This window comes from Macaca thibetana, chromosome 14 (assembly GCF_024542745.1).
Source record: "Macaca thibetana thibetana isolate TM-01 chromosome 14, ASM2454274v1, whole genome shotgun sequence".
NCBI classification, from domain to species: Eukaryota; Metazoa; Chordata; class Mammalia; order Primates; family Cercopithecidae; genus Macaca; species Macaca thibetana.
The window spans coordinates 2,736,240-2,803,993 of record NC_065591.1 but is presented as its reverse complement, the minus strand read 5'-3'; the positions used below and the strand labels follow the sequence as shown (position 1 = coordinate 2,803,993).

The following is a 67,754-nucleotide window of genomic DNA, read 5'->3' as shown; positions in this document are numbered from 1 at the left end:
TTTTTTAGCCACCAGTTTTCAGAATAATTTCCTGAGTGCCTGGGCTGGTCCCTGAGGGTCCCAGAGAATAAAACATTATCACTGCATTTAAGGAACTGATAATAGCTTCTGAGTAGGGTACTCGGGGATAAACAGGAGCTCATCAGGGGCCAAGGAGAAAGGTGTTTCTGGTATCTCATTCAATCCCCAACACCTTGTGAGGTAGAACCTGCCTGTCAGGCTCCAGTGGAAGAGCTCAGGAAGAGACACAGCAAGAGAACACAGCCCTCAGAGGCCAAGGTCAGGCTGACTGCGAGTGTCTGAAAACCAGGTGGGTCCTGTCACGGTGCCTCTCACTTTCCTCAGGCTGCGGCTGGGAGGAGACAGATCGAGGGCAGGCCTGAGTCACAGGCCCTGGCACATGGGCCACGGGCTCAGGTGAGGTGGCACCAGTGAGGTGGCAAAAGTGCACTGCTCAGGTGCTGCAACTCCAGGCAGCTTGGGTCTTCCCCCAGCCTCCCCAGGCTCAGGTGGGCGGAGGCTTGGAGACCCAGAGCCTAGCAGTATGTGGTTGGCAGGAGGCAGGCCTGGCAATCTGAGAAGGCTTCCTGGAGGAGGTGAGAGGAGCTAGGAGTGGGCCTTCCTGACTGAGGAGCAGAGGGCCTTTTTTCAGGGCTGTCCCTGAGCAACCCCTCCCACAAGAGGGTGGTGTCAAGCCCTAGGCACTGGGCCGGGCCCTATGACACGAAGCTCTATGACATGCAGCTTCCTCACAGGCTGGCAGGATGGCCAGGCTCGTTGGGCAAGTGCCTGGAGGGCCCGGCCTCGTCACCATAAGGAAGTGACCTCACGCAGGGAGTTTCGGAGAGGTGCCCGCATCCTGCCCCAGCTGCTGACAACCTCACACAGCTGGGCTCCGGTGCCAAGGATCCAGGCAGCTGGACTGGGCGGCTAGTGTCCCAGGTCAGATGTTTGGGCACCCAGACTGTACAATGCCTGCCCGGGGGTGGGGACCCTTGGCTCAGGCTCCGCATGAATCCTGGATGTGACCCCTCAGATAAATATTGGTAAACCTGGTTTGGACAGGCTCTGCCTGACACCACCAACTTGAGGCAGAGCCCCCTCCCCATCCTGAGAAGCAGTCACAGAACATCAGGGCTATTTCCTGCCCCTGGCCACAGAATCGGGGAAGCTGTGGATGTGGCCCCACTGGCCGCTGTGTAACCTGGGTTAGTCACCACCTCTCTGAAACCCCCACCCCATGTTCCCTGCAAACCCAAGAAAGCAGTCTCAACAGGGAGAATGACTGCACAGAACTAGCGCAGGGCAGTCCCACACAGACTGTCCTGCCATTGTCTGACCTTGGCATCTCTCGGGCCGGTGGTTCCTCCGCCTCCAACATGTGAGTGGCCCGGAACCCTTGTAAAAGCAGGTCCCATGGGGTGCAGCCGAATCCACACCGGGTTCCAATCTCTGTGCCGTGCTGGAAAAGCTCCCAGGCTCTTGGCTATCAAATGGCTCTAGGAGGGGGCATTCCTCAAAAGACCCTCGTGTGGGGTCCCTATGTCGGCACTCTTCTGCCTCAACATCCCTCCCCCACATCCCAGGAAGTGAGTATCCACAGTCCTCATCCTCCAGAGGAGACCCTCAGGCAGGCCTGCTCTGGGGAATGGGGATAGGTCCTTCCTTGTAAATGTGACCTTGACAAGTCGCTGCACCTCTCGGAGACACCCTTTCTGCATCTGCAGCATGGGGCCAGTGCTCCTCCTGGGGGCACCGCTCAGCCCCAGGTGGGACCAGGTGAGACTCAGGCCGCAGGAAAAGGGAGGCTGAGGGGTGCTGGCAGAGGGTGGGGGGTCAGAGGGGCAGAGGGCAGTGTGGTGGTGGCGGGAAAGCCCCTTGGGTGGATGCGGAGAGGATGGGCAGCGCCTGCGTGCAAGTACCTGCCAAGTGGGCATGGTGTCCTTCAAGCCCCTCTCACCTCCTAAGGCCATGCTTTATTTTTGCCCATGTCCATAAAGACACCCTGGGGGCTCCTGAAGTCACCTGCTGGTCCAGGGCTGGTCAGGCTTGGGAGTCGGCTTCCTCCAGCCCCCACATTTGCAACTAGGTTCAGGCTGGTTCTGCCAAGCAGGGGCCCAGGGTGTCTAGCCGCTGCTAGGGAGGCCAGGGCCACTATGACTGAGCCCCTGGGGCCGGGACTGTGGACAGAGAAGCTGCCTGGGGAGGCCTGGCCTCCAGGGCTCAGATCTGATTTCCAGCAGCCCCCAAAGGGCCATCTACCTCCATACCCCCCAGGTCTTCACATTGTCCATGAGAGGAATAGAGAGGGGCTGAATGGGCAGGAAACCCCCTAGGGAGGCTAGGAGGGCAGGGCCTCTGAATCTCGGCTGCATACCCTGCTCCCTGGCCCCCCAGCTCCTGCCCCACCTGTCAGAGCACCACCCCTGGGTTACAAGTCCTGCCCCCAGGGGACTGAGTTTCCCAGCCTCCCTTGAGAGGGCCACTGGGGTACAGGCAAAGAGAGGAGCTGGGCGGGGCTGGGGGAGCACACCTCACCTGGCCTCACCTGGTTTCCAAACCCTGTTCCTCCCCTCATTTCTCCCAGCCTCTTATCTGCTCCTGCCTGTCCTCTGTCCGTTCCCCAAGGCCCTCTCCATCCTGAGCCAGTTTCCTCTCCTGTGGAATGGGGGCTGGAATGCCCACTTTGGGGCGTTCTCCAGGTTAGGTGGAGGCTGGACACGGTGGCATACAGGCACCACTGGCCCTTCAAGGTCTCCTTGGAATCTTCAAGGGCACGCCCTCCGCACAGAGTCCTCCAAGCTGTCCTCCTGGCCCCCAGTACCCGCGTCCCCCATCCCCACCCTCATGTACCTGCTGTGCCCCTGGGGGTTACAGGGATTCCTCTCCCCTCCTCTGGGGTCCCAGCACCAGCCAGGCCTGCAGGCACGCAGTAGATGCTTAAGCAACGCCGAGTGTTGGGGGATTTGCCTGGAGCCGATGTTCCGATGGCTGGCCCCTCAATGGGGTGGGCAGGCTGGTGGGCCTGGGGGTGTTCCAGGCACCTGTGGGCTCGGGCAGTGACAGAGCGCTCTGCCCCCAGCCACTTCTCCTGGTCTCCCATTGCCCAGAGGTGCCTCTTGCCCAGGCCCCACTGCTCGGCAGCCCAGGGCTCTCTAGCAGCAAAAGAAGGGACACCAGAGTCCGCATCCTTCCTGCAGCCTCTCTGGGCCAATGCTGGAATCCCTTCTCCTCGCCAAAGGCTGATCTCCCCTCACCCGCCCACCCTACCTGCTGCTCCCTCACCCCACAGGATCCCAGCCCTGCTGCAGGGACAGGTGTCAGATCCCTCACCCCACAGGATCCCAGCCCTGCTGCAAGGACAGGTGTCAGGTAGGGGGCAGTGTTGACCTGCCGGCCCAGGCAGGTGTCTCACTCCCAGGCCAGAACCCTGGCACAGCCCAACCCTGCCCTCTGCCGGCACCGCCCCTCCACATCACGGCCCCTGCTCACTGCCATGTTCTCTGGCCACACAGGTAGGACCACCAGGCAGCTGCCACCTGCATGCCATTCACAGAACCTGGTCCGGGGCGCTCCTCTGAGCCAGCCGCCTGTTTATCCCTTACAGTGACCCTGAAGGGCAGGCGGAGGCGGGGCTGGTCTCAGGTCTGGGTTTTACGCTCTGCTGCCACTGTCTTGACATTTTAAATACACTTTGAATCAGGGGACTCTCGTTTTCATTTTGCGTGAGCTCCGCCATTGAGGCCAATTCCGACGCCAGAGGTGGTACTTCCTGCTGTAACCACCCCAGGGCGCAGCTGGGGGGCAGGGGCGCGGGAAGTTAGGAGACCTGGAGCAGCCGGGGTCCCCGGGGTCCTCTCGGCTGGCTTCACCCCCACCCCTGGGAACCCGGGAAGAGCCGGCTTTCGCTTCCTGTCTATTAAACCCTTTAAAGGAAGAGGGTAAATAAAACCGCCCGTCTGCCCAGCTGGAAAGCGATGACTCAGCCGCCCCCGCCGACCCTCGCCCCCAGGCTGATCCCAGAGAGCGGGCGTCGCGGCCCAGCCCGGACCCCTCGGCTCCGGGGACCTCTCTCCGGTCCGGGTCGTGGGGGCGCGGTGGGAGCAGTCCGTCCCCCAGTTCGGGACACTACGAGGGCGCAGGGAGGAGAGCGGGCTTCCTCTTCCCCTCCCATTTACTGAGCTCTGGGTTGCTGTTCTAGCCCTTTCCACGTGTTCCCTAATCCAGCAAAGGTGACTGTTCCCCCTGGGAAGGGCCCCCGAAGAGGACGGAACGGCCAGCGCTCGGGAGTAAGTAAGGCGGCCTCGACCCTCCTTCTGCCCCGGGAGACCGAGAGCGGCAGGGCTGGACTTGGGGCGCCTGGAGGGTGAAGGTCTGGACCCCGCTGTCTCCCCACGGTGGGCCGGCCCCGGGCCCGGGGGTGCTTCCCGGGGCTCCCTGGCGTGAGTCACCGCGGGTAGGGCTGGTTGCAGCGCATTCTTCCGCGGGGCCGGCCTGAGAGACGGTGCGGGCGAGCGCCCGGGCAGGGCGGGACCTCGAGTCACCCCACGGGGCTGGACAGCTGGGACATTGGGGGCAACAGGAGCGCGGGCTTCTGAGATGGGAGGGGACGGCCGGGGACCGACCAGAGCGCGGACGTGCGGGTCCGGACGGCTGGGCTTGGGGAGGGTATGGCCTGGGGCGCGCGGGGCGCGGGCAGGCGGGGTGGCCCGAGGGCCGGGGCGGGGCGGGGCGGGGAGGGGCAGCTATAAAGGCCGCGCCGGGGCCACGAGGAGCAGATCCGGCGCCGCCACCTCCCAAGTTGCCTCTCGCATTGCCGCTCCCAGTCCCACGCCCGGCACGACATGAAGTCCCCCGACGAGGTGCTACGCGAGGGCGAGCTGGAGAAGCGCAGCGACAGCCTCTTCCAGCTATGGAAGAAGAAGCGCGGCGTGCTCACCTCCGACCGCCTGAGCCTGTTCCCCGCCAGCCCCCGCGCGCGCCCCAAGGAGCTGCGCTTCCACTCCATCCTCAAGGTGGACTGCGTGGAGCGCACCGGCAAGTACGTGTACTTCACCATCGTCACCACCGACCACAAGGAGATCGACTTCCGCTGCGCGGGCGAGAGCTGCTGGAACGCGGCCATCGCGCTGGCGCTCATCGATTTCCAGAACCGCCGCGCCCTGCAGGACTTTCGCAGCCGCCAGGAACGCACCGCACCCGCCGCGCTCGCCGCACCCGCCGAGGCCGCCGAGGCCGCCGTGGCCGCCGCAGCCTCCGAGCCCTCCGGGCCATCCCCGCAACCCAAGCCCCGCACGCCATGAGCCCGCCGCTGTGAGTGCCTGCCCGCGCCCCGGCGAGCCCCGCGCCCTAACAGCCCGGACGGGGGCCTTTGGGAAAAACCACTTCAACGTCAGACGGCGGGGCGGGGGGCGGGGGGCGGGGGAGCTGCATCTCCTTGGGGGACCCGGCGCCCCGCAATCGCGCTGGCCCCTCGCGTCAGGGTCTCGGGCCCCCTCAGGCTGGACCCCGACCGGCCCTGGCACAGCTCCCTGACCCAGTCCTTTCCCCACAGGGCCGTACGCTGGACGAGTCAGACCGAGGCTAGGACGTGGCCGGCGCTCTCTAGCCCCGCAGCAGCAGAACTTCCCGTGCTCGCGGATCCTTGCTCCGTTGCACGGGCGCCTTAAGTTATTGGACTATCTAATATCTATGTATTTATTTCGCTGGTTCTTTGTAGTCACATATTTTATAGTCTTAATATCTTGTTTTTGCATCACTGTGCCCATTGCAAATAAATCACTTGGCCAGTTTGCTTTTCTACCATTCGGCTGTGGCTCAGTGACGTTCCTGCTGGGAGGGTGGAGGCCCAGGAATGGGTGGGCAGGACACCCTCATCCAGTCCTGCGGGGCTGGCGTGAAAGGCGCTGGGAACTGGCTTTGAATGAATAAATGAATCGTGTCATCTGCTGGGCCTGGTCCACACCCTCTTTTCCAAGTATCCTCCCCAGAGGCCAGGAAGTGCCCTGGGGCTTGACCCTGGCTACCTTCTGCTCCTTGGTGTGTCCTGAGGAATTGAGCCTGGGGAGGACAAGGGCCCTGGGTCCGAGCTGCTGCTGCCTGTGGTGGGGGGACGTTCCCCAGCAGCCCTTCCTGCCCACATACCACCCGCGCAGCCAGACCAGAGGGAAGTGCTCAGCCCTCTGGTTGTCTGCTGCCAGCCGCTCCTGGCCAGTGCCCGCAGTGTGGGGCCGGCAGGGTCGCCTTTGCTTTTGGGGGAATAGGAGAGAGTTCTGGGCTGTCTCCGATGGTGGCGCAGGAGGCAGAGGTCCCTGCACGTCCAGGTGCTGGCCCAGGACATTGGGGTGGAGAGGCCTGAGTGCAGCAAACCCTGCCCCTCTTTCTGAGATAGCTGACCACGGCTTTCTGCCCTCCGGTCTGGCAGTGCTCCCGGAAAGACAGGGATGGTCTGAGACAGTTAGGGTTTGGGAAGTGTGTCCCCCACCCAGAAGGGCTCCTGGTGATGAACAAGCTGAGGAGGTGATAAGGGGTATAGGCATGACTCCTCGCCCCACAATGGGGCCTTCATTTCTGGAACCTTCGTGGTTGGAGGGATGCCAGTAGGGGAGGCAGAGAAGTACCAGAATTGGGCCCTAATCTCTGTTGCTAGGGGGCCAACGAAGCCTCCTAGCTGGTCCGGGGTCAGGGCGGGGAGGGTGCTAGCCCTTTGCTGCATGGCCCGTAGGAGTGTTGGTGCTAGGTCCAGAAGAAACTATTTCCTGCAAGGAAGTTTCTCCCGAACACAATTTGTGAAGCCCCTGTGCAAATGAGAGAGGGGATCCTGCAAAAAACGGAAAAGAGCAGTAGGGGACGCTGCCTGGCTGGGCTCCCGGGCCTCCTGGCTGCCTCACCAGAGCCTCACCTGGATGGATATCCAAGGTCAAGAGGAGAGCCCTTGCCCCTGGGATCTTCAAGCATAGGCATGATCTGGCCTGAGCTTTAGGCAAAGAGGGTTGATGGCCCTTGGCTCACTGAGGCCACTTCTTGTTTGAGGAATTTTGGAATTCTTCAAATTCTGAGAACAGTGGAATTCTAAGGTTTGGGGAGTCCATGTTTTAACAGCTTCTTTTAAAAGCAGCCCGAGGAGAGAAGGGGCAGCCTTCGTGGTCTCGGGGGCAGCTGCAGACCCTCGATGAGGCTGTGGAAAGCCTGTTCTCTCCAGATGGGTCAACCGGTCACAGCGGCTGGGCTGGCCTTCTCATGCCCAGTTCTCCTTCTCTCCAGAACCCAGGGCCAGGGTGTGGGGGTGAGGGGTCGGGAAGTGCTGTGGTCAGGAGGCTGGAAGGCAACAGTGCATGGCCTGGCCAGCAAATCAGCTATAGAAGGGGCCCCCAATTCCTGGGCCACGGATGGGTACTGGTCCGTAGCCGGGCCACACAGCAGGAGGTGAGCAGTGGGGCAAGCGACCACCTGAATTCTACCTCCCGCCAGATCAGCGGCAGCATTAGATTCTCACAGGAGGGAGAACCCTGTTGGGAACGGTGCACAAAAGGGATCTAGGTTGAGCACTCCCCATGAGAACCTAATACCTGATGATCTGGGGTGAAACAGTTTCATCTTGCCCAGCCACATCTGTGGAAAAACTGTCTTCCATGAAACTGGTCCCTGGTGCAGAAAATGTTGGGGGCCATCGAGCTATAGGTCAAAGAGGCTGAGAGAAGGGGACATCAGAGGAGTTCTGGGGTTCGGGAGGCTGGCAGTGTGTGGTGCAGTTCTGGGGTTCGGGTGGCTGGCAGCCTCCCTAGTGCAGTTCTGGGGTTCGGGTGGCTGGCTGTGTCTGGTGCAGTTCTGGGGTTCGGGTGGCTGGCCGTGTGTGGTGTTCTGGGGTTCATGTGGCTGGCAGTGTCTGGTGCAGTTCTGGGGTTCGGGTGGCTGGCCGTGTCTGGTGCAGTTCTGGGGTTTGGGTGGCTGGCAGTGTGTGGTGTTCTGGGGTTCGGGTGGCTGGCCGTGTCTGGTGCAGTTCTGGGGTTTGGGTGGCTGGCAGTGTGTGGTGTTCTGGGGTTCGGGTGGCTGGCCGTGTCTGGTGCAGTTCTGGGGTTCTGGAGGCTGGCAGTGTGTGGTGTTCTGGGGTTCATGTGGCTGGCAATATCTGGTGCAGTTCTGGGGTTCGGGTGGCTGGCCGTGTCTGGTGCAGTTCTGGGGTTCGGGTGGCTGGCCGTGTGTGGTGTTCTGGGGTTCATGTGGCTGGCAGTGTCTGGTGCAGTTCTGGGGTTCGGGTGGCTGGCCGTGTCTGGTGCAGTTCTGGGGTTTGGGTGGCTGGCAGTGTGTGGTGTTCTGGGGTTCGGGTGGCTGGCTGTGTCTGGTGCAGTTCTGGGGTTTGGGTGGCTGGCAGTGTGTGGTGTTCTGGGGTTCGGGTGGCTGGCTGTGTCTGGTGCAGTTCTGGGGTTTGGGTGGCTGGCAGTGTGTGGTGTTCTGGGGTTCGGGTGGCTGGCCGTGTCTGGTGCAGTTCTGGGGTTCTGGAGGCTGGCAGTGTGTGGTGTTCTGGGGTTCATGTGGCTGGCAATATCTGGTGCAGTTCTGGGGTTCGGGTGGCTGGCAGTATGTGGTGTTCTGGGGTTCGGGTGGCTGGCAGTGTCTGGTGCAGTTCTGGGGTTCGGGAGGCTGGCAGTGTGTGGTGCAGTTCTGGGGTTCGGGTGGCTGGCAGCCTCCCTGGTGCAGTTCCGGGAACAGGGTTTGGGTTTGTGCGCTGGGCTGTTCAGCAGAGTGAGGGCATTTTTCCTGCCATCTAGGAACGCCTCAGTTCCCTGACCTTTTTTTTTTTTTTTTTTTTTTTTTTTTTTTTTGAGACAGAGTCTTGCTCTGCTGCCAGGCTGGAATGCAATGGTGGGATCTCAGCTCACTGCAACCTCTGCCTCCTGGGTTCAAGCGATTCTCCTGCCTCAGCTTCCCAAGTAGCTGGGACTATAGGCGTGCACCACCTCACCCAGCTAATTTTTTAAAAAATATTTTTAGTAAAGCAAGAATTTCACCATGTTGGCCAGGATGGTTTCCATCTCTTGACCTCATGATCCGCCTGCCTCAGCCTCCCAAAGTGCTGGGATTACAGGCGTGAGCCACTGCGCCCAGCCAGGTTCCCTGATCTTTTAAAGAAACCTGTTTCTGCTTTTGGGCAGGCACACTGTGGGCGGGGGTTGGGCAGTGAGCTCCCCATTGCTCCGGGTGTGAGCAAGAGCTGTGTGTGTGGCAGCAGGGGAACTCCTCTGTAGGCGGACTGTACTAATAACGGTGAGCCAATTTGGGTGATTCTGTCCTTCCCAGAGCTTTGCCCAGCTGTAGGCCCCCTCCTCTAGGAAGCCCTCCAGCCCCGAGGCCCCATCCCTCACTGAAGGACACAGGCAGACCATGCGACAGCCTGCAGAAACCAGACCGGAAGAGGTTGGAGGGATTTGGTAGGAGTTTATTGCCAGTCTGTGTCTGGGCAGCAGTCACCGGACTTTGTCCTTCCTCTGGGGCATAGGTTTCCTCCAGAGGACCAGAAGGACAAGGACATTGATAGCAACCTGCACGTGGCCGAAGATAGGGACGCCAAAGCTTCGGTACAGGAAGCCGCCGACGGTGGGCCCCAGCGTTCGGAGCAGTGGCTGCACAGACGCACAGAGGCCCAGCATGGCCCCTGGGGGGTGCATGGGGGTAGTCAGGCCCTGGGCAGCTCCCTGGGCCGGCTGCCCACTTCCTGGACACAGCCATGACCTCTCATCTCTCCTGACCCATCCCAACCTCACGGTGCAGTCTGCACCTTGCATAGTCTGGTGAAATACTCCCCCAAACACCCCTCCTTTCCACCTGCTGGCTTCTAACCTCCAGTCCCCCACTCCCTGCCACCTGCCCGGCCTTTGGAGCAAATGCAGCTCTCTCCACCCACTGGGCCATTCCCCGAGGACCTCTCAGCCATGCAGGGGGCTGCACAGGGTGCTTCCCGGGGCACTGGGCTGAGTCTCTTCCCTGCTCCAGAAAGTTTTCAAGCACAGGAGGAGCCTGGGAATGGGGCCACAGGTCACCGCAGCAGGCCCCGCCCTGCCAGGCCTGCCAAGGGAGATGGCATCTGTGCCTGGGGCCCGGAACCTCCCGCCCAGGGTGTCAGGGAGCTGGCTCTCACGGCTCTTTCCCAGGGTGCCTGCCACCACCGAGGGCTGGTGATGCAGTGGGGAGGCTAAGCCTGGCCTGTGAGACACCGTTGGGGCTTGAGTTCAGAGTGGGCATGACACCCCACCCCCATAGCCCCTCCTGGCCATCAGCCCCTCCTCCAGCCGCCCCCCTGCGGAGCTCCTACTACTCCAGGAACTCCTCCCACAGGGGGCTTTGGGAGCCCGTGCAGAGCCCCTCCACCTGCCCCTCCTGCAGCCCCAGCAAGACTGAGCCGCTTCCCAGGCTCCCCGGACAGCCCACACCTGCGCGGCAGCCTGCTCTGTCCCTGACACCCCATCTCCACACCCCTCTGGCCAGCGACCCCCAGCATGGACAGGCACATGGGCACTATCTGTGGCTGTTGTCAACACTCGGGCAACATGGGGGCAGCATTCACTGAACGGAGGACCCCCCAGGCCTCCAGCTGGGAGGACACTCTCTGCCTCTGGTCCCGTGCCCAGAGGGTCTCTGGCTCCAGGGACTTCAGAGCCCAGGTCTCCTGGAGTTGGAAATCCCGGGGCTGGTCAGCTGTGATGAGGAGCTGGCCAGGCCCCACCTGGGCTCAGGACCCAGTGTGGAGGATCATTAAGAGCAGCCTCTTCTGCAGACACAGGGTGCAGTTCCTGCCCCTTCTGTCCTCTGCCCCCTCTGTCGCTGGGTTTCCAGGCTGCTGCTGGGAACCAGGTGCTGGCTCCTTCCAGGCCAGGGGTGGTGTCTGTGCATGATGTGACCCAGTGGCCTGGGCCGGGTCTCCCTCAGCCTCCAGGGGTCTCTTCCCAGCCAGACCTGGTCCTTATCTCCCCAGGCCTTCCTCTCCTGTGCCCTCCTCCTGGCCTCTCCAAAGTGCTGCCCAACCTCCTCCAGGAAGCCCTCCTGGTTCAGCCCGCATCAGCCCATGCACCGTGGAGTCACAGTCCTGGAAGGCCTTAGAGGTTCCCAGGCAGTCCTGAGAAGAGGCCTGTCCTTTGCGGCCCGGCCACATCCAGGCCTCTAGACCTCGGTCTGCTGCCTCCCAGACAGGCAAGTGCATGGAGAGTCAGATGTGTACCCTGAGCTTCCTGGCTTTGCTGCTGGGGAGTCCTGGAAGAATCTCTAGTACTGCAAATGACTCCCTGACTCCTTTGACCTCAACCAGCCCACAGGAGCCCCCTGCACTGGATAGTGTGTAGCCACACTGTGCCTGGGGTGGGGCAGGAGCCTGGGTACCACTGGGCCCAGGGCACCCTCAGTCTGCTTGAGGGGCTTTCTTAGGCCTCAAGAAAGAAAGCTGGGTCCGAAGTGGGGGCTGGGGGATCTATGTCTGGGGTACCTGTGTCCCCGCAGTGACCTAGGGGCTTCCTGGGTTTAATTACTGCTGTGCATTCATTCACTCACTCATTCCTTCAGGAAGCTCCTGAGCACTTGTGTGCCTGCCTCCATGCTGGGGGAGGGCCCAGAAGTCCCTGGGGCCTTCAGGTCTGGCAGGCAAGGCCCTTAGGTGCTTCTCAGGGCCAAGCCAACTGCCACCTCTGGGCAGCCCCCTCCCAGGCCCCTGGCCTGCCCTCACCTGGGCTAGGTGGTAGGGCAGGAGTCTCATGCAGGACCCAGGCTGTGCGCCTTACCCACCCCACAGAGACCCCAGGCCCCCCACTCCACACACTCCACCCACCCCACACAGACCCCAGGCCTCCCACCCTACCCACCCCACACAGACCTTAGGTCGCACACCCCGCACACTCCACCCAACCCACACAGACCCCAGGCCCCCCACTCCACACACTCCACCCACCCCACACAGACCCCAGGCCTCCCACCCTACTCACCCCACACAGACCTTAGGCTGCCCACCCCAGCCCCACTAGGTAGCTCCTAGGGCTTCCTGGAGGAGGCTGCCCCACCAGCTGGCCACAGCTCACCTGTGTCCGAGGCAGAGACGGCCTTGGTCAGCATGCTGTCGGTGACCACATTGAGTGTGCAGAGGCTGAACACCAGGCCGGGTACCAGGAGGCAGAAGTGGAAGACGCTGGACATCCAGGCCTGGGACGGCAGGCGGGGCCGAGCTGAGAGGGGGCCTCACGGGACCAGGCTCCTCTCTGGGGTCTTACCTGTCCCTCTCCACCCTGACTGCTGCCCCTGCTGAAGAGCTGGCCCTGGGTGGGTGTGGGGGGTGGAGGCGGCCCCAGGGGCTCAAGCACAGATGGCACCGCCCAAGTGGCCTTGCCCAGTGAGAGGGTCAGGTGAGGGGCCCAAAGCGAGGAGCCCTCACCATGGCCAGTCCCACCGCGATGAAGGCCAGCACGCTGGCCCGGAGCAGCGCCTCCTCCGAGAAGTGGCTGCTCAGCTGTCCGATGACCAGGCCCTGGGTCACCTAGACCAGACAGAGAGGGTAGAAGTGGGTATGGGAGAGGCGAGGGAGGGGCGTCTGGACTGTGGCCAGCCCCCCAAGCAGGGGACCTCCAGACTGGCCTTTGGTGGCCAGGGCCCCTCTGCAGAGAAGGCCCCTCAGCATCTGCAAGCCCCGGGGTCTCTCCCCACCCTGCCAGCAGTGACTGCGTCAGGATGGGTCTGAGGTCCCTGAGGAGATGGGGCTCCTCTCCACAGGGAGGAAGGAAAGGCCCACACCAGGGACACCAGGGATGGACCCAGTGGGACAGGCTCGGCCGCAGGCTGCTCCCAGGCCAGGGCGAGGCTCCCTGTTGGGTCATCTCAGCTCCTCCACCGAGCAGGGTGTGCTGGGCCAAAGCACCTGGGAGTGCAGGGGTGGCCCCCGCTGGAGGAGTTCCTGGGCTCAGTATCTGCCTGCAGGGCAGGCCCAGCCTGCAGCACCTCTGCAGGGCACCAGTCACTCTCCCCACTTCCTGCCCGGCAGAACAGAAATTGCTTCCAACAGGAATCATAAATGGTTTAAAAATCTTACCTTCACACTTGCTTTATCTTAGGGTTTTTGGGGATTTTAACACGTTTTTAAAAGGAAGAGCTGGCAAGTTTCACTTCGTGCAATGCGCTTAGGAGTAGCTCACGGTGAGTGCCGTGAAGGACCTCAAGCCAGGACTCAGACACCAAGGCCAGAAGCCTATTTGTGTTGCGTCTCAATTTACCCAAAATAAGTTTTAAAAAGCTTGAACTTAGGAGCCCTGCAGGTTATGGCATGAACCTGGAGCTAACAAGCCTGTCCCTGGCCGGACGTGGGGCCTGGGGGCTACTCTGCGGGCCTCTCCTTCCCCTCCTCAGCCTCCTCTCCTGCTGCTCAGCCTGTGTCGGGGTCCCCAGGCCTCACCTCACTCCTTCCCCGTCCCTGGGCAGTTCACCAGGCCCAGTTCCTGCGAGGGTGTCCCGATAGTGTTGGTTACCACCCCAGCTCTGTCTCAGGCAGGGGCCCTACTGCAGCCATGGCAGGCCCAAGTGCCCCACAGCACAGGCTAATGACTGCAGTGTCCAGCTGCAGACTTCAGCCAGGGTCTGGCTAATCATCCTTCCCTGCAGTGAGCTGGGCGCAGCCTGTTCAGAACAGGCCCCATGGCACCAGCCCCGGATTGTTACTATTATTGTTGCTGTTGTTGTTTTTCTGTTTATCTCTTTTTACCCTGCCAGGGTGGCTCCTTCTGGCCCACAAAACCGAGGCCCTCCCTGCCCACGGTGGGGGTCTAGCCCCTCCCAGGAGCAGCTATTTTAGCACTAGTCTAGTCCTGGGTCCAGAGGCTGAAGAGCAGATGACTTGGAGGTGCCAGGAATGCCACAGGCTTCCGGAGAGGCCGAAAGCCCCTGCCCCACCCCAGTGGGTCCCAGAATAGCCCCCGCCCCATGCTCTGGCTGTCAGGTGGCCATCCCGGGTGGCGGCACGTCATCACCTGTCCCCACCACCCCAGGGTCTGGTCCAGATGCCCAGAGGAGCTGGTGGTGGAGGTGGCTCGCCCTGGCCTGGTAGCTGAGCGGTTCTTGGGGGGCAGACAGGACACCTGCTGCATCGGAGCTGCCAGGGTTTCAGGGCATTCTTCCATGACAGCGTGGCCTCTGAGGGCTGGCATCTTGCTCCTGTGAGACCTCCAAAGGGGCCCACACTGGTCTAAGCACTTTGCCCACTTTGCCATGTTAGGTCATTTCATCTGCCAAGGACCCTGCAAGGCAGGCACTTTGGCCTCATGGGACAGATATGGAGCGGTTGGGAGACTTGCTGTGGTCACACAGCTGGTGGGCAGGTGGGCTGCCACAGACCCCAGCTGGCTGCCCATCAGAGGCCAGAGTCCACTGTCCTCACAGCGTGCCCACCACTGCAGCTGGCTCTGCCTCCCTGGCCTGTATGCCTGGTTCCCTGTGGGCCCTGACATGTACCAGATGGGAGGCCAAGGGCTCGCCAGCCTCCACCGGGGAGGAGCCTCTACTCTCAGAGGCCTGCCCCACTGGAGACCCCTGGCATGCCCCCCAGGAGGCCCTGTGTACCCACTCACCATCTGGAGGAGCCCGAAGAAGGACATGAGGTAGCCAGCTTGGGCGGCCTCCAGCTGGAAGAAGTCCATGGAGATGATGGAGAACATGACCATGAAGAGCCCTGAGCCGGGGCAGGGGAACGGGGTGAGCACACCCTGGCCTTGGCGCCCACCTCCCTCCCACCTCAGCAGCCTGGCCAATCAGGGTGTCTGGGTCCTGGCCGGTGACTGGTTCAGGGAGGAGCCTGTGATGCCAGCCGGACCAAAGAGACCCTTCCCTGGGATTCTGCTGGATCCCTGGTGTGGGAAATGCCTCCCATGCAGTTGCTAAGCTCTGGACTGTGAGCGGGAAGGTACTGGAAGGGAGGGACCCAGGGCTGACCATGTGGGAGGATTTGGCCCCAAGACCCACTATGGCTGTCTATTATAACAGCCCTCAAAGTCACATCTGCAATCCCAGCACTTTGGGAGGCGAAGGAGTGGGGACTGATTGAGGCCAGGAGTTTGGAACCAGCCTGGAAAACATAGTGAGACCCTGTCTCTACAAACAGTTAAATTAGCTGAGGGTGGTGGCGCATGCCTGTAGTCACAGCTGCTCGGGAGGCTGAGATAGGAGGATTGCTTGAGCCTGTGAGGTGGAGCCTGCAGTGAGCTGAGATCATGCCACCGCACAGCAGCCTGGGCAGTGGTCTCAAAAAACAGGCCCTCAAAGGGCCTGTTACCGAGGTTAGTAACTTGGGTTCCAGTTTTGAGAACCAACAGAGCTGGCCTGGGTGGGCTGGGTGGGACAGAGGCCGGGGCCAGTCAGAGTGCTGAGGGCCTGTTCTCCATCCTGCTTCCTGGCATCCCAGTTAGAGGAGCCCAGGCCGGGCTTCTGAGGGACAGGGCTGCTCCTGGGCTTGTCCATGGCTCGCTATCCTATCTGTGGTCTGTGACAGCCTAGGGTCTGCTGGGCCAGCATGCTTCAGAAGGTGGTGTTGACACTCAGACTTGCTGTCCCTGCGTCTCAGGCTGTCTGCAGAGCACGTGGGGCCACAGGGTAGGAGGGTGAAGAGCTGAGGAGTATGCAGGGATGCATGGCTGCGAGCCAGGCCCTCTGCCTGTGGGGACCCTCCCTGGGATGTGCAGCTGCACAGTGTGGAGGGGCTGGAAGGAAGCAGGAAAGACCCTTTTCTGCCTTCCTCCCGCTCCTGCCTGCTCTACCACATCTGCGTGGACCTGTGGGACACGGGCCAGAGGAAGGGCTAGGCCCTGGCCGCAGCTGGAACTCTGCCAGGCTCTGGCCACCGTCGGGGCAGTAGTTGGGGCTCACCTGTGGGGAAGTTGGAGGCCACCTTGACCAGGAAGATCCTCGGGACATCTGGCAGCCGCAGCAGGGAGGCGATGGCCTTCAGGTCAAACACACTGGCCCGGGGGCCGCCTGGCACGGAGAGGCCATTGTCCCAATGCCCACCCCTCACCCAGCTGCAGGCCTCGCCGCTCCTAGGCTCCTGTTGCGTCCCCCTGGGTAGACCTTCCTTCCTTGGCTTCAGTGCCACTCACTTGTGGGAATGGGAGCTGGTGATGCTCCCAGCCCCGAGGTGGGCACCGCCCCTCAGCATACTGCCACGCATTCCTAAGGGCCCCCTGAATCCCCAGAGGCACTCAGGAAAAGCATTCTCTGCATGCAGGTAGCCTGGCCTCAACCTGGGCTTGTAGGGGTGCAGGCCTGTGGCAGTCCCTGAACAAGGGACCAATAGCTGCTTCCTGTATGGTCCTGGCCTGGGACCTGGGGCCGAGCATGACCAGGCCACCAGCCCAGAGGAAGACAATGGCAACGCTGTGCCCCTCTCTGTGGCCACAAGTCACCGCGGTGGCCTGGCCAACTGGACACCTTCGAGTGCAGAGCCGCGGGTCCCCAGCCCGGCTCACCGCATTCTTCCTCGCCATTTCCCCAGGGGCTCCTGCCTCTCTGGCTCTGCTGTGTTTGCCACAGGCCGAGCTCCACCTGGCCCTCCCCCTGGACTTTCTAGGTTAATTCCATCACAGCCTCCTGTCCCAGGATGACCCCAGGTGGGTCCCTCCGTCCCAGGCTGAACTCTTAGTCCCTAGGCACCGAGGCATGGGTCCTGCCACGTGCCTGGCACTCAGGGGCTGGGTTCAGCAGGGGGCCAGCCTTCAGGGGAGCCCCTCTGAGGAGCCTTGGCCTCTCCTCGTGGGACCAGCCTGACCATCCTCTGCCCTCCACCAATCAGTGCCCTTCGGGCAGAACCCTCACCTCTCCCTGGACACTCAGAGCCTTGGAAGCCTTACTGATCCACCCACCCTGTTGGGGGTCCCTCCTGGTCCTCCCCAGGCCTCTCTGAGCCTCCCCTCCTAATGCCTTCCCTGTGTGGGCCTCCCCCCTCTCTGGGCCTCCCTGCTTGCCGGAGCCCCACTTCCACTTCTTCATGACCACACCTCACTTGGCTCCTATGATGTCAGCAGCTGGGAGGGGTTCAAGGAAGTTAGGAGGGTGTGAGTAGCCCCCAGATTTCCCCTCAGGCCCCTGTGCCCCTTGGCTGGAGCATGTAGGCCTAGCCAGTGCCACCCATAGACCCAGCATCTGGGCAGGGTTTACCTGGTGGGGCTTACCTGGCGGTGGAGTCTGAGTGTCAGTTTTGGTCCCTTTGGTGCTGGCGGGGATGCAGGTGAAGCTGAGGATAGCTCCCAGGAGGGTGGCCAGGGCAGCCAGGATGGCCGGGCACTGAATCCTGCGGGCAACAGTCTTGGCTGCACAGGGCGCGGGTCCCAGGGCCCAGGCGCCCCAGCCACATCCCCCAACCTGCGCCTTCAGTCACACTAAAATAGCTTAAACCTGACTCCCACATCTCCACAGTCTGTGGCCCAAAAAGCGGGGACTGGGACCCTCAGAGCACATTTATTAGGTGATGGATGAAGGAACGGGTAGGGCGCTCACTATCCCTGACCCTCACCACACCATGCAGGCCCCGGCAGCCCCTGTGGGTAGCAGGCAGCAGATCCTCCCAGGGACAGCAGCTCCCTGGCTGGTCAAGGTCAGGAGGGGCTCCAAAGGGCCAGCCTGGTCTGCGTGCCCTTGGGAGGGGCTCTCCGAGACCTCGGCACCTGTGCTGTGTCACGGGGATGGCCATGCTGCCTCCCCAGAGTGGGCACCGGTGGGCCTGGCACTCAGCGGGCCCTCAGAAATCACCTCCCCTCCTGTCAGACCCCTCCCCACTTTCCAGAGTGGGTGGGGCATGCTGGGCCTGGTGGGGGCTTTGGGCTGGGATCCCAGAGCCTTGCAAAGCTGCAGATGTGCCCCTCAGGCTGCTTTGCCACGTTCCCACTTGCCTGGGCCACTACCAAGGCCGGTGACTCTGGCTCTGCTGTCAGCTTCCCTGCCATGAGTCCCCACCTGGAAACTCGGCCTGTGATTCTCCTGGAAGGAACCAGCAGACTTTGTCACCTGGGAACACAGGCACGTGGAGCTGGCTGTTCCGACTGTCACCTTTGCCTCCTGGGGGCTGAACCAGCCCCCTCCCCTCAGGAGAGACAGGAGGAAATCGGGGCTTCCTACTGAGCTCGCTTGTAAGGCCTCCAGGCCTGTGCCGGACTGCCACAGCCTCCCTCTCAGCAGCTGAGCAAACTCCTATACAGCCTGTAAGGGCCCCTCTTGGTGAGGCCCCAGCCTTCCTTCCCAGACAGCATGCCATCTGAGAAGGACTCACTTTACCAGTTGGCTAGAATCTGGCCCCTGAGGGCAGGTGGGCTGGGGTGGGACCCTGCATGGAGACCGCAGTGATCATCCGATGATTGGAGAGATGTGTGAGCCGGTCACACAGGCAGCACAAGTTCTGCCCCAACCTCAACAGAGCCTCCAAATCTGCCCTGGCCAGGGCCTCAGGGCACAGACACCAGGAGGGGTCAGGATCCTGGAAGATGCCCTTGCACCCGAAAACAAGGCCAGCCATAGGCCACCGTGTCCCCACCAAGGAGTTCAAAGAAAGGACTTTCCTCCGCCCCCCTTCACCACAGCCACACGTGCATGCACATATGCACACACGCACACATACACACACGTGCACATACACACACGTGCACACACACACATACACACGCGTGCACACACGCACAATACACGCACGTGCACACGCACACACATGCACATATGCACACATGCACACATACACACATGCACACACGTGCACACACATGCACACACACACGCACACATGCACACATACACACGTGCACACGCACACACATGCACATATGCACACACGCACACATATGCACACACGCACACATACACACACGTGCACACACACACATACATGCACACACGCACATGCACACATGCAAACTTGTACACATGCATTGACATGCACCTGTTTGCCAGAGCAAGGAAGGGACTTGGTGCCACACTGACTAGGACCGTCAGTGGGGCCACCTCTGGGTCCAGAGAGTCTGGGCATTGGCCACCCCTCATTTCTCAGGCAGGACCCCTGAGCTCACATCAGTCTGGGGTGGGCCGGCACATCCACCCGGCCTGTGCTGCTGCCCCCGCCAATCCATCAGGGCAGCTCTGACCTCTGCAGCACCCATGGCCCAGGATGTCACCTACTCGGGCTTTCTGGCTGCTGGGTTTCTGCAAGAATGGGCCCTTCCTTTGGGAAAATGCCAGGGAAGGGGCAGGGGTGGGCTAGGGCCCCACAGCTTGTCCCTCCAGCTGGGAGGGACACCCGGCCCCTGTGGCCAGCCCCAGAGAGAAGGGCCCTTTCTTTGGGATCCTGGCCTCAGAGGCCTGCATGTCACATCTCAGGGTCTGGCTGGGCAGGGGCAAAACCTGCCTTCTTTGACAGATGCCCCAGAAGTACACGGGAGCAGAGGCACCACTTCGATGGCTATTTTAGGAGGCTGGTGACAAGCAAGGCGTGGTGGCAGGGATCCAGGCCCTCGAGTGGTGGTGGGCAAACCAAAGGCCAGTGCTGCTGTGGGCAACACGAGAGCCTGGGACTGGGGGACCCTGGAGGGCCCCAGGAGGGAGGGAGTCAGGGCCGCAACTGTGCTGGGGGCTGCAGGTGGCTGCTGGGGGAGAGGCAGGCTGTCCTTCCCCAGTCAGAGCTCTCTCCTGCTCTCCACAAACAAACTGCCGGGAGGGAAACGGGAGTGGGAAGGAAATCCAGCACGTTGTCCTCAACCCTGGGGCTTCTGCACGCCGGACAGCCTGGGCATCCCCCAGCACCCTGAGCACAGTGCAGTCAGTCCCTCCTGCTCAGTCCCCCTCAACCTCACCCCGATCTGCCAGATGCAGGGGCACCAGGGGTGCATCCAACACTTTTATCAATGGAGCCACGACCAGCAAGATGGGGACAGGTTAATTTGTCTGTCCTCCCCTCCTCTTTCGGTTGAATGTATTACAGGAGTGTCTATCTGGACACAGATGCTGTTGAAAGGACACTGGACACGACTCAGGAGACCCAGAGCCTCTGTCCCTTCTCTGCCGCTCACCTGCTAGGTGACCTCCTTTCTTTATATGCAAATATGGGCTGGGCTCACAGCTGCCACTGCCCCTCACTCTCCTGTTGTGGGGCCCCTCTGGACCTGCGGGGCCCAGTCCACCTGCATCCCGCCCACCAACCGCAGCCCACACCTGACGCTGCCCAGACAGCCGGGGGTGGAGCTGGCTTTCAGCCGTGTCTCCAGGAACCTCTGGTGAAGTCTGGACTCCTGTGTGGTCTACAGTAACAAGCCCTCATCAAGCCTCACCTTGCTCTGAGGCTCTGAGAGGGGACACACAAGGTGACAACATATGCCCAGGTCATTCTGCTGCCAGGAGCAAACCCACAGGTGGGGCCAAGGCTGGATCAGCTGGGACCTGGCTTCACGGGACACCTAGCTCATAAGAGGACGGGGCAGGGGGGCGTACAGAGCGTCCCTGGATGTCCAGCCCAGGGCCGGGAGAAGTCACCCATGCCCCAGGATGCCGCAGTTAGAACCATGTTTGAAAAAGAACATCTTGCCATGCCACTCCTAACTCAATTGCCCTCTGGCTTCCAGGGTGCCCCAGAAGGTCCTAAAGGCCCCTCTGGCCAGACCCTTCCCAGTCCTTGTGTCTCCCAGTACCTGGTCCTCCCATTCCCCAAACACATAGCCCTCCAACCAAACCACAAGCTCCCTCCTGCCCCAAATGGGCTCTGAGACTGGAGTGACTCACAGGCCCAGCAGGAGGCCTGTCCGGCCCACTGCTCACCAGGGCTGTCCTGAGGGATGGCTGGGCCAGAACCATCTCAGCGGGGCCTGTTCCCTCCCTGCTGCGGGAAGAACAGAAAGAACCGGAGTGTCCTGGGCACTGGGAGGCACACGGACTAAGGCAGTGGCTGAGTCACCTGGCTGGGGTGGGAGCGGGCCCGGATCCCCCATATCCTGCTGCCCCCTCAGCTGCCTGCCAGCCCCTGCCCTGTGTCTACCTGCCCCCAAGAGCCCCTTCCCTGTAGAGCAGGTGCCCTGTTACAAACACGCCGCACTCCTCAGCCTCTGCTCAGCATTTGGGGTGCCCTGTGTCATATGGGGTGCTGCTCACTTCCCCTCCCACCCCCTCCTGCCCCTCTGAGCTCCGGTGCCCCTGGCTTCTCATTTTTTCTCAGCTGGGCAGGGGTGTCCTGCCCACAGGGCCCTGGCACCCCCATAGGCATTGCCCTGATGGCTGCCTGTCCACCCAGAGAAGGCAAACTCCCTGCTGTCTGGCTCGGGATAGGACCCTACGGCCTCTCCCCATCCCTCCCCAGGCTGAGAGGATGGGCTCAGAATATGAGTCACAGAGCCACCCCCCACCCAGCGTGTGTGCAGTGACTCAGGTCCCGGGTCCCTCCCCAGGCCAGCCTGGCCTCTCAGCCCTGGGATCTGGAGGCTGGGCCAAACCAGTTATACCAGTGCCCGCCCCCGCAGCCTGTGGGTGCCAAGTCCACTTCCTCCTCCCACCTGCTGCCCAGGTGGGTGTGGATGAGGCAGCACTGGGGCCTTTCAGGGGAATAGGATACATAGGTGGGTGGGCAGGGAGGGAGATCCCATGCACATCCTGCCTCGGTTTCCATTAAGGAAGAGCAGGAAGGCTGCAAGGCAGGGGGTGTTCACAGCTGCACCAGACTCCTGTCCTGCACTAGGCCAGGAGCCAGAGCAGGCTGGGGGCGTCAGGGCTGCCGGACCAAGAGGGCCAGGGGGCTGGCCCTTGACATGGGGCACCAGGCCTTGAAGCCTGGCCAGCACCTGGCCCCACTGCCTTTGGTGAGCCCCCAAGGAGGAGGTGTGGGCCTCCCTCACCCCATCTGGGTTGGACAAAGGCAGAGTACCAGCCACAAGCTCACCCCCGCAGCCCTCCCGTGTCACCACCACTCTGGGCAGCCAGCTCGTGCTACAGGGCCCAAGCAGCACCCCATGTTTTGGGCGTGGTATGAGGACCCTGAGGGAGTCCCACACTGCCTGGGCCTTGGACGGGGACTGGGGAGCTCCACGGAGGGAGCCCCACCATCTCCCGGGCCTCAGTTACCCCACCCATCAAAGGAAATGTCGCAGCTGGTCTGGTTATGAACCATCAAGGTTGTAAAGCGCCTCAGATCTTGGGATGAATGGAGGCAGGGAAGCGAATGGAATGTTCTGGCAGGTGTGGGCAGAGGTAGAGGCCGTCTTGGCAGCTACTGGGAGGGAGAGGGACATGAGTAGTGTCTTCTGGGTCAGCAGCTGGGATGGGGGAAAGGGCAGGTGAGGACAGGAGGGGACCTGTGGCCTGGTAGCTGGGCCTGCAGGAGGCGTGCATGCTGAGCTCTCCAGCATCATGGCCACACTCACCGCCTGAGCGAGCTCAGACCCTCCCAGCATCCTTGTGGGTAAGGGCAGGGGAGGGCCCACTTAATGGGTGAGGAAGGCTGGCCAGGGAAGGAGGCGGCAGCGGGCGGCTGGGCCCTGAGGCGGCAGAGTCCCCGGGGTGGGCAGCACCCTGGGAGGGCGGCCGCCCAGCTCAGCCACCTGCTGGGGCCCAGCACTCCTCCCCGTGCCCTTCTCACGCCCTTCCTCGCCCCGGCCACCCTGGAGAGGCAGGCCCTGGGTAGTGCCGGCTCCCCATGCCTCACACCTGCCAGCCCCCTGGCTCCAGGGGGAGTGGTCCCTGCTGTCCCACCACAGCTGCCCACACAAGTGCCCTAAGCCCCATCCTCCAGGGACACCCTACCAGCAATGTGCTTGACTCCCACATCAGCCCTTCCCTCTCCCCGGGACGCCTCCCCATGGCTCCTCCCGCCCTAAGCATAGCCTCCTGGACCCCTCTCTGCCCTCGTTTACAGCACGACTTCCCGAACCCCTCTCCTGTCTCCCCATTTCCCTTGACCCGTCTATTGCATGAGGCTTCTGCAGCTGGCACTGGCATGGGGGATGGGTGGTGCTCAGAACTGGGATGGCCTCCCTGCTGCAGATGCTGGGCCACTGTGGCTTCCTTGGCCACCAGTGGTAGAGGCACGGGTCCCTGACCCCCACAAATCCTGTGACCCTTGGCTCCCAGGACATGCTCCCTCCTCGCCTCCCAGCCCCAAAACATGAAGTGCTGGGGGGGCGCAGGGCTCTAAGTCATCCATACTTGCAGATGCATCCCGTTTCTCCCCCTTATCTGGGTGCCTACTCAGTAGCTCCCTGGAGTGCCTGACAGGCACCCAGGCTGGGCCCGAACAAGACCCAAATCCCAGTGGTGCCCCAGGCTGCTTGGGCCTCTGCACAAGGCTGCCAGTCTCCCCACAGTCAGGCACAGCCTTGACACTGCCATCTTGAGTTCACACCCACATCCCACCCACTGGCAGAACCAAGCCAGAATCTGCCCTCTGCTTTCTCTCACCACGATCACCTCTAGTCTGGCCACCATCCTCCCCAACCTGGGCCGGCACAATGGCTGCCTTACTGGTCTTCCTACAGGGGTGCTCACCCCCCATTCTCACCCCTGCTGTGCCACCCAGGGCACCCCGGCCTGGCGCCTGCCCCTCCTCCCTGCCTCCAGCCACACGGCCCCCTGGCTTCCACACTCAGGGCCTCTGTACCGTGGTTTCTTTGCCTCCTTCACCTGCTTCAGGCCTCGACTCAGATGCCACCTCCTCGGACAGTCCCTAGTGACCCCATCCATTGAGCCCCCCGTTCTGCCATGTAGCTCAGCCTGATGTTACGGGAATTCCTATCACATTCCATTCATCCCAGGGACTCAGCCTGTGTTGTCTGCTACTGTATTCTAGAACCAGAGTCCTGGGGGCAATGTTTAGGTGTTCGGACAAACTGCCCACCCCACCCTACTCCACCTCCTGCTCATAGCCATCAGCAGTCACTAGTCCCCAGCCCAGGCTCTAATGAAAATGCTGGGAGAACGTTCAGGGGCTCAAACAAGGCCTGCAGCACAGCCCTAGAGCCCTCCGGAGAAGGAAGTGTGCTAACAAGGCCACTGTGCCCTCCCGGCGCTGATCCCTGGGGCTGCGCCAGCGCCCAGTGGCCTCCACCATTGTTAGGGTTTGTCTCGAGGTCCTGGGGGTGCCTGGCCTGGGAACTGCGATCAGTTCATCCAGGACTGGAGAGCCTGCTGTCCACAGAAGTGCCTGCCTCATGCCAAGGGGCATCTCCAATGTGAGGGGGGTTCAGATGCCAGAAACACTCCACTCCAGAATGGAGCCTCAGGGAAACTCACAGGCCAGCAGAGGGTGGGGGTCGCCAGCTGGCGCAGGGCCTGGGAGACCCCGGGTGTATAATACAAAGCTGGGGGCAGGGCACAGTTGTGACTTCATCTACTGTCCCAAGACCATGCCGCTACTATCAGGATTTACATTTCAGAGCTGAGGAAACTGAGTCAGGAAGAGCTCCCAGAAGGAGGCAGCAGATCCATGGATCCTCCTTATCCCGCCAGAGTCCCTGCTGTGGTCCCCCTCCCGGGGGCACCCTCCCTGGGCCACCCTCGCAGCCTCCAGGGACAGCTAGCAAGGGACCGTCAGGAGGCAAATGGGAAGCCTGGCATCCCCCCATCCTCCCGCTGCCCGCCTGGGCGCCCCCTGGACTCTCCACTCTGGGCACTGTCCAACAGCTCAGCCCCGCTGCCACAGCATCCCGGTCCCCGGGTGCTCCTGTCCCCAGCAGGAGGCTGCTGGGAGGCCTCCCTCCTCTCAGGGCCTCAGTTTCCCCAGCGTCCCAATGGGGCTGTGCGTGGACAGCTTCACAGTCAGTCGAGCCCCGGACAGCACTGAGACATCACCTGGCCCCATCCAGGGCCAGCTCGGGAGGTCAGGCCTAGGCCTGGCGCGGAGCCAGTTGTCCCCTTTAGCGACATCACGTGGCCACTCGTGCCCCCGCGGGTTCCCAGCCCAGCCCGCCCGACCAGCAAAAAGGGAAACCGAGGCCGAGAGGGGGCGGGGCCGACTCAGCCGCTGGCGTCCTGACCCGCAGCCTCTGTCCCGGGCCCCCGCCACTCACCCGTACGCGGAGACCAGAGTCCCGCCCAGCAGGGAGCCGAGGATGACGCCGACGCCGAAGCAGAGGCCGAGCCGGCCCAGGGCCGCAGGCCGCTCCTCCGGTGCAGACAGATCCGTGATGACCATCTGGGCAGCTGGGGACGGGGCGGGGGAGCTGAGCAGGGAAAGCCCCTCGGTGGGCCCCTCCCCCACCCACCTTCCCAAGCCCTTTCCACCACTGACCTGCCCTTCCACAAGCCTCGCCCCACGTCGCCCCCACCCCTGTCCAGCCCTTAGGGCCAGACCCCGCACGCACGCAGACCTCCCTGGCGGTGTCCTGGGTCCTCCGCAGGCTGCCCCTACCTGGCCCCACCTGGCCCCCAGTCCCCAGGCCCTACCTGGCAGCGTGTGCATGAGCGCTCCGGGCAGTCGCGAGGCGAAGAGCAGGTAGACCCCGGGCAGGGCCGGGCTGGAGGCGGCTGCCAGGAGCAGGTAGAGCGCCAAGGCAGCCAGGAAAGAGAGCGTGAGCGCCGCCCGCGCCCCGCGCTGGTCTGCGAACCTGGGGTCCAAAGGGCGGGTCAGACCCTCACGGAGGCAGTCACGTCTCCCCTTCCCCCCGTCCAGGGGCTGCCCAAGCGGCGCTGACCAGGGAGGCTGGAGTGCGGATGGGGATGGACGGCCGGGAGGCCTGGGCGGCTGCTGGGAGGCCTCCCTCCTCTCAGGGCCTCAGTTTCCCCAGCGTCCCAGTGGGGCTGTGTGCAGACAGCTTCACTGAGCTGGGAGTCTGACCCAGGGCACAAAGACCAACTCCGTGTAAAAATAAATGGTAGAATCCCAGAGGACCAAGGGATGGGCCGGTGTTTTACAGGAAGTGTTTCCCAGGTTGGGTCTGAGAAAGCAGAGCCTTTCTCCCTCCTGTTCTGAGCCACTGGAAACCCTCAGACCTCTGCCGGTCTGCTGCCTGCGGAACCCTTCATTTCCGCCTACCGGTTGCTCTGAAGAGGCAACTCCCATTATGTGTCCCTTGCTCCCCTGTCGGCTGTGGCTTGTGGAAGGATGTCCCCATCCCGTCCACGCTCAGTGTTCCCACAGCACTGAGACCCAGGGTGTATGGGGCCCCCAAAGTCCCTCCTCCCTGGTCTCAGCAGGCCTGTGTATGGGCCCTTACAGCCACAAGGTGTTCGCCAATCACACTGTCTCTGTGGCCACAGCCAGGATTAGTGGAAGGCATGGGTGGGACACCCAGGGAGCCTACCGGGAGCCAAAGTTCTTCTGCACCCCCACCGGCCTGGGACCCAGAAGTGCCATCATCCCAGGGGGGTCTGGTATGGGGTCGGGGAACCTGGCCAGTCCGAGCCCATGGCGTCTGAGAAGGGGCCTGGGTCATTGTGGGGAGAGCCCCCTGTACACACACACACTGTACCTGCCAAACACTGGACCGCCCAGCAGCTGCAGCACCCCAAAGGTGGTTTGTAGGTAGCCAAAGGCAATGGAATCCAGGCCCAGTTTCCGAGACAGGTACTGAAACACAGGAGGGAGCCCAGAGGGAGGGGCTGGGAAAGACTGCAGGGCCTGGAATCTGGGGTTCCCGGATGGGCAGGAGGTGGCAGGGGGCCAAGGGCCTGAGCTCTGTTGACTACACAATACGACTATCGAGGGGCCCTTCCCAGGGGGACCCTGCTCCTCCTCTCCTAGGCGGAAGCCTGTGGTGGCCTTTAGGGTCCTTGCTACTCCTCTCCTAGGCGGGAGCTCATGGTGGCCTCTAGGGTCCTTCCCCTCTGCAGGGCACACCTCAGAGAGGCACCTGACCCCCACCATTTTGTCTTCATTCATTCAAAACTTTGTGGGGAAGCCAGCAGCACTGTCCTGGCCAGCAACAGATTGTCCCAAGGCCCCCAAGTGACCTCCAAGAGGTGGCCTATTGCCCAGCAGCACACAGTCTGCTCTGTGAGGCTCCAGCCCCCCAGCCCCTCGGGAGGAGTAGGTCCATGACAGCATTCCTCCCAGGGACACCCTTCTATCTTGCCCTAATTCTCTGTGACTTTGGCCCCCCTGCAGCCACTCCTCCCCCTGCCCCTGCCTCTGAGTTCCCAACCCTCCTTCCAGTGATGTCACTTATTATGGGCTTCATTGTGTACCCCCCAAATTTATATGCCTTAACCCCCAGAACCTCAGAATGTGACATTCTTAGGAAACAGGGTCTTTACAGAGTTACTGGGGTCACAGTGAGGACATGAGGGGAGCCCTGATGTAATGTGACCGGTGTCCTCATTAGGAGGAGAATTTGGGACACAGACACACTCGGAGGGATGATGCTGTGAAAACCCATGGGAAGACAGAGTGATGTGGCCACAAGCCAAGGGATGTCCGGGCTCCCAGGGGCTGGAAGAGTTGGGAAGGCTCCTCCCCCGTGGGTTCCAGAAGGAGCCACTTCTGGCCTCCCAAACTGTGAGACAATAGGCTTCTGTTGCTCTAAGCCCCCAGGGTTTTGGATACTTTGTTACGGCAGCCCCAGATGCTAATACACTGCCCCCTCCCCCAACCCTGGACCTTTCCCTAAACTCAGTCTTGGGGTCCCACTCCCCTTCTTTCCACTGTCCCCCTTGGTCCACAAGAATTCTCCCCGGTGCGCTTCAGTCCCAAGGGCAGTCAGTAACCCCTCCGTCCCCCAACCCCAGAGTCCTTCCTTCAGCTCCATCCCTGCTCCTGCAAGGATGGGAAAGTCCCCCTGTCTGCCAGGTCTCCCTTATGTTTGTGAGCTTGACCTGACAATCACCCCACATTCCCCTAGTAAACCTTTGCCTCCTCCATCCCTCCCCTCCCCTGTGCTGCTAGTGTGAGGATGCTGAGCCTCTCCCTTTTTTTTTCCTTTTTTCTTTTTTTAATTATATTTTAAGTTCTAGGGTACATATACACAACGTGCAGGTTTGTTACATATGTATACATGTGCCAAGTTGGTGTACTGCACCCATTAACTCATCATTTACATTAGGTATATCTCCTAATGCTATCCCTCCCCCATCCCTCAACCCCACGACAGGCCCTGGTGTGTGATGTTCCCCACCCTGTCTCTAAGTGTTCTCATTGTTCAATTCCCACCTATGAGTGAGAACATGTGGTGTTTGACTTTCTGTCCTTGCAATAGTTTGCTCAGAATGATGGTTTCCAGCTTTATCCGTATACAAAGGAACTCATCCTTTTTATGGCTGCATAGTATTCTGTAGTTTAAATGTGCCACATTTTCTTAATCCAGTCTATCATTGATGGACATTTGGGTTGGTTCCAAGTCTTTGCTATTGTAAATAGTGCCATGATAAACATAACGTGTGCATGTGTCTTTATAGTAGCATGATTTATAATCCTTTGGGTATATACCCAGTCATGGGATTGCTGGGTCAAATGGTATTTCCAGTTCTAGATCCTTGAGGAATCCCCACACTGTCTTCCACAATGGTTGAACTAGTTTACAGTCCCACCAACAGTGTAAAAGTGTTCCTATTTCTCCACATCCTCTCCAGCACCTGCTGTTTCCTGACTTTTTAATGATCGCCATTCTAACTGGTGTGAGATGGTATCTCATTGTGCTTTTGATTTGCATTTCTCTGATGGCCAGTGATGATGAGCATTTTTTCATGTGTCTGTTGGCTGCATGAAGGTCTTCTTTTGAGAAGTGCCTGTTCATAGAGGATGCTGAGCTTCTCATCCCCATGCCTGCCCACCTGTCCTCGCCTACCCAAGTCATCCTCCCTGCCTGCATCACATGTCAACCTTTTGCCTCCTCAAGGGCAGGGCTCCCAATGCTCCTCTCTCCCTGTTTCTCTGCACAGTCCCCTTCTGTGGGGGTGCCCACTGGAGCAAGCTCCCAGTGCTCCACTCTCCCAGTTTCTCTGCACAATCCCCTTCTGGGGGATGTCCATTGGAGCAAGCTCACATCCTGTTACTTCTCTTGCCTTCTCTTGACCCTCCCCTACAGCTACTCCCACATATTTGCGGGCAGAGCTCTGAGCAGCTGCTTCACCTTGCAGCCTCCTCTCTTTCCATCTCTTTCCTTCTCTCCCAGCCCTTGGAGCAGGCCCCTGCCTCCTGCTGCCTCCCCTCTCCCCCAGGCCCCCATTGACCCCACACTGCTGCCTCCAGTGGTCTGCTTTGGCATGCCTCCCACTGGAGTGACAGTTACTTTGGTGGCTTCTTCCCTCCTCCACCATGCTCTGCGGCTCTGGGCTGTGCTGGGTCCTCCGCCCCTCTGCCACCACTGCCAGTTCCCCCAGCTCATCCGACCTCCAGCCTCCCTGCCCTCTGGGGGAGCCCACTCCATGACCGTCTACTTGCTGCAGGGCCCCAGAGCCTCTGTGCTGAACTGCCTTTTGTCCAGCTCCCTTCGGCTCTCCACTGAGGTCTAAAATCATCTCAAACTCAACCCGTTCCCAACTGGGCTCCCATCTTTCCCCAAAGACTGCCTCTCCTCCTGTCCATGCCTCCTTCCTTATGGGCTCAGGCCAAAATCTTCAGCGCTCCCTGAGCCCTGCTTTCTCTCACACCCACAGCAATCCATTGACAACATATGCAAAATCCAGCCACCTCTCACCTGCTCCACGGCCATCACCAGCCCAGAGTTCTTTGAGCAGCAGGTGGGGTGTGGTCCTATTCTGGCCTCAACCTGTCCACTCTGGCCACTCTGGTCTCTCTACTGCCCCGGGGCCTCTCCTGCTTCCTTCCAGCCCTGCTCCAAGGTTGCCTTTCTATGAGGAAGACCTCGCGCCTTTCCCACTGCAGCCCCCGTGTGTGCGGACCACCAGCTCCGAGGGGATGGACCGTTGAGGACTTTTACACTCTGCAGTATTTCAGGTTCTGACATCAGGGTCAGCTCCTGGGCACTCAGCACAGGGTTACACCCTACGAGAGTCGACGGGCGGCCGAAGCTACTCCACCCGTGTTCCGTACCCAGCTGTGGGAAGGGTTCTGACTTCTCATTCACTCTTCCCTGCACCAGCTCTACAGGGAGGGACTGTTATTACCATCTTATGATGAGAAAGCCAAGGCTCCTGTCCAGCCTTCCCCACTGGTAGGGAGGAGATTCAGGGCTTGACCCAAGCCATTTAGCAGGAGTGGGCGGGGCTCCTGAGGCATGGCGGGGAGGGATCCTTAGGTTCACCTTTGGGCTGGGAGCCTCTGCCAGGCCCGGAATCATGCCAAAGGCCCATCCCCACTCCCACCCAGATGCCCAGGTCCAGGCTCTGAAGGCTGGAGAGCCCCCTGAGGAGGACAGCAGGTGTCTGAGCCCACGCCAGGCTTCCCAGAAGCAAACGCAGGAAGGCCTGGGCTTGGCCCTGATTCTGCCTGAGCTTCTTGGTGATGTGAGACTTTGTTCCCAAGCCTCTCCAGACTTGGCGAATATAATTTAATCATTTCTATTACAGCTTCCAGAGCCACACACTGTGCTGTAGACTACTGAATGACACACTAAACTAACATGAATTTGCCAATGAAATTTGCCAATTTGGCAACAGAGATAATAAAATAAGACAGCATTTTATCTCCTGCATGAAAAAGCTTGAGATCAATTTGCTGCCACAGATCATTTAGTGGACAACAGGGACCCAAGAAGATGGAGGGGAGAGGTAGAAGCTGCTGGCAGGTGCAAGGAGAGCCTCTCTGAGGGGTGAACTGCCCAGAACCAGATCAGATTGAACAGCCCATGGGGCAGGGACTCCAAAGGGCAAAGGCTGCCAGGTGAGAGGCAGGAGGAACAGCGCTAGGATGGTTTGAGGAGGTGCTGCCCCCAGGAGGGAAGTGGGGTGCCTCCCCATAGCTTCTCCCAGGGCTGGCACTGCAGCTGGAGCACACGACGTGCTGACAGGGGTCCAGAGGCAGAGTCCTTAACTTACTCAGCTTAAGTGTGGCGTGGGGTCCCAACCAGGAGGGACCCTGACAGCATGAAGCCCCTATCCCCACTTTCTGCCACAGCCCGGATGGAAGGCAGGAGGAACAGCGGGACAGCCCTGGCTGGGGCTGCAGGGGCTGCAGGGGCTGGGGTGTGTTACTCACTGGCACGACGGAGAACTGCATGAAGAGGCAGGTAAGTTCTATGGCGGCCAGCACGTAGGTGAGCAGGATGACTGAGGACCGGCCTAGAGCGCTCATCCTGCCAGGGGACTGGCCCTGGTCCCTGGGAGCCCAAGCTCCCTGCATCCTGGACGGGCACAGCAGGGAGACCCAGGAGAGATCCAAGCAGGAGGCTGGTGGAGCAGGGGCAAAAGTCCAGCTGATCTGGGCGGGGGTGCTGAGTCACTGGGTCCCAGGCAGCACCCGCCTGGCCTTGCCTGTAAGAGAGGACAGCACTGCAGGACTCCTCCCAGTGGAGCTCTTCCGCTACCTGGACTTTAGAGGACACATCAGGGCCCCCTCCTCTATTTTTGACAGCTCTGGTCTCCAGGCACACAGTCTCCATGGGAGGGGAGACAGGGACACGCTGCTCCACCCCACCCCTGCAGGTGGGCCAGGCTCAGTGCCCCGTTGCCCCATGGAAGGCACCATGCCCCACTTTTAGAGGGAGGCAGAGGCTCAGAGTGGTGGCTGGGTCCACCTCAAATCATCAGCACCTTCTGTTGGCCGGAGGGCTGATGTGGGTCCCTGTGCCTGGGGGGCCTCTGTAGGCCTCTGTAGCTGCACCTGTCCTCAACACAGTGCAGCTCTCAGGGAAGGTCCACCTTCCCCCGTGACCAGCAGCCAGAGGTCCAAGGGGCTTCTGGAATGGTCTTGGAGTGCGGACGGGAGACACAGCTCAGCCTTCCAGGCTCCCCAGGCAGGGTAGCTCTGCCTCACCTCCCACAGCGGAGTGCTGTCTTTCCCCCCCTTCCCCGCCTGGCCCCCAACTGGTGGGAACTGGATTTTGCGGCTGCAGAGGCCTTTCTCAAATTTTGCCACATTCACACCTGACTGCACATCTGGGCCCCGAGGTACGGAGCCCAGGCCGGTGGGGCAGGGCGGGGAGACCCACTGAGGGCCCGGGAGCTGCGCCCAGCGCCCTCCCCCATCCCAGGATGCGGGGAGGCTGGGGGGAGCAGGGCAGCCGCAGCAGGCACGTCAGGGGCACCTCATTGGGCAGAGGCGCGACACTGCGCCGGAGTTCGGGGTTCGGGGTTCGGGGCTCAGGGGCCGCCCTCGCCGGAGTGTGCTCGGGTACCTGCCTTCGCAGGGGCGGGCTTGGGCACGGGTGCCGGTGGGGTGAGCGCTCCCGGGTGATCTCGGCACCCGTCCTTCCGGGGTGAGCCCTTTCGGGGGATGACCTGGGACAGGCACCGCCCCTCTGGCTCTGAGTTCCCGCACTCGCTCTTTGCAATGGTTCCGGGAGCGCCCGTGCTGCGGTCTCTGAGCTCTCATTGGCCGAGCCCGCCCCTCCCCTCGAAGGACCCGCCCATGCCCCGCCCACCAGCAGGCCTGCCCCGTGCCCGGCTTCGCCCGCTGCAGCCCTCTCCAGCTTGGATCCAGGCTGCTGGAGTGGGCACTCTGACCCTCAGGCAGCACAGGTGTCCACTCTGAACTCGAGGAGGGGCAGTGTGGGCAGGGGATGGGACCGGGAGATGGAGAGAAGGAGAGGATGGAGGGGAGGCAGGGGTGGGGAGAGGAGAGTGGAGGAATGAGGGGTTAGGGGAAGAAGTAAGGGGAGGTGGTAGAGGGTGTTGTGTAGCCTGGCCCTGCCAAGGGTCTGCACAGAGCCCCAGAAGAGTGACCAGGAGACAGGCGCAGTTCTGGGAACAGCTCTGAGCCCCTCCTCACTTCTCTCCCCAGACCCGGAGGCTGCTAGGAGCAGCTGAGAGCCCGCTTTTCCCCATTTCACCCTGCCTGCCACTTCCCCACCCTTGCAGGGGCCACCAGAGACGCAGGCACACAGGTAAACAGGCTTCATGCCGCCCTCTGCAGCAGGAGCCGCTTGAGCACACACACCACGTGCTGAGCACACTTGGCCCAGGCCCTGACCTTGGTCTGGGCACCATTCTCTGTGCCCCCTGACTGTCACTAAGGAGGGAGATGCTCACTCAGGACTCCTGCCCCACCTACCTGCGGCTGGGCACAGGCTCAAATGTCAAAACCAATGTCATGTGTCAATCATCACTCAACAGAACACAAAACTGCAGGAGTGAGACAGGGTGAGACAGACACCGCAGAGGCAAGTGAGAGCCGGCCAAAATCCTGGTGGGCAGGGGGCCAGAGCCAGGTAGCCCAAGGCCGGCTGGTGAAGCTATTCTAAGTCATGTGGGAGTGGGTCAGGCTACCCTTGGTTCAGTAGCTCAGGTGTCGGGGATCAGAAAATAATACCCCAAAATGAAGCAGCTTCAGAAGCAGCTTCGGAAGCAAAAGGTTTTTTCTCTGACCTTCTCTTGCTCTGCTGTCTCTCAGCGCCATTCTTCCCCGAAGCAGGTCATAGAAACTAGAATCCATTTTCCCCAGGGCAGGTCATAGAAATCGGAGCCCCCCTTTCCCCACAGCCAGACATCAAACCTAAAAATATTGCTCCACCTTTGTGTTCAGAAACTGGCCATAAAGAAATTATCTGACCTGCCTTGTTTGACTGTAGGGCATAAGACCCCATTCCAGGAGGGTCCTACCCCACGCCCAGAGGGAAGGAATGCTGCTCAGAAAGTTCAAGAAATCTAGACCAACAACCCTCGCTGCGCTTCCCCTTGTGGTCCAGTAGCATTAGCGCAGGTCCTTTGATTAATCTGTGTTCCCTCATGGATGTCCATATTTTGTTGAGCCTAAGCATCAAAAATGGCAATTTTCCCCATATCTTTGGGTCTTCGTCCTGAAGGCTCCTGTTCACACACGTCAATAAATTTGGGGACCAAATACCTTTTGTCCAATGAATCCGCCTTCTGTGAGTTTGTTTCTCAGCAAGCCCACGGGTGCAGTGCCCTGCGCGAGGAGATTCCAGCTGAAACAGTGCAAATGTGTTTGCATCTGGAGTGTGTGTCCCCAGATCCTCTGCCAAGCTCGGTTTCAAGAATAGTCACCACTGGCCTCCCTGGGGACCTGGGGAGGGTGCAGTCAAGCTGAGAGCCCAGAGCCCAAAGTCGAGAGCCCAGCTCCAGCCAGGATTTCCTGGAAGGACTGCACAGAAAGGCCCGTAGAAGAAGGTGGGGGTGGGTGACAGGAGTCTCAGAGTGTCTTAGATTTGGGACTCCTGGGGGAGGATGGGCATCCACATGAACCCTTACTCCATGGGGCAGGTGTGAGGGACTGCCCCAACAGCTTCCAGACGCCTCCTGGGTTCCCTGGGGAGGGCTTAGAGGGTGAAGCGGCAGAAGGAGATGGGATGAGTTACCAAACTGCCCAGAGGTGCGCGAGGGAGGCTGAGGGTCCTCTGGCGCTGAGGGGTGGCGGGGGTCCTGGGAACTTACACTGTCTTCCTCCAGGTGAAGCAGGGTCTCAGGTAGCCGGGGAACTGGTTGAGCAGAGGAAATTGGATAGACTTTTTTTTTTTTTTTTTTTTTTGTCATGAATGGGCTCGGTGTGGGTAGGGGAACTTCCTGTTTCTGAGGGAATGTGGGAAAATTGCCCTTTGGGCTGGGTGAAGAAAAAAGCAAGTAGAACCCTGGGACCCCTGGACTTCCTCCTCCAGAGGAAGTGGCTTCGGTTATGGGCCAGTGAGCCTGTGCGTCCCCAGCCCTAGGGCGTTCCCTGCTTCGGAGAAGCAGGGCAACAGTTCTGCCAGATGAGAGGATCCAGGCTGACTGGAGGAAGGAAGGGCCTTATCTCATCTGGGCTCAGGTTTGGGAGAGAAGGCCTCTCAGAGGACGTGCTGCCTCAGCCAGTCTTAAAGGTCGGGTATGGGAAGGGCATCCTGGCTGAGAGAATAGCCTGGATAATGGCTTAGAGGTGAGCCTAGGCTTGGAGTGTTCAGGAAGCTGAGCCACTGGAAGGGGCTGGCACCAAGGGTGTACAGTGGGGTGACGGGGCAGAAAGTGAGTCTAGAGAGAGGGATCGCCCTGTTAGGGCTGGCAGGGACACAGCCAGATGTGCACTGAGAAGTGTTGCTCTGATGGCCTCACCCTGGAGGCTGGGACCTCTGAGGGTCTCCCGAATGAGAGGAGGCCAGCTTCAGAGCTGACCCCTGCCTACACCACTGCCTGGACATTTGAAATGGCTTTGGGCCTATCTTAACCCAACACACACTTATTAAGCACCTACTGTGTGCATGCCCCGTGCCAGCTGTTTGGGATGACAGCTGGCAAAGGTGACCACCCGTTCGTAGCTTGCATTATTAGAGTGCATGTGCAGGTTTCGGGGAGGCAGATGATCCGGGTCACCACAATGCATAAGGAAGTAACTCACCACCTACGGGCACTTGAGTTCTTCCTGTGTGTGCAGTGGACACTGCTGCAGGGTTCTGAGCCCCTTCTGTTCTCCAGGGAGCCTCTGGCTGATGTGCTGATGAGGGATTGAGGGGAGGGGGCAGTGCAGGAGGTCTCTGTCATGGTCCAGATGAGAGGCGGTGTGGACTTGGATGGGGCATGGGGGGATTCGAGGGGCAGGTTTGGAACCTCCCTGGAAGGAGGGCTGACAGGCTTCCTGCTGACTGGGGCCTGGGCTGAGAGGGCCAAATGAGGGGGCCTCCAGGGCAAGGCTGATGAGAAGGGGTGGCTGGGGGCGACATGAGGGGAGGGAACCCTGTAGGTCCATCCAGGGGAGGGGCCTGTGGGCCAGAACAGAGGGCAGAGTGTGCAGTTTGCGGCTGTGGTCTGAGCTGGACATGAGGGTGTCATTCATGCTGAGGTCTTACTTAGAGCTCCCACCCTGGATGAGATGACCAGGAGTGGATGGGGCTAGAGAGGAGAGGGGCCAAGGGCTAAGGCTGGACTCCAGCATGAGGAGGAGGTGGCCGGGGCTCTGACCAGGGAAAGGGAGGGAAAAATAAAGGAGCCAGACCTGGAGAGGAGAGGCAGGTGAGTGGCGGCCTGGGAGCTTCCTTGGGGCCGAGTGCTGGAGTCACTGGTGGCTTTGGCAAGAGTGTCATGGGCCTAGGGGCTGACCCTCGGGATTCAAGCAGGAGGAATGGGCTGGACACCCTTCTGAAGGGTTTTGCACCAAAAGGGGGCTGAGAAATGGGACTGTGGCTGGAGGGGAAGTGGGATGAATAGAGAAAACCTTTGTTTACAATTTTAAGATTTAAAAGAGTGATGCTGCAGAGGACAGAAGGGGGATCTGGAAGGAGTGGGGAGGGGTCTGGCCTTCGCCATTCCTCCATGGGTGAAGTGAATGTGTTCTCCTTGAGGCTTCCTACTCTTACTCCTATGATTCTCTAAGGACCTGTCTCAACAAAGCCAGCAAGGTTTTGCCTGGGATGGGACTAGAGTTGAGGCCTGGTTGGATGTGACTCCAGCCCGCCCGAACCTCCGTTCCCACCCACCTCACACCTTCTCAACCAGGTGAGGTGCGGTTGCAGACCTTGGTCAGTGGAGGCTGCCTGGATCCCACAGTGGGATCTGTGTCTGACACCCTGTGGGGCTCCATCCCAGCACCCGAGGCTTGGTATGTTGTCCTGGGAACCAGAGTCTTATGAGGGACCTCCAGCCTGCCGTAGGCACTGGGTGCCTGGCCTCGGCTTCATCTGGGAGGTGTCCGGTTAAGAGTCTGGGGGGCTGGGGTCAAAGGTCCTTCACCCCCTGACCTGGTATCCTTGGGCCCCAGGGGTCAGCCCTCAGCCCAAAGGGACTAAGCTTGTCAGATAGTCTTGGGGAGGCCTTGTGGTGCCCACTCTGCCTCTCACCTGCTAGGCCCCGACTCTGCAGATGACACTTGAGGAAGTGAGCCATCAGGTGCTGAGGAACCTTCTAGAACTGGACTCTATGAATGCTCTTCTGGGACTGGAGTTTGGACAGAGACTTTTAGGAGGAGGGGCAGGGGCTGGACCTCATCCAGGGTTTGTTCTTACCGGGCTGGGCATTGGACTCAGACACATCCCCTGAGAGGTTTGTGGAATTGTGGCCTTTAGGGCCAGGGCAGCACGTTCCTGGAGGAGGCTCTGCCAACAGGGGCTTCTCCACTGGCCTCTAGTGAACTAGGGACCCCAGATGGGCTTAGGGCCAAGGGCCCAGTCCCTGACACCAGTGTCCAAATGGAGGGAGGGCAGCAACCTGCTATGGGCTTTGGGGAGAGGCCTGGGGTCCTGGATGGGCGAGCACCCTCCCCTCACTGGGCTCCACTATGGGCCTGGACCTGGGGGCTCCAACGTGGTGGGCTGTGGTTCACGTACTTGGGTTCACGCTGGCCAACAGCCACAGCTGAAGGAGATAAAGGCCCAGATGGCCCATGGGGGAGGCATCCAGTGTGAGGCCTGAAGACTGGAGCCCTTGGGGCCTTTGGGGGACAGCGAGGGTATAGTCTGGAGCAGCCCACGTCCCCTTTCTCATACCACAGGCCAAGGGACCAGAGGAGATGGGTGGAGGAGCTGGGACCCTGCTCTAGGAAGCTCACTCATTGCGTGGGGGAGACCTGGTTTGCTCGGGACTGAGGAGTTTTGGGATGTAGGATTTCCCATGCCAAAATTGGGGCAGCTCTGGACAAACTGGGTCACCCTCCCCTCATGGGACCCTGGAGGCCAGATGGACTCTCCCCGGTCCTTGACCTGGAGGCAGGAAGGGACAATGGTGGAGGCTGGGGAGGTAGCCAGGCAACAGCATAGAAACTGGGAACTGCGGGGCGGTGGGCCCAACCTGCGGACTCCCTTGAGGGATGCCTTGCCCGACCTTAGGACTCAGGAAGAAGGAAGAACAGCTCCTGCAAAGGACGGATGTCCATCCAGGGAGGCAGGGGGAGGAGCCAGCAGCTGGTGGTCCCAACCTGGCAAGGGCCGTGGTGGGGTGTGTGTGCATGTGTACGTGTGCATGTGAGCGTGTATGCGCATGTCAAGGGCATCGTGGAATCAGGAAGAGATGTGCCTTAGAACGGGGTCCTGAGAGAGCAGCCTCACACCTGCTCACCAGCCAGAACTGGGAAACTCAGGTAGGATGGGTGGCATGGCCACCAGTGCCTCTGTCCCCCGACAGGCACCTGCCTGAGGGCCTGGAGCTTAGCTACTGCCCATCTCTTAGGTACCCACATCTCCCTCGACCTCAGCCTCCTTTGGTCCCAGTCCCTTGTCCCCCAGGAACAAAGGACAGCCCCAAGCTCTCACCATCTAACCCATATCCAGGATCTCTTTATTTTATTTTTTATAAGACAAGGTCTTGCCCTGTCACCCAGGCTGGAGTGCAGTGGTGTGATCACAGCTCACCACCACCTTGAACTCCTGGGTTCAAGTGATCCTCCTGCCTCAGTGTTCCTAGTAGCTGGGACTGTGTATGAATACCACCACACCCAGCTAATTAAAAAAAATTTTTTTTAATAGAGACAAGATCTTGCTATGTTGCCTGGGCTGGTCTTGAACTTCTGGCCTCAAGCGATCCTCCCACTGGAATTACAGGCATGAGCCATGGTGCCCAGCCTCCAGGTCTTTTAGAACCTTCAGAATTCAGTAGGGAATCCAGAAAGAAGCAGGAAAGATTTCCAAGAAGCAAGAGGAGAAGTCACAAAACCCATGCAATTACTTCTGACCCTTGGAGGCCCTCAGCTCTCACCTGTCCTCCCTGCCCCTAGACTTGCTGGCAGCTTCAGGGAACCTGGCTATTTGGTTTCCACTGGGGGCAGCCACGCTGGCATCTCAGTGAGATGTAGCAGCCTCCCTTCCCTGCTCCGGGCACCCTGGACCTGGCTGGGTGAGTTTCTAAAACTCTGGTGGTTCTCACCCTCGACCTCTGGTGACTGCTCTGCTTCCGGGGCTGCCAGCCCCGGAGCCCTGGCCCCTCAGCCCCCACTGGATCACACCACATTTTGCAAACCAAAGAAGCATGAGAGATAGAGAGCTCCAGCTTCAAGCATTGCCTGCCCTGCACTCATCTTTGGGTGGCTCTGTGCCTTTGTGCCCTGTCTGGAATGGTCCCCTTGCCTGTACGTCCCTTCCCTTCCATTCTTGGGTCTTGGCACAAGTCATTGCCCTGAAAATCCCCCATCCCTCTTTCTTCATGTAACCTGGGCACTGGCCTGCCTTGTATACTTATTTCTGCTTCTGCCTGCCCACCTAGAAGCCCCTGAAGGCACAGTCGCCCCTGAGGTCCCAGGGAGATAATGCTGAATGGACAGACAGACAGGTGAGGCCATAAATCAGACACCCCTAGTCCAGGCCTCAATTTGACATTTGAGGAGGTGGCGCTGCTCAGGCCACCAGGCCCCGGTCCAGGTGCCCAGACACCCTCAGCAGCATCTGCCGGGCTGCCATGGCTAATATCCAAATACAGGGCCCTGCGAGGTGGCTCACACTTGTAATCCCAGCACTTTGGGAGGCTGAGGCCGGCAGATCACTTGAGGCCAGGAGTTTGAGACCAGCCTAGCCAACAAGACAAAACCCCGACTCTACTAAAAATACAAAAAATTGGCTGGGTGTGGTGGCGCATGCCTGTCATCCCAGCTACTTGAGAGGCTGAGGCATGAGAATCGTGAACCCAGGAGGCGGAGGCTGCAGTGACCTGAGATTGTATCACTCCACTCTGGCCTGGGCAAGAGTCTGTCTCAATAAAACTCCAACCCTCCCCGCAAAAAAAGCCCAAAAACCCAAAAGCAAATACAAATACACATAAGACCCCACATGAGCTCAATTCACTAACTGCTTCAAATTGAAACCTGGAGCACCCAGGGAAGGGGCAGTTGTAGATCGGGCTCAGCAGGGGGGCCCCAATCTTAAAATCCCCAGCAGCCAGCATGCGTGCCAGGGGCCCGTGCTCATGACAGGGCCCAGCACTTATACATGCACTCTGCAGCCAGCCCCAGCAGGCTGGCATCTTCACCATCGACCAGGCCTTGCATGGGTCTGGAACTCTTGAGCCTCAGTTTCCCCATCTGTGAAATGGGGACAACGTTAATCCCTGCCTCACAGGATGTTGTGAAGATCAGACAAGATCATTTGCACATAAAGTGCATAGCATGAGGCTGCCTGGCAGAGAGGGTGTGCTGCAGTGGCAGCTGGTACTGACCAGCAGCTAGGGGATGGGGCCACTGCTGGGCGCTGGGCATCATGTGTGCCTCAGTGCTCACTCAGGGCTGGCGTGAAGACTGATGCATCAGAGTCATAGTGACCTGAATCCCATGGACTGTCCTGAACGCTGACAAAGGGGGTTCACTGCCCAAACTGCTCGTCATTTAGATAACATTTCATCCTAGGCTGGGCGCAGTGGCTCATGCCTGTAATCCCAGCACTTTGGGAGGCTGAGGCAGGTGGATCATGAGGTCAGGAATTTGAGACCAGCCTGGCCAAAATGGTGAAACCCCGGCTCTACTAAAAATACAAAAATTAGCCAGGTGTGGTGTTGGGCATCTGTAATCCCAGCTACTTGGGAGGCTGAGGCAGAATTGCTTGAACCTGGGAGGCAGAAATTGCAGTGAGCCAAGATCGAGCCACTGCACTCCAGCCTGGGCAACAGGGCAAGACTCCATCTCAAAAATAAACAAACAAACCAGACCTGTTTCACCCTGCCTGCCTGTTTACGTGAAGGGGGTGTAGGTGCCTTTCCTCCCCGGAGCCCACATCCTTGGGTATAGAGTGAATGTCCAGTTTTCATTGCATCACAGCTGGAGGTGTGGCCAGTGGCAGGTCTCTGCCCTGCCTGCCCCTGTAGGTTGGAGGGAGATGCTGGTGATGGTGAGGGCAGTGGTGTCCTCAAGAAGAAGGCTGCTGTGCCAGGCACATACTGACTTGCCCTGTAAGCCTCATCAGAAACTTTACAGATGAGCAAGAGGAGGCACAGAGAGGTTAAGCAACTTGCCCAAGGACACACAGCTAGTACGAGGCAGATGCTCTGCCCGACTCCATAGCCTACATGTTTGCTGCTGGCCAGGCAGTGCCTGTCCCCTGTTCCCCATGCTGTTCCCCTTGCTGGGCCAATGCTGAGGACCAGGTCTGATAGCCTCCAAGGTGAAGCCAGTTCCTGAGCTGCAGCCCCAAGCCCTGCAACCCTCTCCAGCCCCCTCCCCTAGGCCCATCTCTGCTCACTCTCTGAGCCCAGCCTGTGTGCTGCCACCTCCTTAACCACTTCCCCAGCTGCCCTGATTGCTGGCCCCCAGCTCCCAGCCAGAAGCGGGCCTATGATTCCTTGTTGTTCTGAAGCAGCCAGAGCACAGTTGTGCTCCGGACTGAAGGGTGTGAGTGTCCATACGTGCCCAGGTAGTGACCACGCAGTGGGCAGGTGCAGGCCCGACAGACAGGCTGCCGCCTTGGGGGCTAGCTGTCACCTAGGGGCTCCGGGCAGCAGCGCCAGTGGCGGGAACGAAGGCAGAGGGCGCCGGGCTGCCGGCCGGGCCTGCGGGGGGACAGGGCAGGAAGAGGAAGAGGAGGAGCTGGGGATGAGGAGGGAAGGAAGGAGGAGGGAGGGGAGGAGGGGCAGAGGGAGCAGAGAGGAAACGGGGGAGGGGTGGCAGGGCGGGTACCCACCTCTCCGCAGAGCGGGCTCTTTGTCTCCCCTCCCCCACTCCCTAGAGACGGGCGAGGTCCACGTGCTGTTTCCCACTGAGGTGCCACTGAGACCGCCCCACCCCCAGATCTGATGGGTTAGGGTTTTGTGAAAAATGCACTCCTGCCCACTGCAGCCTGGAGAGCCACACTGGGTAGAGCCCCCATCTTAGACTTGAGGGGACTTGGGGTCAGAGAGCAAGGCCCTGGCCCAAGTCACCCCCAGGTGTGAGGCATGAATGAGGTGGGTGGGGGTCCTGGTGGCTGTGCCGTTTCGGGACGCCAGGGGGCAGCAGGCACCCAGCTTTAGCCCTCAGGCGCCCAGCTTCAGCCCTGAGGCTGCCAGGTTCCAGTGGCTGCCCCTGTGGCTGGGGAAAGGGGCACAGGCAACCTCCCGGTCGAGTATCTACTCTGAGCAGCCCTCGCCTGTGGGGCGCAGCCACCTGGGAGGCGGCCAGGGCAGGCCTGCCGTCACCTCCTGGCCTCTGCGCTGGGTCTGGCCGACTGCCCTGGCTTCAAAACTCGGCCAGGAGGAGGTGGAAAATGGGAGGGAGGGAGGAAGGAAGGAAGGAAAGAAGGAAGGAGTGAAGTGATGGGGGCTCCCCTCCTTTTCTGACCCTGGAGGTCAGTGGGGCGGGACACCAGCCCAGGGCAGGAGGTGGCTTCATTGTCTGACTTACTGGGGTACCCTGGGCCAGTCACTCCATCTCTCTGGGCCTCAGTGTCCTGCACAGGAAAGTAACAAGATTCAGAGAGGTCACGCCATGTAGCAGGCGCTTTTGACTGACATCTAAAATCAAGTCTCCCTCAAGGCCTGGGAAGCCCCTTCACCCCCAAGGGCCCAGTATGGGTGGGGCTTCCTCAGTAACTGCAGGCCTGTCCTCCTGCATGAAGGAGGGCGTGGTGGGGTGCATCTGGGGGCCCTCATGACACCCGTCTGGAGGCATCCCCACTCTCTGGCATTTCGAATAGGCCCTGAGCTTCTCTGAACACTGTGGCTTGGGTGTGGAAAGCAGGGTGGGAGGGAGTGGCTTGGAGAGGCCTTGGGGCCCTGGTGTAACCTGTGCGCAGGGCATGCTGGTCACAGGGGTCTCCCCCAGCTCCAGCAGAGTCAGGGGGCTTGGTGGGAAGGGAGACCTGCTCACACCACATTTGTTTGTCCTGCTGTTTCCCTGATGAAGTGAGCCACTGGGCCTGGGACCCTGTGTCTGTGTCCTGTGGGTTGGTAGGGAGAGGAGGAAAGGCCTGGTGAGCTCAGAGCTGGCTGCAGGGGCGTCTGACATAGGTCCCCACGTGTCCTTGAGACCCTCCTCGGTACCTGCTTCCTAGCCAGGAAGCTCCCTTCCTAGCCCAGAAAGGAGCTGTGTGGAGCCCAGGATGACCAGTGGCCCTCGCTTTCCTGGGACATTCAGTGCCGAAACCAGCAAAGTCTCAGGCAGGCTGGGATCAGTGGGGTCCCTCTCTTCCAAACCCCAAGGGAAGCAGCCCCTGGACCTGTTCTGGAGCAGGGGTGACTGTTCCCTGTTCCCACTGTGCCTCCCCTCAGGGCCTGCCCAGCTCCGCCCATCGGTTCCTAGGGAGTGAGGACCCCCGGCCGAACCCCCAGCACAAGGCCGTCCCTGTAATCGGAGCTTGTGCCGCATGTGGCCGCGTCACTGGAGGGAGGCCGGCACCTGCGGAGGACGTGCCTGGCAGCCGCTCCAAGAACAGCCTGTCCTGGGGGGCGGGGTGAGCCTTGCGCGGGAAACTGGTGCGGGGGAGCTCTTCTGGCCCAGCATGGCCCCCCGCCAAGTTTGTGCTGAGCTGCCTGTTGCGGGAGGGGGGGCCTTGGGTTAATCTGTCACTCCCCATGCCCCTGGGGCCTCTGGGCTGGATGGCTCCCCACCCCATCTAATGGATGGGAAGGTGGAGGTTCAGCGGGGGCAGGGGTCTCTCCGGCCTTTGGGGGCAGAGCCAGTCAAGCTCCTGTCCAGGGCTGGTCTGACGACCTGCTGCTGGGTGATGTGGTTTGAGGCCAAAGGGGTGGCCTTTCCAGAGTCAGGCATCCCTGGGCAGGGTTATACCCTGCACAGATGCCCAGCCCTGGCTCTAGTGCTTGGGGTGGGGGATGTCAGGGGAGATTCCCAGGGCCCTTGACTTCTTTCCGTTCCTGCTTTCTTGTTCCTGCACAGAAGTCCTATGGAGGGGCTCAGGCTGGGTGAAAGGCAGAGCCAACCTCAAGTCTCAGCGATCTCAGGCAGGTGGCTTAACCTCTGGGAGCCTGAGTCCCGTCCCTTGCAAAATGGGCATGAGCACACCTCCCTCTCAGGGGTCTCGGAAGGATTAAATGAGGCAATGAGCTTAACCCTGGGTTAGGGCAGGGCCCTGAGCAGGAACAAGATGAAGCCAGCGAGTGTTGTCATTGTTTATCATATCCCTCTCCAAAGGGCACCAGCTGGAGAGCAGCTGGGGAGGCAGCCGGGAAGGGCACAGACACCTCTTGCAGGATCCCTGGGGTGCTGTGGGAGGGTGGTGCTGCTGAGGGCAGGCTCCGGGTACCCGGAGACTCTAGTGGGCCCTGGATCAGCACAGATTCAGGTGGTGTCCAGCCCTCACCTTCCACCCACCTTGACCCTGTGCCTGCATTCTCCAGCCCTCTGTGATTGATGGATGATATGGGGCCCATGGCTCAATAGAACATTCTTTGAGGCCTTCGTTTGTTTGAAGACAGATAGCTCAGGGCCTCAGAACCCAGGGAACAGCCCCGAGGCAGGTTTCACCATGGGTCAGAGGGAAGAGAAAAGCTCCCGGCCTGTCCTTGGTCACTTCCTGATAGGGGCTATTGGCCCGCCGGCCGGGTGTCCTGTGTCCCAGAATTTGGGTTCCCTGGGGCTCTGGGTAGGGATTGGGCCTGACCTAGGACAGGCATTCTTAGCCCTGTGAAGCCACCTGCGGCACACATTCCTGATGGGGCCATGAACATGCCGACAAGGCAGCTGTACAGCTGCCACACCCGGGAAGAGGAGGCCTCAGGCAGCCAGGGAGGCACTGGAGTGGAGGTCACCCGCCAGAAAGCACATGTGGCTGAGGACAGGGCTTCCTGGGCCTACCCCGGCTCTGCTACTCATGGGCCAGTGTGTTTGCCTCTGGAAGCCTCTGTCTCCTCGGTTGTAAAGTGGGCCCACAACATTGACTGACCACCCATGAGGCTGTGGTGAGGACTGGCCCATGGGTGGCCCCTGGGAAATAGCTGGTTTAATGACTCCAGCACGAAGATCCACCAGGATAGGGACCTAGGCTTCTCTGGCTTCTGGGCCTTTCCTAGCAGGAACGCAAAGCAGTGAGGGCTGCAGGTTAATCCTGCCTTAGCTGCTTGTGCAGCAAGTTGTTTTCTTCGTCGTCTCCTTCTCCTTCTCCTTCTTCTTCTTCTTTCTGAGAGGGTGTCTCGCTCTGTCATCCAGGCTGGAGGATAGTGGCACAATCACGGCTCACTATAGCCTTGACCTCCTGGGCTCAAGCAGTCCTCCCACCTCAGCCTCCCAAGTAGCTGGGACCACAGGCACGTGCCACCACACCAAGCTAATTTTTAAAATATCTGTAGAGATGGGGTTTCTCTATGTTGCCCAGGCTAGTCTGGAACTCCTGGGCTCAAGCGAACCACCCGCCCTGGTCTCCCAAAGTATTGAGAGTGTAGGTGTGAGCCCCGGCTGCAGAAAGGCTTGAATCTTCTCAAGCCTTGGTTTCCTTATCTGTAAAAGGCCAACTGAAATCTACCTATGCCTTCCCTACATATTAGGGTATGTAACACCCCACTGTGATGGACAAGCCTGCATTTCTAGTGGGTTAAGATGCAATAAAAGTTCATTCTTTGTGCCCAACACAGGCAATGCAGTGTGCAGAGGGCACTCAGTTGTTCTCTCCTGATGGCCCCGCCGGGTCTGGAGCCTCCATCTGGCCAGCAGAGGGCGCAGAAGGACTGACTGCCTGGGCTGCTTGGACGTGACCACCTGGAAGTGGTGTACAGAGTTCCTGACAACGTTCCCGGCCAAAACGAGTCCCGCGGCCCACTTGTGTGCAAGATAGCAGGAAAATGTCTGTGTGCTCCGAGGAGAATGCAAAGGCTGGTGGATGTACTGCCTTTCCTCTGCTGCTCTCTCCGCTGGGGGCAAGAATGACAGGACCTGAACATGCACACAAGGGCCCGGAACTCACGACCCCCCTCAGAGGCCCCCCCTACTCCTGCGCTTGCAGGATTTGGGGCACTAGCACAGCCCAGCCCACCCCTTGGGACCAGCACCCCCTCCGCAGTTCTGCTCTCTGCAGCAACACAGAGTACAAATATTGTTCCTTTTGTTTCTTTTTTCCCTTTGGATACATTTTTAATTACAAAAATAGAGCCTGATTGTCACCCAGACAGATGTTTGCTTGCTTCTGGGCCCATTGGGCCTCCTCTCAGAGCCTGGAACTCCCAGCCCCCAGCTCCTGGGGTGCCTTCCTCCAGGTGTGTCCCTGGCTTGGGCTGGGGGGATGCAGTCCTGCTCCTGGGATGTGTGGGTTTAATAAACTACTAGGTACCATCCTTGATCAAATTCAGAGTGACAGACTTAGAGCAGGTCACCTCTCGCCTTCTAATGAAGCCAAGACAGAGGAGTCCCCACAGCACTGGGTTTGACTCTGTAATTAAGCTGGTAAAGTGGAAAAATAAAAGTAGGAAACCTAAATGGAAACCAAACCAGAAAGCCAGGCTGCTTGGGAGTTCCGAGCCTGCTTCCTTCCAGCTGTGCGGCCTCCTCGGCTGACGCGGAGTCTCTGCTGATTTTCTCTAACACAGGATGATGGTAGCTACACCCTCTGAGGGGTGTCACCAGGGCCAATTAGTCCTGATGGTTGGAGTGTGGGTATCCAGGCGCCACTAGGTCACTACCCACTCTGGCCCTTTGCTCCTAGTCTCTGGGGAGGTGGTGGCACAGGGGCACGGAGCAGACTAGACTCTGCCTCTTTCTGCCCCCAGGCCAGTTGATATGAGCCCTGCTTGATGGGTTCGCAAGGCCTGGGGAGCCTTCTTCAGCTTCTCTTTGTTTTCCTAAGATGAAAATTGTGACATCTGTGCTTGTTGAAGGAAATTTGTAAATTGTGCGCAGAGAAGAATATGAAATTAACATAAATTGTCGCGTTTGGTTCTGCCAAGAGCCAAGAGTGGCTCTGGCCCCTCTCCTGGGTTAACACCCTGTCCTGTCCATTTCGCCCCCCTCACTTCAGATCTCTCTTCCCCAAGACCCAGAAGACCAGCCCTGCTCCCCCAGCTGCATCTGCACGATGTCACAGCATTTCATGGGGGTAGGGGTGTCTTGGGACTCAGAGGAAGGCTGGTTGGGGTTCAGGGGACCTCACTTTCCCTCCCTCCCAGATGTCTCTCTGGCTGGCTCACAGGCTCACCTGAGATAGGGGCTTAGAGCTCATGGGCTGCTGGACCCTCCAACAGGTGTCTGACAGTCCCCCTCCCGACCTGGGAGGCTCCCGGTTTCAGGAGGGGGCTTCCTGCCTCATGGTAAGTGGGTCAAAAGGGAGGCAGCGGGAAATAATGGTCTCTCTTGGTCTGGCCTGGCTGGGGTGAAGCACTGTGTGTGTGTGTGTGTGTGTGTGTGTGTGTGTGTGTGTGTGTGTGTGTGTGTGTGTGCGTGTGTGTGCGCGTGTGTGTGTGCGTGTGTGTGTGCGCGTGTGTGTGTGTGTGTGCGCGCGCGTGTGTGTGCGTGTGTGTGTGTGTGTGCGTGTGTGTGTGCGTGTGTGTGTGTGCGTGTGTGTGTGTGCGTGTGTGTGTGCGTGTGCGCACGACCAAGGTCTGTACCAGGAAGGGCTGCAGGCGGGGGAGGGGCATGCTTCTTCACAGCCCCTTCCCCTGTGACCTCGGGCAGATCTTTCACTTTTACCCAGTACAACTGCCTCCAGCTAGCCTGGACAGGCAGATTCCGGGGCTGGAGTGGTCCGGCCCAAGGCTGAGAAGGGCTGGGACCCCCGACAGTGACATGATGGGCTCAGCCACTGTTCCATCTACTGGGCAGGGTGGACCTCCGCAGATAGCGGCTTCAGACTCCAGCTCCAGGGGGCTGGTGGGAGTCTCTCAAGGTGTCCCACACATGGTCCCTCGGGGAAAGAGTGGAGCTGACCCCTGTCCTCCCTCCCGACTCGAGGGCTTTAGGGCCAGCAGGTGTGTGAGGGCTCCAGGTGCGCGGAGCCCTCGAAAGGACACCAGCCCAGCAGCAGCAGGCCGCGCGGGGGCAGCCGAAGACCCCATCCGGCGCAGGCCAGGGCCGAGCTGGCAGCGGCGGGTCCAAGCCCTGTCAGCTGGCGCAGGAGGCCCAGGGGCGAGCGCGGGACGGAGCTAGGAGCTGGGGTCCGGACCGGGCCGGGGTCGAGCTGGGCCTGGCCGGACACTGGACCCGCCGGGAGCCGGCCCCTGCCGCGCAGGGCTGAGGCCCCCGCCTGCAGACAAAGGAGCCGGCGGGGGGCGGGAGCGGGGGGGGGGTTTGCAGGGGGGATGGGGCGAGGGGGCGGGGCGTCGCGGTGTCACGTTACCGCCCGCAGCGCCCTTTAACTCCCGCCCCCGCCCCGCTCACCGCCCCCTTCCCCTGCTACAGCGCGCTCGCCCCGCGGCCGCCAATCAGCCGCGCGCCCCGGCCGCGCGCCCCGCCCCTCCCCCGGTGGGTGTGCGCGCGGCCAATGGGCGGTGCTCTGGGGCCGGGCCGCGGAGGGGCGGGGCAGCGGGGAGGCAGCCAATCGCCGCGGTGTTGTTGAAACTGAAAATACTACATTATGCTAATCGCGGCCGGGCCCGCGCGCACGGGGGTGGGGCCCGCGCGTATAAAGGGGGCCCAGGCGGGCTGGGCGTTCCACAGGCCAAGTGCGCTGTGCTCGAGGGGTGCCAGCCAGGTCTGATCCAGCGAGCGAGCCAGCAGGCATCGAGGGGGCGCGGCTGCCGGCCGAACGAGACAGACGAACCCGACGCAGGAGAGTCTACCACCGGACAGCCAGGTAGCCGCCGCGTCCCTCGCACACGCAGAGTCGGGCGGCGCGGGGTCTCCCTTGCACCCGGCCTCCGCCCTCCCCTCCTCTCCTTTCCCCTTCTTCTCGCTGTCCTCTCCTCTCTCGCTGCCCGCGTTCGCGCAGCCCCGGGCCATGTCCGACGCGTCCCTCTGCAGCACATCCACGATGGAGCGTCTTGTCGCCCGTGGGACCTTCCCAGTACTTGTGCGCACCAGCGCCTGCCGCAGCCTCTTCGGGCCGGTGGACCACGAGGAGTTGAGCCGCGAGCTGCAGGCCCGCCTGGCCGAGCTGAACGCCGAGGACCAGAACCGCTGGGATTACGACTTCCAGCAGGACATGCCGCTGCGGGGCCCAGGACGCCTGCAGTGGACCGAAGTGGACAGCGACTCGGTGCCCGCGTTCTACCGCGAGACGGTGCAGGTGGGGCGCTGCCGCCTGCTGCTGGCGCCGCGGCCCGTCGCGGTCGCGGTGGCTGTCAGCCCGCCCCTCGAGCCGGCCGCTGAGTCCCTCGACGGCCTCGAGGAGGCGCCGGAGCAGCTGCCTAATGTCCCGGTCCCGGCCCCGCCGTCCACCCCGCCCCCAGCCCCGGTCCTGGCTCCAGCCCCGGCCCTGGCTCCGGTTGCGGCTCCGGTCGCGGTCGCGGTCCTGGCCCCGGCCCCGGTCCTGGCCCCGGCCCCGGCCCCGGCCCCGGCCCCGGCTCCGGCTCCGGCCCCGGCTCCAGTCGTGGCCCCGGCCCCAGCCCCGGCCCCAGTCGTGGCCCCGGCCCCGGCCCCGGCCCCGGCCCCGGCCCCCGTCCCGGCCCCGGCCCCGGCCCCGGCCCAGGACGCGGCGCCTCAAGAGAGCGCCGAGCAGGGCGCGAACCAGGGGCAGCGCGGCCAGGAGCCTCTCGCTGACCAGCTGCACTCGGGGATTTCGGGACGTCCCGCGGCCGGCACCGCGGCCGCCAGCGCCAACGGCGCGGCGATCAAGAAGCTGTCCGGGCCTCTGATCTCCGGTGAGCCCCGCACGGCCCCGCCCCGGCCCGGCCCGGCCCCGCTTTGTCCGGCCGGCCGGTCCCCCCAGCCCTCGGGGGCCTCGCTGGGTTCCCGCCTCCTCCCGTGGCATTAAAGGGCCCGCAGCGCTCAGGGCGCGGCTGCGCCCGCACCCCCCTCCCCGCCCCGTTGTTATGTCCTCCAGCGGCTTTGCGCGGGCGGGGTGGGAGGCTGAGTCCCGGCCGCGACCCCCCGGGAGCGCGGTCTTCGCCCCTGGCGCGGGAGCCCCTCCCCGGGCGCGGCCGGGCTCCGTGAGGACGGCGCGGAGGGGGTTAAGCGCGGCGGCGGCCCCGGGGGGCTTGGCCGCGGGACAAGGGGAAATGCTTACACAGCACATTGCGCGGCGACGTAAACAAAGCTGACCCGCCGCGGACCTCGGCGCGGGCGGGGACGGCGCCCCCACCCCGGCCGGCCCGCGCCCGGTGCCCTCTCCTGGCCCCCTCTCGGGGCTCCGGGCCGGCCCCGCCCTGACCGGCCGCGCGCGCTGTCGCCCGCAGATTTCTTCGCCAAGCGCAAGAGATCAGCGCCTGAGAAGTCGTCGGGCGATGTCCCCGCGCCGTGTCCCGCTCCCAGCGCCGCCCCTGGAGTGGGCTCGGTGGAGCAGACCCCGCGCAAGAGGCTGCGGTGAGCGAAGTGAGTACAGCGCACCTGGGGGGTGCGGGGGGCTGACCCGCGGGGTCCCCGCCGGCTTTCCTGACCGCCCTTCTCCCCACAGTTTAGAGCCCAAAGAGCCCCGAGGGAACCTGCCGGGGCAGCGGACGTTGGAAGGGCGCTGGGCCTCGGCTGGGACCGTTCATGTAGCAGCAACCGGCGGCGGCTGCCGCAGAGCAGCGTTCGGTTTTGTGTTTAAATTTTGAAAACTGTGCAATGTATTAATAACGTCTTTTTATATCTAAATGTATTCTGCACGAGAAGGTACACTGGTCCCAAGGTGTAAAGCTTTAAGAGTCATTTATATAAAATGTTTAATCTCTGCTGAAACTCAGTGCAAAAAAAAAGAAAAAAGAAAAAAAAAAAGGAAAAAATAAAAAAACCATGTATATTTGTACAAAAAGTTTTTAAAGTTATACTAACTTATATTTTCTATTTATGTCCAGGCGTGGACCGCTCTGCCACGCACTAGCTTGGTTATTGGTTATGCCAAAGGCACCATCCATCTCCCACATCCGGTTATTGACAAGTGTAACTTTATTTCCATCGCGGACTCTGGGGAAAGGGGTCACTCACAAGCTGTAGCTGCCATACATGCCCATCTAGCTTGCAGTCTCTTCGCGCTTTCGCTCGCTCTCTTATATTACTGTGTTTATCTTAAACTTGAAGACAAATCTGTTAAAATGGTTCCTGAGCCGTCTGTACCACTGCCCCGGCCCCTCGTCCGCCGGGTTCTAAATAAAGAGGCCGAAAAATGCTGCAACTCCAGTCTGTTTGTGCTTGTGCCTGCCTCCAGCTCCCTTCTCCTGCACCCCCAAAAGCTGGAGAGCCAAAACGCAGGAGAGAGCAGGCCAAAGTGGGCATCCCCAGTCCATCCAAAAGGGGAAGCCTCTCTCCTGGCTGGGCCTGGCCCAAATCCACCTGCTCCAGTTCCCTTATCTCAGGAGGGGCGGCCGGCCTGCAGTGCACCCTGCATTTATCACCTCCCACCTGCGGGACTGCAGAAAGACAAGCGTGGGCTTCACATAGCCCCAGCAGGCAGGGAGCACAGCCCCTGACTTGCTGCCCAGACTCAGGCTTGTTTAAAGGAAACCATGAGAAACCCCTCTGCCCCCAGCTGATGGGCTCAGGACCCTGCTAGTTTGAGGATGTGCTGGGGTGGAGGGTGGGGAGCAGGACTCCACCAAGACACATCCAGTCCTACAGACTTTTCTTCAGGCCTTGCACCAGGGTCTCCCTAGGTCTTGCCACAAAACACCCAAAATGTTCAAGGTCTAGTCACACCTGCAGTGGAGGGGGGCAGCCTCGAAGCCTCTGAGGGGAGGGAGAAATGAGAACACAAAGGGGTGGTGCCCTGGAACCAGGAGGGCATGGGGAGGGGTGGTTTCTGATGACCAGGCTTTGGTGGAAGAAGTCGAGGCTGTGTGCCTCCCTGTGCACCCACACTGTCGGCCCTACCAGCCGACTAGTTTCAAAGCGCTCCCTCTTGGTAAAAGAGACGTTTATTATTTTTTTAATAGCTGACCTATAAACCTCTGAAAATTATGGCTTACAATGGAAAGGGTGACGTAAAATAGCAAAAACAGAACAGCTAGCAGTGTTTTTGCTGGTGCCTTGGGCTAGGAGAAGAAAAGAGCTGGTGGACCCTCATGGGGCCCTACGTGACAGTTGCTGACTTCCCTCCCCGCCGGCCCCGCACTGGGTCAGGGACAAAGGGGGGGCTCAACTTGAGATGCTCGAGATGTATTTAGACATATAATTAACTGAGCCTCCCCCAGCTGCCTGGAAGGGCTGGGCAAGGAGGGCGAATGGGCTGGCCTCGAGGCCCAGCTGGGGCCAGACTCTGGGAAATGCCCCTGGGACCTGAGAGTGGCAGGTCCCGCTGCTTTGTCTCAGCAACAGGGACCCTCAGCCGATGGTAACGAGGGACCAGACCCATGTAGACCTGGCTTAACCGCAGCATTCACCTGTGTGAGCAGCACAAAGCCCTTTCCCTTCTGAGATAAAGGAGGGTGGCAGTGCCTTCTGCCCTGGGCTGGGAGAAGGCTGGACCAGGTGCTTGGCAGGCAGTTCGTGGGTGCACAGGGTAACCTGAGTTAACTGTTTCTGGTGACCGATCTGCTAGGGTGGATCCTCATCATCCACAGTGGCATCTGCTGCCAGGCCTCCTGCTGCAGCCGGGGCTGGTGGGGCTCCTACCTTGCTTGACTTCTCACAGTCCTGGCCCCTGGGCACGGGACATGTGGTTGCCCAGCACCCTCTTGTCACTCAAGGGTAGCTTTTTCAAAAGCAGTGTGAGGGCTTTGTGGGGACGTGAAGGTGAGGCCCAGTGCCATTTCTCAGGAGGAGTTTCTCCCCAGGGCAGGAGCTGGCTGCAGGGACCCACAGGCCACCACCCTCCGTGGGCTGCTAGTCACAGGTGGGACTCTGGGCACATGTGACCCAGGCAAGCTGGCCTTTCCTTCTGGGGGCCTCGGTTTCCCCATCTGGGCTGAGAAATGTCCAGGGTTTTTTCCAGTGCTGTGTTATGTGATTCTCATGTGGGGACAGCCATGGAAATAATACCCGATGGCACTGTTTGCAAAGCTCTCTTCTCACCCGTGCTGTTGGGGAAGAGCAGATATGAGCATGCGTCCCAGCCCCCAGGCCTCATCCAAGCTGAAAACACAGGCACCGGCTGGCGGCCAGAGCACTCATGGGTCGGCCGTGTGGGAGTCACACCCCAGCTCCACTGGGGATCCACGATCATCATATGAACTATGACACCAGGACCGCCAGGCACATAGCAATGGTTTTTCCCTGTGCCAGGCATGTGCTAAGCAGGATCAGCTTCAGCCAGGTCCCACCGTGTTCCTTGTTTGAAGAGGACACTGAGGCATGGAGTAATCCACCTGAGGTCATGCTGCTGACCTTGGCAGGGCAGAGGGATGTTGGGCTGGGGTGCTCTGGGACCAGGCCTGGAAACCATTGCACTATCCTGTCCCACGGACTGGGCTGGGAAGACAGGCAGTTGCTCCGTTAATCTACAGACAGTCCAGATGAAGGTGGTGAGGGAGAAGGGTGGATGTGTTGGAGCCAGAGGATGAGGGTGAGGCAGGACAGATGAGGCAGGGGAGGCTGCTTGTGCCAGGGGACCTTGGCGGGCCTGGCCTGCTGGTGCATGTGAGGCCGGCACACGGGCATACATATGGTGTAGTGTAAGGGTGTCTTTTGGGTGTGCCTGCTGGGCCTCCCCCTTCCCTGCCCTGTCCTACTGGTCTCCTGTACCTCCTCGGGCCTGATGGACTAGTGCCAAAGGTTGGATTTCATCAGCCAGCAGTGGGGAGCCCCAGAGGGACTAAAGCAGGGAGTGGTAGAAGCATCTCAGCTGCCAGGTGAGGAAGGAGGAGCGCCAGCAAGAGGGAAGGGGGTGAGGGGACCAGAATGGCACTGTGGCCATCCAGGCAGAGGGCAGAGGCACTGGGCTGGGTAAACATTCCAAGCTCCAGCATGCCAGCCCCTGTTCCAGGCACCAGAGACTTAGCAATGAATAGAGAGACAGAAGGTCCCTGCTGCAGGTGCTTTCTCCGCCTGGGGAGGTGACATCAGAAAACCCCTCCAGTGGGCTGTGGTGCATACAAAGGTGGTTAGTGTTAGGTGAGGACAGAGCTGAGCCAAGCACCAGCCTAGCCTTTAAAACAGAAGGGCTAGGAAGCCCCTCCTCCAGCTCCCAGCAGGTGACACAGCAGGTGATGGTGTCTGAAGAGCACTGTTTTATTGTTTGCTATTTTTTGATTCAATATTATTAACTGAAGTCCATGGGTTACATGAGGGTCCATTCTCAGTGCTGTACATTCTATGGGTTTGGACAGATGCTTACTGTCCTGTATCCACCATTACAGTATCGTATAAGGTAGTTTCACTGCCCTCAAAATCCTCTGTGCTCCACCTATTCATCCCTCCGTCCTCCCTAACTCCTGCAACCACTGATCCTTTTACTGTCTTCGTAGTTTTGCCTTTTCTATAATGTCATAGAGTTGGACTCATACAGCATCAGCCTTTTCAGATCAGCTTCTTCGACTTAATAATACTTAAGGTTCTTCCATGTCTTTCCATGACTTGAGCTCATTTCTTTTTAGCACTGAATAATATTCCACTGACTGGATGCACCACAGTTTGTTTAGCCACTCACCTCCTGAAGGCTTCCAGGTTTTGGCAATAATGAATAAAGCTGCTATCAATATCCACGTGCAGGTTTTTGTGTAGATGCAAGTTCTCAACTCATTTGGGCAAATACCAAGAAGTACAATTGCTGGATGGTGTGCGATGGATCATATGTGAAGGGTACATTTAGTTTTGTAAGAAACCACCAAACCATCTTCCAAAGTGGCTGCACCATTTGTGTTCCCACTGCAGCTCCTGTTGAAGGGCAGCGTTGAGAGTTCCTGTTTCTCATCTGTGGACCACACCAACCACCAATTTCAGATGAATTAAAAAACAGAAACCCTACTACAATGTGGACGCAACAAGGACAAGGCATAATTCCAAACGAACACTGATGACCGTGGCTTGATCTCAGGGCCTCGGCTGGTTCGGCCTGGCTCGGGATGAAGAGCCTGGGCCCTTGGCCATTCTTCATCCAGCTGGCCCTGTAATGAATTGCATATTGTCCCAATATCTGCCTCCCCAACTGCAGGAAGATTCTGCATTTCCCACACATCAATATCAGACGTGGCCATGTAACTTGCTCTGGGCAGTGAAATGTAACCCACTTGGCATGTACCATTGCTGAATGGAGCCCATCAAAGCCAGCGTCCTGCCATTTCATCCCTCTGCTGTGAGACAAGTGAGATCTCAGACAGGGGCTGCTCCTTCCAAAAGAGAAAATGGAGCACAACCCCAGCCTTCCAGCATAGGGGCCATCGTGGTGAGTGAGAGATCCACCATGCTTGGTGTATGCCACCAAGAGCTTTGGGCCTGTTTGTTACACAGCATAAGATAAGCTGACACAGACAGGTTCTTTGAAGACCCAAGACCCAGCTCACTGTTAGAGGTTCATGGGAATGACAGCAAAGGCTTGGTGCCATTTCAAGTTGTTCTGGTTACTTGGCCACATGTCCAGAAATGACGCAGAGACTCAACCGTGCAAGCTGTGTTCAGTGTCCTGCTGGTGTTGTTCCAGCTTGTCACATTTGCAGGCTGGAGGTCAGGTGTTTCCAGCTGGTAGTGACAGATCCTGAGTTCTCTCTTGGTTACCATCTGTCCTACTATACTGTAGTTTTGTGTGTGGTGTGTGCCTTAACAAGTGTCTAGTAAGTCATCTTTTTTTTTTCTTTGATGAAGGAATAAAATGATTGTGATTTGGGGAAGGGTCAAAGTCTCAGAGATGGAGCTGGCTGCCCACACTCCAGCATCCTTAAGAAATCCTGGCTGGGTGTGGATGCTCACACCTGTAATCCAAGCACTTTGGGAGGCTGAGGTGGGAGGGTCGCTTGAGAGCAGGAGTTTGAGACCAGCTTGGGGCAATATAGCGAGACTCTATCTCTACAAAAGTTTTAAAAATTAGCCAGGCTTGGTGGTGTGTGTGCACCTGTGGTCCCAGCTACTCGGGGGGCTGAGGTGGGAGTATCACTTGAGCTTGGGAAGTGGAGATTGCAGTGAGCCATGATCAACTGCATCACTGTACTCTCCAGCCTGAGCGACAGTTCGAGCAAGACCCTGTCAAAAAAAAAAAAAAAAAAAAAAAAAAAAAAAAAAAAAAAAAAAAAAAAAAAGGCCGGGTGCGGTGGCTCACACTTGTAATCCCAGCACTTTGGGAGGCCGAGGTGGTCAGATCACAAGGTCAAGAGATCAAGATCATCCTGGCTAACACAGTGAAACCCCATCTCTACTAAAAATACAAAAAATTAGCCGGACGTGGTGGCACGTGCCTGTAATCCCAGCTACTTGGGAGGCTGAGGCAGGAGAATCGCTTGAACCCGGGCGAGGCGGAGGTTGCAGTGAGCCAAGATCGCACCACTGCACTCCAGCCTGGGCAACAGAGTGAGACTCCGTCTCAAAAAAAAAAAAAAAATCTCAGTTGCTTATTCTGAAAACTAAAAATTGTGTTATTTAAGCCCTGGAGTGGTTGTTTTAGGGGCATCTGAGATATTGATTATATCACCAAGATCTGCTCCATGGGTAAGCCCCTTGGAATAAAAAATGAAAATGGGCTCTGATGACCTCGTGGCATCAGGAAGAAGACCAGGATCTTAGCTGTTACTTGAAAGCCCTCAGGGGCAGGACTTTCTCAGCAGGGCTTGCCTGCTTCGGTGTCTGACAGCTGTGTGTACTCACCATTCCCTTCTGCCTCAAATCACAGCCACTACTCTACTGTTCAACACTGAGGCATGAAGTCGGGTGTGGACAGGCAGCCAGTACCTTCTCTTCTGTTAGCATGATAACACCTGTTCTAATGATCTCCTGCCAAGTAAACAACTATCCCAACACTTTGTGGTTTAAAACAGTGGTTTTAGCCAGGTGCGGTGGCTCACGCCTGGAATCCCAGCACTTTTGGGAGGCCGAGGTGGGCGGATCACGAGGTCAGGAGATGGAGACCATCCTGGCTAACGTGGTGAAACCCCGTCTCTACTAAAAAAATACAAAAAACCAGCCGGGCGTGGTGGTGGGCCCCTGTAGTCCCAGCTACTTGGGAGGCTGAGGCTAGAGAATGGCCTGAACCCAGGAGGCGGAGCTTGCAGTGAGCTGAGATCGCGTCACTGCACTCCAGCCTGGGCGACAGTGAGACTCCACCTCAAAAACAAAACCAAAAAAAATGGTTTTATTTATACCTATGATTATATCAGAAATTTGGGAACAGTTGGCAGGATAGCTTGGCTCTGTGTTGTGGGGTATCAGCTAGAGTAGTTCGATTGGGGTTGGGGACTCAACTTCCAAGATGGCCCATTCCCATGCCTGGCAGAGCCCTGGGAGCTGCTGCCTGTGGCTCCCTCCACAGGCCTGCTTGGGCTTCCTCACAGCATGGCAGCTGGGTTTCAAGAGCAGGTGTTCCAGGAGGCCGAGGAGCAGCTCTAGAGACCCGGCCTCAGAAGCTATGCAGCATCACGTCTGCCTCATTTGATTAATCAAGCAAGCTACTGAGCCCATCCCAGATTCATGGGAGGGGGATCTGCTCTGCTTGAGTGGCAAAGGGTTTGCAGCCATCTTTCCTTACAGAACCCAACCCTGGTTATTGATTGATAGCCAGAACGTTTTGGGGGGTTTACTTCAGGACCCACAAGCAATTGTTACCTGAATTCAAAACAGCCTATTATCCCAGCATTTTGGGAGGCCAAGCTGTGAGGATCACTTGAGCTCCGAAGTTTGAGACCAGCTTAGGCAATATAGTGAGACCCTGTCTCTACAAAAAATATAAAAATTAGCTGGGTGCGGTGGCGTGTACCTGTAGTTACAGGCACTGAGGCTGTAACCTCAGGGGGCTGAGATGGGAGGATTGCTTGAGCCTGGGAGGTCAAGTCTGCAGTGAGTCGTGATCACACCACTGCATTCCAGCCTGGGCGGTAGAGCAAGACTCTGTCTCAATAAATAAGTAAATTCAAAACAAAAACAATTTTTTTCCTCTAGCATGGATTTTCAGTAATTAACAGAATTAAAAAATCATCAAACACTTCTTGTGTTTGAACTGACCAAGTGCCAGGAGTGGCTTCCTATCTGGCGAATTAGAAAGATGCAGGCCTAGGTGAGAGGCACACTGCTGTGAGTTCATGTCAGCAAGGACCCCTGAGTAAGGGCTGCAAGGCCACTGTGATGATGTCACAAAAACTCTTGATCAGGTATCTGCCCACAGCCTTTCTGCCTTCTTTTATTGTATGTGCATGTATATAACATGTACATGTCTATATGTTATAGACATACATATGTACACATAATGTGTATGCATACACACATGTATGTGTGCATATATTGTCTATATGTACATAAAGATAATTTCTCTCTTTTTGTTAACTTTGTATTTGGTTTTACATTTTCTCAGCAATATGTAACAGTATCACTTCTACTTCTTTACAAAGCATTCTTATGGAAATTTGCAAATATACACAAAAGCAATAGAATAGTATATCACCAGCCAGTTTCAACCATCATTAACATTTTTCCAATCTTGTCAATCTGTTTCCCACCTCTACTTTTACTTTTTTTCCTTTCTGCAGTTTCATAAAGCAGATCCCTGGCTGAGCACAGTGGCTGATGCCTGTAATCCCAGCACCTTGGGAGGTTGAGGTAGGATGATTGCTAGAGCCCAGGAGTTGGAGATCAGCCTGAGCAACATAGCAAGACCGTCTCTACTGAAAAAAACCAACAACGAAAAAAGCAGATCCCAGACACCGCATCCTCCCACCTGCAACTTCCTCCATGCAACTCAGGCAAGTTTCATTCTTACAAATGCAACGTGGACAGGAAGAGACAGCGTGGGCTCTTTCCCATCTTCAGTGTGGTGCACATCAGCTTTGTCCTGGAAAGCGTCCCTTTCTACTCATTCTAGTACAACGCCAGCTTCCAGGGAAGGCCCTGGGCTTTACTTGCAAATGACATAAAACCACTGCTGGCCTCATGCCACCATCCAGCCAAGCGTCTTAAGAGACCATGCACCTGGGACAAGTCCAGGTCATCCTGCATCCAGTGTCACACTTGGTGGACAGTCCCTGCATATAGAGGACATCCCATGTTCACCCTGAAATCCTGATGACTCAATATGTTGCTGCTTCATGGATCCTCTTGTGAGCCACTGGTCCAATTTTGAGAGCTGAAATAGTAATCCAAGTGGAAATGCCACACACGCACACAATAATGCACAGACAGTGGGAGCCAGGCCAGCTGGGGAGCCCTGCTCGCATTCTTAGCCACACGGACTTGCCTTTGGGAGCGCTCCAGCCTTCACTCCTATGGTCCGCATGAACAAAAACCACTTTTTCCCCTTCCCTTTGACACTGTCATCTGTCTGTGGCTACTTTTGGCCTGGTCGGATCCTTTGGGGGTGCCCCCGGCCAATCATTGGGTGGTACTGGGGTCTGTGGGCAGGGGTTCGAGTCAGAGGGTGGTTGCCTGGTGGCCCACATGCAGGAAACACAAGTTTTGTGTTTGCACAGGAAAAAGAAAGGAGTTTGCATGGGCCCAGCTCATCCTTAGGAGACTGGAGCCCAGCTTGGAGCAGGTGGGGCGCTGGTTTATGGTCTGCACTGGTGCTGTCTTTCTGATTGTCTCCAATTTGGGACTTTCTCCATTTTGCTGGGGTCCGACTTTCCCTCACTGATCCCTCTAAAGGGTGGAGGCTGTCTAGGGTGCAGAAGCCTCCCTGGGCCTCAATTTTCCCTCACTGAAAGGGGAACACAGGATCAGAGTCTTTGGGGGCCTGTCTAGCTCGAATGTTCCCTGAGTGTTTGAATGAAGATTGCCCATGGTTTGAGATTTGCCCCAGAACCCCTTTTGGTTCCTTCAGACCCTTCTGCTCTAGCTGGGTGCTGATTCCCTCCCTGTAGCCTGGCCTACATCCAGGCCTGGAAGACCTTAACTGGTCTGTCTGGGTAGCAGGGAGCCCCGGTACCCACTCCCCAGTGCTCTGGGGCTATTCATTTTAATGGTCATATAGTCACATGGGTTTTTATCATGCAACCCCAGCACTTCCCACTCAGTCCTGGGAAGAAGCACGTGGTCCGGACAACAGGGCCCTATACCTGAGGGGATGTGGTGAAGCCAGAATTGCAGAGGGAGAAGTAAGGACACCTGAGACCTGGTGCTGGGTTTGACTATGTCCCCTCCGGAATTCATGTCTGAAACTTACCGGCCAATGTGATAGTGTTAACGTAAGTGGGAAACTGGGCGCAGTAGCTCAAGCCTGTGATCTCAGCACTTTGGGAGGCTGAGGTGAGCGAATTGCTAGAGCCCAGGATTTTGAGACCAGCCTGGGCAACACAGGGAGAACTTTTCTCTACAAAAAAAAAGAAAAATTAGCCAGGTGTGGTGGTGCATGCTAGTCAGGAGGCTGAGGTGGGAGGATCACTCAAGCCTGGGAGGTGGAGGTTGCAGTGAGCCGTGACCATGCCACTGTACTCCAACCTGGCTGACAGAGCCAGAGAGCCAGATCCTGTCACACACACACACACACACACACACACACACACAAAAAAAAAAAAAAAAAAAAGGGCCAGGCACAGTGGCTCACGCCTGTAATCCTAGCACTTTGGGAGGTTGTGGTGGGCAGATCACCTGAGGTCAGGAGTTCGAGACCAGCCTAGCCAACATGGTGAAACCGCAGTTCTACTAAAAATACGAAAATTAACTGGACGTGGTGGTGGGCGCCTGTTATCCCAGGTACTTGGAAGGCTGAGGCAGGGAGAACTGCTTGAACCCAGGAGGTGGAGGTTGCAGTGAGCTGAGATGATACCACTGTATTCCAGCCTAGGTGACAGAGCAAGACTCTGTCTCACACACACACACACACAAAGAACTAGGGTCTTTAGGAGGTGATTAAGCCTGAGTGTTCCTCCCTCTGAGTGAGATTAAGGCTTTTATAAAAGAGGTTTCATGAAGCGTTCGCTTACTTACAACACAGTGCCATCTTGGAAGCAGAGAGCCCTCACCAGACCCTGAGTGCCCTGGCACCTTGATCTTGGGCTTCCCAGCCTCTGGAACTGTGAGAAATACATTTCTATTATTTATAAATCACCCAGTCTCGTTGATCACCTGAGGTCAGGAGTTTGAGATCAGCCTGACCAACATGGAGAAAGCCCATCTCTACTAAAATTAGAAAAGTAGCCAGGCACAGTGGCTCACACCTGTAATTCCAGCACTTTGGAAGGCCGAGGTGGGTGGATTACCTGAGGTCAGGAGTTTGAGACCAGCCTGGCAAACATGGAGAAACCTCATCTCTACTACAAATACAAAATTAGCCGAGTGTGGTGGCACATGCCTGTAATCCCAGCTACTCAGGAGGCTGAGGCAGGAGAATCGCTTGAACCTGGGAGGCGGAGGTTGCAGTGAGCCGAGATTGTGCCATTGCACTCCAATCTGGGCAGCAAGAGCAAAACTCCATCTCAAAAACAAATAAATAAATAAATAATAGAAAAATAAAAAATAAATCACCAAGTCTCAGGTATTTTGTTACAGTGGCACAAATGGACTGAGATACCTTGCATCCACCCTTGGAGGCTACCAGTAGGCCAACGGCCAGTCAGGTGCCTCTGTGCAGGGGCCACACTGCTCCCTGATTCTCTTCCAGAGAGCACTGTACAGGGCTGACCCACCTCTGCAGCCAGGACAGACATGGCCTGGGTCCTGGTCCCTGTGGAGGAGTCTAGCTGTGGTTTTAAGGCAAAACCGGCCGCGCGCGGGGGCTCGTGCCTGTAATCCCAGTCGGTACTTTGGGAGGCTCAGGCGGGCAGATCACCTGAGGTCAGGAGTTCGAGACCAGCCTGGCCAGCATGGCAAAACCCTGTCTCTACTAAAGTCACAAAAGAAATATTAACTGAGCGTGGTGGCGGGCGCCTGTAATCCCAGCTACTCGGGAGGGAGGCTGAGGCAGGAGAATCGCTTGAACCCAGGAGGTGGAGGTTGCAGTGGGCCGAGATCACGCCATTGCACTCCAGCCTGGGCAACAAGAGCAAAATTCTATCTAAAAAAAAAAACCAAAATACACAAACAAAACAAAACAAAACAAAAAAAAACGATAAAACCAAGTTCTGTCTTGTCTGTTTTCTCATGCAAACCTCTCTCACAGCCGCTGACCTCTCTGCATTTCTTCAGTTCCAGCACCCAACTTGGAGACTGCTCTGAGACACGCCCCTTGGTTCCTTTAAGCCCAGAGCTGTGTGCCTCAACTAGATGGGGCCGCGATGGTGGTGGGGTGAGCAGGAAGGAAGATGGAAAAACAAGCAAGTTAAATTATGTCAAACAACTCATTTATTTTCTCTTACTTTGCTTTCCAGTGGCTCACTTGAGGGGTTTTCTTTTTCAGTTTTCCACCTGCTTCTTTGGGGTCCCAAGGAGTCAGGCTTCAGAAGACCCCAGCCCCTGCTGCTCTGTAGGGCTCCTCCTGGCTCCTGTGTGCTCAAGGTGCTGGGGTCTCTCCCCAGCCTCCTGTCACACCTCGCTGAGTTCACCCTCTCTTGAGGTGGCAGAGTGAACAGGGCCGACCACTGAAAGGGGAATAATCCCAGAAAAATGAAGGGAAGAATGCAGGTCTTTAGGAAGCCCCACAGAGGAATGGCCCCCCCTGCCCCCTGCCACTGTGAGGAGCCCTCCCCGCCCCATAGAGGGATGCCGCTCTCCGCAACCCACCGTGAGGAGCCCTCCCCATGGAAACAGGGTTGAGGGCCTGACCTCCCCCTTGGAGCCCCAGAAAACAAAGTGGGGAGGGTAGGGGGAAACTGAGTTGGCGGTGGCGGCACATGGAGGACCAAATCCTCTCAAGCTGGCGTCTGGGCGGGGCACGAGGAGCAGACCAGCCACGCAGCCATGGCGGCCGGAGTCACTCGAGGTCAGAAATGCCCAAGCAGGAAATGAGATGCAACTTGTAACAGACATCAAAGGAAATGGAAAAACATTCTTCTAATATGTTAGGGAGGCTAGAGGAAGGCGGGGGGCGCTGGCCCTTTATTAGGGGACGGGGGAGGGGGCGATAAGAGATGGCACTGGAAGGCTAGAAATAATTAAAATCAAAGCACCAGACACCTGGGGGTGGGAGTGAGTGTCCTCCCTGCAGCCGGGAGACCCAAGGAGCATGCTCAGAGCCCTCCAGGAGTGCCTGGAGCAGCAGCGGGCAAAGGCCTGGCCTCAGGCCCGCCTCTGTCTCAGCCAGCTCCTCCAGGCCCAGGGATGTGGTCCCCACGGGGTGCCTGCTGCAGGCAGCCAGCACAGGGTTGGTGTTGGCAGAGCCCTGTGAACTGAATGCAAGCCTTTTCCTGGAAGAGAATCCCAGGGGGATCGGGGTGCCAGCACGTGCTGGTCCCAAGGGCACAGCGTGGCCAAATGGTCTTGGGACTGAGTCCTGCTCCTTCCACACAGAAAGGCAGTGCCTAACCAAAGGTCACTGATGCAGAGGGAAGAGGGCAGCCTCAGGGTCCTTGTCTGTAGCCAGGGGCCATTGCCTCCTTTTCTCTCCACAGGTCTGGGCCTGATCTCTGGTGCTCACCTGAGGCTGGCTGTTTAAAGTAAGACCCTTCTCCTTGCCTCTTGCCTCTTGGGAAGCCTTTGATGGGCTGCACCCTGACGCGACCCCTTTCCAGGAGTCCAGGTGCACCCCTGGTGGTAGCATGGGGAGTTGGTGCCTCCGCAGTGGGTCCTGACCACTTCCTGCCCATCTCAGCCACGGCTTCTCTGCTCTGAGGAGGGATTGCTTTCTCAGAAGGGCGAGTTGGTGCTGGGCATGCATGCAAGTGCCCAGAAAGTGGAAGTCCAGAGCCCTGAGCAGGTGTCCCTGCCAGCTCAGTCCAGGCTCTGAAAGGGAAGCGGCTGGGAGTGGAGGGGACCCTGTGCCGGGGGCCTGGGACCAGGCCGGCTGGGTGTGGCTTCACCAGGATGCCCAGAGTTTCAGCCTCTGTTCTGGGGGGCTGCATAAATCAACTCAGGACGAATCTCAAACTGTGCTGGGCTTCGGTTTATCACAGTGGGGCTACCAGGCACCGGGTTACAGCCCTGGGGGTCAGGGGGCGGAGGTGGGTTGATTTTCCCAGGCCCTGGGGGAGCAAGGGAGAGCCTGCTGCTCCCCAACACAGCGCTTTTTCAGGATTCGACGCTACAAACAGCAGCAATATCCTCGGTTCAAAAGTTCAAGAATCTGGTCCAAAGGCAGCCTGAGTAAGCCCCCCGGGGCCAGGACCAGGAGCTGCCCGGCGGGAGGGTGGATGCTGGGTGCCCTGCAGAAGGGACGGTGGTGCTGGGGCCTTGGCCACTGGCCTGGCAGCAGCCTGGAGCGCCGACTCCAGAGTGGAGGCTAGGCCGAGCTTCCGTCGGGGCGCGCCGGCAGCTGTGCCCAGGCGGGAGGGAACGCGCGGAGGTGGCCCAGGCGGCCCTGCCCGACTGACGGACCGAGCCTCCCCCTCCAGGCCGTGGCCGCGCTTCCCGCTAGCGGGTCCGCGGGGAGGGGCGGGAAGGCAGCTGGACGCGGCGGCGATTTATGGGCCTTTCAGGCGAGCAGGTGCCTCCTCGGGCCGCCCATTGTCTCGCCGGCCTCACAATGGGGCTGCTGCAGCCGCAGAGCCGGCCCCCGCCGCGGCTTGCGGCCTGCACGGGCACGACGGCCCCGGGGCGGCAGGAGAGCCTGCGGTCGGCGCATCAGTCCGCGCGTCCGTCGGTGCGTCCGTCGGTGCATCGGTCCTGCTGCCCTCCGCGCGCCTGTCAGCCGGGAGCGGGCCTCGGGCGCCTGGCGTCCATCCCTGCGCGCCGCCTGGCTCCGCTGGCCCTCGGGGTCCCCGCGCCCCGACGGTGCGCTCGCGCCCGCTGCGCCCTCTCGTCCTGCGCCGTCGGGCACCCGGTTCCTCCCGGCTGGCACGGCCCGTGCCGCCGCGTCCCGGTCGCACACACAGGGGCCCATTCTTCCTGGCTCCGCGCAACCATATGGCAAATCCGCGTCGACACAGCAGCCCCCGCTCATTCAGGCGCAGAATGTCCCGCAACAGGGAACAATCACGACTCTGTTCGCGTCTATTATGGATGCGAACGGGGCGAGAAAAAAAATCATTTAACTCCAAGAGATAGCCAGCTAATTAGCAACCATATGTGAGCCCGGATTCAAAGCGATGCCGAGGAGTTCATTCTGCATCGGGCGACTTTATTAGGTATAGAAGACAGATGTCCCGACAGCCCACGCATCACAGAAAATCGTGTCGGGGAGTTCTTGAAATGTCCGGGAGAGCTCTTTAAATATTAAAGACCCAGCCCCGCTGATGGACTGGGCCGGGGTCCTCTGGGATCCCCAGGCTGCAGGAAGAGGACTTTGCAACAGCCACTCTGGCAGACTCTGGCCTGGCTGGCCCTGGGAGGGGGCCCCTCCGCCTCCCTCCAGGGCCCCCTCTCGCCGCCCCTCCGGTCTCAGACTCTTTCACTCAGGTGCTCTGGGGCCCCAAGGAGGAACAAAGGGGGTTCCTGCAGGCACGGATGGTCCAGTTATGCTTCAGGGTGCTTCCGAGGGTCAGGGCATGGCTCTGTGGGGGCGTCCAGTCCAGGAGAGGAAGGCTGCCTGGGGAGTGTCTGGTTCTGCCCCGCCCCCAGCCCAGCTGAACTGGACAGACAGTAGGTCTTCCTTCTGAGTTTGCAGAATGAGTGAGTGAGTGAATGAATGAATGAATGAGTGGATGAGCCAGTGTGGCAGCCAACCCAACTATGAAAATCCTTCGGGGGGTGGGCGGGAGTGGGGACAATAGTGGAAGGAAAACACTCCTGATTTCTTTACCAAGAAAACAGCCTCTGGCCATGAGCCTCCAATTCTTTGAGGAAGGAAAAGGAGAAAGCTTGTCAGAGAGAGAGAAAAAAATCTTTCTCTGTTTTCCATGCAATGCAATTATGTTCCAGCTTTTCCTCCTTGTTATTCTTTTAAGCCAAATGTCTGAATAAAAGGATTATTCCCCGCGCCCCCCCAGGACTGACCGTGCCGCTGTCAGCAGGCGGGGCGCTGCTGGCGAGATTAACTGCAGCCCGTGGCTTCCGCATTGCTTCTATGAAAATAAGTGAGGTCAGCTGCCATTCAATTGTCGCAGCATATATATTTGAAAATTTAAATATTTGAATCAAAGGAAAAAGGGGGATTTGCATTTCTGCTCAACGCGAGGAGCACGTTTCGAACGCTGCACAATGGAAACGTTTCAATCGAAATGAATTGTCTCCTCGCAGGAGGATTCTGTAGAAAGGCAGCCAGTGCTTTCTCTTTTGTTTTCTTTTGCTTTTGTTTTGTGTTGTGTGTTTTTCTTTCCTCTTACCCGCTTCAATCCAGGAGGGTGTTTTCTGAAACTTGGTGACTGACTTTGGTTTCGAGGACATAAAGAAACATGGAAAAGCTCCCCAGAAACATTCACATCAGAGGCCTCTCTGGCACAAAAGCAAAATTGAATTGAACATGTGCGGGTGAAAAAATAGATACAGGGGGTGGGGGAAGTCCCAATGCCACTTAGAATGGGCTAATCAGCTGACTCCAGCTGGTCTGGACGCTGCTGTTAATGAAGGCCCCGGTGAGTGGGAGGGAGGCCCAGCGCCTCCGGCAGCCCCTGGTTCTTCAGGCAGGCCCTGATTGTCCAGGTCACCAAACCCCTCAGCCACCCAGATCCAAATGCCACTGTCCCCAATTAGCATTAGGGGCCTACAGACGTCAACTGTGCACATGGTTTTTTTGGTCTCCGCCTTGGAAAATGGTATTTTTGCGGACTCTGTACTTGCACGATGTGTCTCTAGGTGTTGGGATGATGCATCTGAGGGAAACCAGCCAGGAGGAGCCAGCTTCCTGTGCTCATTCAGAGAAGATCTCTGAGCCAGCGGTGCGTGGGGGTTTCCCCTGGTCTGGAGGTCTGGGGTGTGGTCTCTCTGTCTGACCTGGCTATGCGGGCCTGGACAGATGTAATCCCTCTGGATGCTGGATGTATTCCTGTCTTGGAGCTGCCATCACAAAGTGTCACAGACAGGGCTGCTGAGAGAGCAGACGTTTATCACTACCAGTCCTGGAGGCTGGAGTCCAGGATCAAGGAGTTGGCAGGGCTGGTTCTTCCTGAGGCCTCTCTCTTTGGCTTGCAGATGTCACCTTCTCCCTGTGTCCCTGCAGGGTCATGCCTCTGAGTGTGCCTGTGTCCTCATCTCCTTATAAAGACCCCAGTCCTGTTGGATTATGGCCCATACCAATGGCCTCATTTTAACTGTTTTCTATAAAACCCTGTATCCACATACAGTCATGTGCTGAGGTGCTGGGGATGAGGGCTTCTACACATGACTTTTGGGGGACATGATTCCTCCCATAACACGGGGCTTCCAGATTGGGCGTCCTGCCCTGTGGCCCAGGATGCCTGCTGGTGAGTGACACTGTCCAGACCCCTGGGGACCTGGTTCAGCATGAGAGCCAGGTTGAGCTGTGGCACCTGCTCCTGAGCTGGGGGTAGGCATGGTGACTGAGGCTTATGACAAATACAGCCTCTAGGGCATCCTGCATTTCAGAGAGATCTCAAGTGGCATTTGGGGACCCTGGTATTCTCCTCAAAGGATAAGCGTCTAGACACGGATGCTGTCTCACCTCCTCCTGCCCCCTCACTGAGAAACGAGGCTCCTCTGGAAGCCGGCACTATGCCAGGGTGTGGGGAGAAGGCAGGGGCACCTCCAGGGCCTGGTTCCCTGCCAGGGGCTCTCGATGCGGGGCTGCCAGCCCCACAGCCATGGTGTCTTCGGCCTATTTTGCTCTCTTGCTTCGGCCATGGGCTTTCCTTTCCTTTCCTTTTTTTCTCTCTTCTCTCATTCCTACTTTTTCTTCTCTTTCCCAAATCTGCCCCTGCCCCCACCCCCC

General features: G+C 59.0%; 3 protein-coding genes and 1 pseudogene across 8 annotated transcripts; 3 read left to right on the top strand and 1 right to left on the bottom strand.

Moving 5' to 3' along the window:
• Positions 1-4,024: 4,024 nt before the first annotated feature.
• PHLDA2 (pleckstrin homology like domain family A member 2) lies at positions 4,025-5,805 on the top strand. Of its 2 annotated transcripts, XM_050758331.1 has the most exons (3): positions 4,025-4,289; positions 4,827-5,313; positions 5,555-5,805. In XM_050758331.1, exon 2 carries the CDS (start codon positions 4,845-4,847, stop codon positions 5,301-5,303), a length of 459 nt encoding a protein of 152 aa, XP_050614288.1. In that variant the 5' UTR covers positions 4,025-4,289; positions 4,827-4,844; the 3' UTR covers positions 5,304-5,313; positions 5,555-5,805. The 2 variants fall into 2 exon arrangements, with proteins under 2 accessions (XP_050614288.1, XP_050614289.1); XM_050758332.1 differs by lacking the exon at positions 4,025-4,289 and having other exon boundaries at positions 4,746-5,313.
• A 3,615-nt stretch (positions 5,806-9,420) lies between these two features.
• Positions 9,421-33,911, bottom strand: SLC22A18 (solute carrier family 22 member 18). 2 transcript variants are annotated; one of them, XM_050758315.1, is made up of 11 exons: positions 33,860-33,911; positions 31,055-31,329; positions 26,433-26,530; positions 25,408-25,568; positions 25,032-25,164; positions 17,181-17,299; positions 15,880-15,987; positions 14,589-14,689; positions 12,410-12,511; positions 12,060-12,180; positions 9,421-9,652 (listed from the first exon to the last, which is right to left on the bottom strand). In XM_050758315.1, the coding sequence occupies exons 2-11, from the start codon at positions 31,196-31,198 to the stop codon at positions 9,465-9,467; spliced, it is 1,275 nt and encodes a 424-aa protein (XP_050614272.1). In that variant the 5' UTR covers positions 31,199-31,329; positions 33,860-33,911; the 3' UTR covers positions 9,421-9,464. The 2 variants fall into 2 exon arrangements, with proteins under 2 accessions (XP_050614272.1, XP_050614271.1); XM_050758314.1 differs by lacking the exon at positions 33,860-33,911 and adding an exon at positions 32,193-32,341.
• A 597-nt stretch (positions 33,912-34,508) lies between these two features.
• Positions 34,509-46,550, top strand: LOC126936396 (beckwith-Wiedemann syndrome chromosomal region 1 candidate gene B protein-like; annotated as a pseudogene).
• A 1,840-nt stretch (positions 46,551-48,390) lies between these two features.
• Positions 48,391-59,402, top strand: CDKN1C (cyclin dependent kinase inhibitor 1C). 4 transcript variants are annotated; one of them, XM_050758325.1, is made up of 4 exons: positions 48,391-48,554; positions 48,722-49,560; positions 50,095-50,230; positions 58,435-59,402. In XM_050758325.1, the coding sequence occupies exons 2-3, from the start codon at positions 48,732-48,734 to the stop codon at positions 50,223-50,225; spliced, it is 960 nt and encodes a 319-aa protein (XP_050614282.1). In that variant the 5' UTR covers positions 48,391-48,554; positions 48,722-48,731; the 3' UTR covers positions 50,226-50,230; positions 58,435-59,402. The 4 variants fall into 4 exon arrangements, with proteins under 4 accessions (XP_050614282.1, XP_050614281.1, XP_050614283.1 ...); XM_050758324.1 differs by lacking the exon at positions 58,435-59,402 and adding an exon at positions 50,313-51,011; XM_050758326.1 differs by lacking the exons at positions 48,391-48,554; positions 58,435-59,402 and adding an exon at positions 50,318-51,011 and having other exon boundaries at positions 48,561-48,986.
• Positions 59,403-67,754: the final 8,352 nt, after the last annotated feature.

Bases quoted from the DNA above. Each gene is read 5' to 3' on its own strand.
- PHLDA2 (XM_050758331.1), top strand. From the start codon at position 4,845: ATGAAGTCCCCCGACGAGGTGCTACGCGAGGGCGAGCTGGAGAAGCGC.
- CDKN1C (XM_050758323.1), top strand. From the start codon at position 48,699: ATGTCCGACGCGTCCCTCTGCAGCACATCCACGATGGAGCGTCTTGTC. The intron at 49,561-50,094 runs GTGAGCCCCGCA...TGTCGCCCGCAG, and splicing joins GTCCGGGCCTCTGATCTCCG to ATTTCTTCGCCAAGCGCAAG.
- SLC22A18 (XM_050758315.1), bottom strand. From the start codon at position 31,198: ATGCAGGGAGCTTGGGCTCCCAGGGACCAGGGCCAGTCCCCTGGCAGG. The intron at 25,165-25,407 runs GTAGGGCCTGGG...CCCCGTCCCCAG, and splicing joins GCTCATGCACACGCTGCCAG to CTGCCCAGATGGTCATCACG. The intron at 14,690-15,879 runs GTGAGCCCCAAC...GCCCCGGCTCAG, and splicing joins GGCCTCCAACTTCCCCACAG to GGCTCTTCATGGTCATGTTC.